At 34.6% G+C, this 72,089-nt stretch overlaps 3 protein-coding genes across 7 annotated transcripts; 2 read left to right on the forward strand and 1 right to left on the reverse strand.

The window, feature by feature from the left end:
- Positions 1 to 5,351: 5,351 nt before the first annotated feature.
- On the reverse strand, positions 5,352 to 8,498 carry LOC107858592 (receptor-like protein EIX2). Its single transcript, XM_016703325.1, has one exon. The coding sequence runs from the start codon at positions 8,496 to 8,498 to the stop codon at positions 5,352 to 5,354; it is 3,147 nt and encodes a 1,048-aa protein (XP_016558811.1).
- Positions 8,499 to 40,592: 32,094 nt separating this feature from the next.
- Positions 40,593 to 41,712, forward strand: LOC107839452 (ferredoxin-thioredoxin reductase, variable chain). Its single transcript, XM_016682948.2, has one exon. The coding sequence runs from the start codon at positions 41,088 to 41,090 to the stop codon at positions 41,550 to 41,552; it is 465 nt and encodes a 154-aa protein (XP_016538434.1). The 5' UTR covers positions 40,593 to 41,087; the 3' UTR covers positions 41,553 to 41,712.
- A 12,850-nt stretch (positions 41,713 to 54,562) lies between these two features.
- Positions 54,563 to 62,927, forward strand: LOC107839464 (putative zinc transporter At3g08650). Of its 5 annotated transcripts, none has more exons than XM_047397656.1 (6): positions 54,563 to 54,914; positions 56,093 to 56,842; positions 58,897 to 59,181; positions 60,671 to 60,799; positions 61,434 to 61,531; positions 61,744 to 62,927. In XM_047397656.1, exons 2-6 carry the CDS (start codon positions 56,372 to 56,374, stop codon positions 62,555 to 62,557), a joined length of 1,797 nt encoding a protein of 598 aa, XP_047253612.1. In that variant the 5' UTR covers positions 54,563 to 54,914; positions 56,093 to 56,371; the 3' UTR covers positions 62,558 to 62,927. The 5 variants fall into 5 exon arrangements, with proteins under 5 accessions (XP_047253612.1, XP_047253608.1, XP_047253599.1 ...); XM_047397652.1 differs by having other exon boundaries at positions 54,608 to 54,816; XM_047397643.1 differs by having other exon boundaries at positions 54,615 to 54,914; positions 56,088 to 56,842.
- The last annotated feature ends 9,162 nt before the right edge of the window (positions 62,928 to 72,089 follow it).

Genomic DNA, 72,089 nt, shown 5'->3' on the forward strand with positions numbered 1-72,089 from the left:
TCACTCTCGGCCTTCTTTCCCTTTTTTCTCAATTCCTGCATCTTTTGGTGTAATTCATTTACTTGGGAAGGCAATAAGGAATGAAGAGCAACCTTTCGGCCATCCTTTTCAAGTGTATACCGATTGGACCTTTCATCATGTTTGGTCGACCTATCGTATTGCCAAGGCCTTCCTAATAACAAGTGACAAGCTTGCATTGGTATCACATCACAAAGCACCTCGTCATGGTAGTTGGCAACCTTAAATCGTATCACGCATTGCCTTGTGACCTTTAACTCGCCGCATTTATTGAACCATTGCAACTTGTAAGGACTAGTGTGAGGTGTAGTCGGCAATTTTAATAAGTTCACCATTGCAACACTAACCACATTCGCACAACTTCCACTATCTATCACTATAGTGCACACACTTTCCTTCACAAGACATTTATTATGGAATAAATTCTGCCGTTGGCTAGGATCATCTATCGCCTTACTAATCATGGCACGCCTCACTACAAAGTTTGGAACCATGCACTCCCCTTCTTGTGGATAAGTATCCTCACAATCATCATCATCATGTGGCTACCTCTCGGCTGTCTCTCCATCTTGAGGCTCGGCCTCACTCTCATCACCCTCAATATCCACTTCTTCTCCAAGAAAATACAACCTACCTTTCCTTAGGATTACATTGTGTCGGTTAGGGCATTCATTGGCTTTATGCCCCCAACCTTGGCACTTGAAGCATTAGAACCCTTTAGGATTAGGATACTTGTGAATTTCTTGCCTCGGAGGGATTTTGTGGGCTGTTTTGGGCTCGGGCAGCCTAGTAATGGCGAGTTGGTCCTTGTTTTTGGGCCAACCCGAAGAGGATTGAACCATATCCTTGCCCTTCGGCCAACCCAAGGTTGATTGTCCCTTTCCTTTGAACGACGAACTCTCTATAAGTTCCCTTTCAATCTTAAGAGTCACTTGGAAAATACCTTCGACGGTATCAAACTTGTGAAGTGTCAAATGAGTGGAGATCTCTTTGTTCAACCCACACTTGAACCGAATAATGTCATGGCTAATGTGTTCTCCACGATGATCAAGTTTCAACATAAGTTATTAAAACTCATCATAATATGCCATCACACTTCGATTCCCTTGCCGCAAGTTGTATAATCTAGCAAGAAACTCATGTTGATAACTCTCGGGAAGGTACCGTTGTCTCATTAGGTACCTCAACGGAAACCAAGGTGGTGGTTGCCCATCAATCAACTCATTGTTAAACCGTTTGACGTATTCCCACTATGTGTTAGCATAGCCTTCAAAGTGAGCTATGGCGTAACAACTCTTCTTCTACTCCGAGATATCATTCATTTGGAACACTTTATCGCACGCCGACTCCCAAGCAAGATATACCTCAGGGTAACTTTCACCCTTAAAGATAGGTAGGCTCAATTTGATAGTATTGATGCCTATGTATCTCTCTTGGTGTTGGTTTCCCCTTTCTCCATACCCTCGGTATCTCTTTGGATCCACACCTCCTCTCATTTTCTCCTCCCTCATGTAAGCATCATCAAAGGCTCTATACCCTTCATAATCCTCTCTACCATATTTCTCAAAGTTGACGGAGTGTTTTTGGACGTTTTGAACTTGATTTGGAGGAATTGGATTTTGTGGAGGTGGTGGTCTTCGGTTTAGTGGAGCTTGGAAGGGAGGGTTTGGATTTAGTGGAAGTATTGGGCGTCCATGTCCCTCTTGCAGAACTTGAGGAATTTGGGAATGGGTTGTTCTATTGGAGTCTCGGGTTAGGAGGTTATGGGTGGTTTGGCTTGCGGCATTTAGTGGAGCTAGGGAAGGATTTGGTAATTTAGGCCATGTTTCAAGAGTAACGGTAGCGGAGGAATTTCTATCATGTCCACTTGACGAAACATGTCGAGGAGTAGAAGGGCGAGAGTTCCTTTGACTCTCCACTTGTTCTAACCTCCCACTAATAGTCGTCACTTCTCCCTTTATGGCTCCCACCTCCGTACTCAACCTTTCAAGAGTTCGGGTCATAGCCTCAAGAGTAACCCTCATATTTTCCATTTCATTAGAATCCACGGTTTGAGACGTGGTTCCCTCCATTGTCAAGGTATCACCTACAGAAACAACAAACAAGTTAGTTAAAAATCCCTCTCCTCACTCACAGTCTTTCGGCTCACTCACACTCGAGCTCCACAAGTGTTGTAGATTGGCTAGTAACCCATGAATCCTTAAGGTATAAGTATTCTCTTATCCAGAATGGATTCTTGTTAGAAACTCAAAGAATTCTCGTCGGAATAAAGCTAAGAGTTACAACGTATTCAAACAACAAAAGCACACAAACAAACGTTGACACGAACACTAAGCTTCAAAGGACTAATTAACAAGCTAGTAGGAATGTACTAGGTCGTCAATTAGTGTTCAAACCAACAAATGAAACTAAGAAACAATAAAATGAAACTAAGAAATCTAAAATTTGAACTCAAAATGTTGTGTGAACAGTAATTTAGTGATGTGGCAGTCCACTATTAGCCTCAATTTTGTCAAAATTTTACTCTCCAATTTCAAGGCTTGACCAATCTACAATTTTGAAATGGTTGAATTGGTTAATGGAGGGAAATTTATTCTTGAAGCTTCTTTTTTTTCAAGTTCAAAACAAGACTTGACCCTTTTGGTACTTTCTCCTTGAAACAAGGTCCTTAAATCAAGGAAAGTAGGTGAAAAGTGGTTGTCAAGTCTTTTGAGTGATATGATCAAGTCTTTCATCAACAAATACTACAACTTGGTGTTTCACCTTTTGTGGATCTAATGTTCACTTTTTGTTTTAACAAAGATGAAAAGGGTGAAGAACAACAAGAACACAATAACAACACCAAGAACAACCAACAACAACCAATTGCCAAAACAATCCACCACAACAACAATGTTCAACAATGGACAGCCAAGTTCAAGTTCCCAATAACAACATCAATTTTTTTAGAGCTCAAATCTAGATCGACTCAAAGTGTTAGTGAACAAGAGAGATAACACTAGAAACAACACGTAAGACAAGTAAAAATCTTGGCCAAGAACACAACAACGGACAGATTTGACTGTTTCTGAAATTTTTCAGTTTTCAGTTTTCTTTTTTGTAGTTTTCAAGTCCCAAGCCCAAGATTGATCTTGTTAGAACAAAATCAAAGAAGGTTTTGATACCAAATGATACAAGTTCAAACTTACAACAAGGAATCAAGAGAACAATAAGAACAACATCACTAGAGAATCAAAGGCCCCACTCGGCTTCTCTAGGTTTTCAAGGCACCAACAACAATTTTCAACAAGTTAGATGAATAACACAAGATTTCAATAACTATAGTGAATAGAAAGAGCCCCACACGGCTTCACTATATCAAGATACAAACAACAAGATTACAAAATGATGGATAGTAATTTGACACAAAATATCCTAAAATCTAAGAACCCTAACATGAAGATTAGGACCCTAAGACTAAAAGATATTTACACCAAATTCTTACTTGAATCAAGAGGAACTCATGACCCTCAAGACCCCAATTTTCTAGCCAAAGAACAACAAAAGTGTTACTACACTTTGTTGTCTAGTTTTGGTTTCACTCTCAAGAACAAGAGAGAGAAGTTCTCAAATATTACAAGACTTGTGTAGTGAAAATATCAATAATGAACTAAGTTCAAGAAATAGCCCTATTATTGTCTATTTATAGTACTCCACAAAATAAAAGAAAAATGACCATTCTAGCGTTTGTCTTGTGTGGCTTTGGAGTGTAATTAAAAAAAAGTGTTACTACACTTTTTGGAGTGTAATAAACTTACACTTCAAAGCCCCTCTTCATACTTCAAAACATAAAATCCCTTAGATGAATTAATTACACACTCACACACGGCCATTTGCATGAACATGACTAGAAGTTTTTGTAACTCCCGCGCTTGGCTACGTGTGAATGGTCTTGAGCTAGTTGTACTTGTATCATTTGGAGAGAAATTCGAAGTAATTTCCCAAAAACAAAGAAGTCTCTCTCTTCTCTCTTCTTCTTTTTCGTTACGTCACTCCAAATTTAAGAACGTTTACTAGCTTCACCCATGAGCACCCCATATATACCCCAAGTAACAACAAGACAGTACTAATGTGCATGGGATCAGCGGAGCCAACAGATGGATGATAATGGTGGACTTGGATGATATGCCTAAACCTGCTTAAGACCCTTGTGCTGCTAAACGCTGTTGGGACAGTAGAAGGTTTTGACATTCTGAATTGTGGAGAGTATTAGTATAATATTTGACGACTTTTTTTACTTAGTCCCCTTTTGTATATGTGAACTATCTTAAATCATTGAAATAACAGTAGAGTTGTAGTTTCACAAATCTTGTTGTGTCACATCCTTTAAAGTTTAAATATCTGTTATTCATAGCCTTCTCTAGGTTATGCAGTTACTAATTAAAGCTATGATTTTATTTCTCTTGCTTCTGCTTTGAATTTACCTTTTCTTTCTAATCTTTCATCTGAGTCTTAGTTGACGATTGATCAGAATTCTTTTATTGTACTATTGTCATCTTAGCTGAACGCTTAGCTTAGTCTCGTACACTGTTAGTCTCACCATCTGCTAACGTGCCTAAGTTTAGAAGTTTAAATCTTGAATAGAATGTAAGCTGATCTATTTACTTAGGTGACAATATTGCTCAATTTGCAAAGTCTAACGTAGTTGGACGAAGAAAATCATTTAAGGCTCAATCACCAACTTTCTGTTATCATTCTGGACAAGTTTTGCATAATTACTAAAGTTCCCCAATACCTGCAAGAACAGAAGAATTTATTATTTGAGATGGTCTCAAGTAAACTAAATGAATCAGCCAGACAGCCACTCATCTTTCATTGTGTAGTTGAGCTAAAACACAAATGAATAAATAGTAGAGGGCATTCAAATCGCCTTCAAATGAGATGGCAATAGTATTCGGGATGTGCAACCAGGGCCTTTATAAGGAATTTGATGCCTGTTTTTAAACCTTAAGCTTCAGGAGAGCTAACCTCCGAAACAATAGTATATAAAAGAGGGGGAAACTCATGAACTGGAAGGCCAGTTACAACTGAGCTGCCGCATTGTTGCCTTTGTTACTGAATATTGCACGATCCTTTTTGGTGAAAATGGACAACAACATCAGATTCTCTTTTTTAATATTTACAAATATGAGTAACAAAACATACAAGAAAATTTGAACTAATAGAATTACCAGACTAAACGGCTTAATTGTATTCATACAAACCTAAATATTGATTTTAAGAACAGTAAAAAGATGTCTTATCTACAATGGGATTCACCTTCTATAAACCATGACTGGAACTTAATATGATGGCTAAAACGAAAATCTAGTGCCCCTGTCTGATCTTCTGTTGCTGGTTATTCTGTTGCTTCCGACTGAGACAAATCTGTCGATCACTGTGTCCAAGAAACTGAAATATGTTCGGCGCCACGGCTTGCGAACGAGCAAGATATAGTAAGGAACAAGAACACCGGTAACAAATCCCAGTCCTACACCCACATAAAACCATTTGTCAAGGAATTCATCGCTGCTGTCATTCTCTAGTACCGTTCTATTGTCCGAGTTTCCATTATGGCATAGTACTAGAAGTGGAGCTCCACAAAGATGGGGATTCCCCTCAAACGCAGATGCTGTAAAAGTTGTCATCTGCCCCTTATAAGGAACCATACCGGATAAATTGTTGTTTGAGAAGTTAAGATAGCTCAAGAATGACATTGATTCCATGCTTGATGGGATGACACCTGAAATCATATTACTCGAGAGATCAAGCGATGCCAACTGACGTAAGCTTGAAATTTTTTCTGGAATTTGCCCACTGATTTGGTTTCCAGACAAGTTCAAAGCTATGAGGCCATGCAACTTTATCAATTCCACAGGAAAAGCTCCATTGAAGTTGTTTCTAGACAAGTCTATTGAGGTAAGAAGTGATAGTGTCTTGGTGTACTTTTGGAACTGGTTTTTCAAATTTACTACCAAGCTTTCTTCATAGTAAATCCCTCTATACTTCCCATATAACAGATACCCATTCATCTTTTGCTCTTGTACCATCGCGTTTAGGTCTCCTACGCTTGTTGGAACCGTGCCAGTTAAGTTGTTTTCTGCAAGATCAAGGACCTGCAATGAGCTCAGACCTGACATTTCTAAAGGAAGTTCTCCGGAAAATGAATTTGACCTTAATCTGAGGATTCTGAGGTTTTGAAAACCATCAGAGATCCATGAGGGGAACTTTCCGGATAGCCTGTTGTTGCCTAGATCCAGTGTCTCCAAACTAGATAAATTTTTCCAAGAAAAAGGGACCCCTCCAGAGAATTTGTTGTCATTTAAGTGCAATGACTGAAGCTGGATCAATTGGCCTAAAGAATTTGGAACTGAGCCAGATAGATTATTGTTCCCAAGGTCTAAAACTTTCAAGTAAGAACACTCCCCTATGCTTGAAGGGATACTTCCTGTTAGTTTATTGTTTGATAGATCAATGACTTGAAGAAGGGTCATCTTTCCAATAGTAGCTGGTATTTCACCTGAAATTTCGTTACCCGAAAGAGACAGAAATATCAAGTCTGGCATGACTTCAGATATATTCTGAGGAATGTGACCTTGAAACTTATTGTTTGATAGATCAAGCAATTCAATTGGGGCACTAGGTAATGGAACAGTTCCTTTTAATAGGTTTTCACTCAAATCTATATCTGCAAATGGAAATGCTGGTAATGTATTTGGTAATTCACCATTTAACTGATTAAAAGAAAAATTCAGCAGGGATAAATTAGAAGAAATGTCCCAAAACCAGCCTGGAATGGAATCTGAGATACTTGCATTTGAAATATCTAGGAACTTGAGCTCTTTTTGAGACTTGAGCCAAGTAGGAAAAGCAGGACCTAAATGGCAAGACCCCATGCCGAGATTCCCAATCTGAAATGGAGGAATCCAGTTGGGATTAACATTCAAGGTCAAGGAGTTGGATGAAAGGCCAAGAATCTTCACTTTGCTCAGGTTCTTAAAATGAAGTTCTGATAGAGTACCTGTGAGGAAATTAGAGGAAACATCAAGAACAGACAATTCAGAAAGCTGTCCAAAGCTCTCCGGTAGAGTGCCATTTAGCTGGTTTCTTGTAAGTCCCAAGTTGGTCAAATTTGGGAGCTTTCCTAAAGAAGCTGGTATAGGTCCTTCAAATAAGTTGAAAGCTAATACAAGTTGTTGAAGATTTTTCAACTGACCCAACCACTCTGGTATTTTACCAACAAGAAAATTGTTGCTCAGAGTTAAGTACCTCAAACTAGGCAAAGGCCTCTTGGAATCACATTTCTCCATTCCTTCGAGTATTTCAGGTAGACTTCCTGCCAAGTTGTTGCCTGATAATTCAAAGTTGATTAAATTGCATAGTCCTCCAAAAGTACTCGGTATTCCACCTTCAACGTTGTTCAGAAAGAGATTGAAGTGAGTCAGGTGAGTCATATTCCCGATGGCTCTAGGCAATTTTCCGTGTAGTTTGTTTGAACCTAAATCGAGAACTTCTATCTGTTTCCAGCTTCCTCTAAATAGCTCGAGGCAATTGGCACTAAGGTTCTCGTTTAGTGCGAGGTTCAAGTATCTTAACCTTGGAATCTCACCGATGCCAAGTGGAATTCTGCCTCTTAAACCGGAGTTGCTCAAGTCTATATATTCAAGACTGCTGATATTTACAAGCCAACTCGGGAACATTGAGTTGAAACTGTTGAAACTAAGATCGATAACAGCTAATGAAGAGAAGTTAACAGGAGTAAGATATGAAACGGAACCAGACAACCCACAAGATGAAAGATGCAACTCTGTTAAATGCGGAAGCTGGTTTAGCATTTCCAACCAACTTGATCCTACCATAGAAAGCCCTATTTGGTTCATCCCAAGATATTTTAAGGAAACAAGACTAGTTACCCACTGAAATCTTTCAGCAGTCAAGGCTGAGAATTCTGAAGAAACATCAAGATACTGCAAGTGAGAAAGATTTCCCAAAGTGGGAGGTATTGTACCCAAAAAACCAGCTTTTGATAGATTGAGATATTCCAAGTTCTTCAAAGAACCAACAAATTTTGGAATTGGGATTCCACCAAATGTGTTTAGACTCAAATCCAAGTATCTTAAAGATTGAATTTTTAACAAAGAAGGCCTAACCACCCCACTCAAGTTCCAAAATCCATACCTGGTAACATCATCAGAATCCACTGGAAATGGATTGTGAAGGTCTATTTTGATAACAGAACCAGTAGTGTTACTGCACCTTATTCCTCTCCACTTACAACAGTCTCTTCCTTGCCACGACGAAAGCCGGTTTTCAGGATCATTCAGGCCATTCTTGAAATCAACAAGGGCTTCAAGATGATTAGCTGAACAATTTGTAGCACCATTTTGGGCATTACAAGCAAATTCTACTGCTATTGAATGCAACATGACAAGAAAGAGAAAACACACTTGAAGCCTCTCCATGAATTCCAAGTCTTGGAACTAAAACAAGCACCCTTTTCTTTAGATGGTTGAAAATAAATGGTGTATTAGCAATTAGTACTGTTATCAAAATGGTTGTCACTTTCCATTGACTGAATAAGGAAATTGATTTAGTCAACTGGTCTCTATTATCATTAGGATTTGGAAATGATTTTGTCAAATTTTCTTGAGCGTCAATCTTTCGGTTTTTGTCGTTAGCTTTTGTTCTTTATATTATCAAGTTATCAGAAGTCAGCAGCATGACAATAAACAAAAACAGAAAATGTTATAAAGGGACAAGGTGCAGACAACTTTCCAAATTCCCAGTTGACTTTAACCAACAAAAAGAAAAAGAACTTTCCAAGGTGATCAATACAGCTCGAGTACATGCTGTTGTCATAGAGCTAATTAAGACATTTGGATATATTAATTTGATTTTGCACGAAGAAAGAAGAAGAGATAAATTCTGAATTGCTGATTTTATGTAAACATTTTAAGTTTTATATAAAAATGTATCTAGAGAGTAAAAAATGGTTTTGATAACAATTATTTTATACTTTTTGACTATTATGGGGTTTTGAAGACATTAGTATGGCAAAGACCCAAACGAAAAGGTGAATTTGAAAATATATACATATTCTTTTTCCATCAAAACTGTTAGCAAAATACGGAGCAAAACAATAATAAATTATCTACCTTAAATTCGCAGCGAATCTTGATTTTGCTGCCGAAAAGGATCTGCCCCAAGTCTCTTTGAATCTCTTGGAATCAAAGTGTGATTTCACAAACTAAATACCTTTATACTCTTAGATGTTTTGTTAATGCCAAGAAAATGGTCACAACACTTTTTTTATTTTTTGTGTTCTGATTTTCGTCACTCTCTCTCTATCAATAAGAAGAAGTAGATCTTGGAACATATAAAGGGTTGTTGACAGTTTTTGGATAAAAAGAAAAGTTTTCGGATCGGTCCACATGGGCGACCAAGGATCCGTAATCCAACATCTCTTACTTCGCACAAGGTGGGCAAGACTCGAGCCAGTACAACATCAACAAATCACAAATTTATACGGCAAATAGTTCGTGCGACCTATGAGCATCACGAGCTTTACCTATAGGATTTTACAAGATATATTTAGGAATCCAATCACATGTGGAAAGAATTCGCTACTAATATGAGGATACTAATACTCACAATACCCCTGACATCATTCACTACTTCAGTAGTTGCTTATCCGATCCCTCATCCTCTTAAAGAGACGAACTCGAGTTCATAGTTAACTTTATATACACAATTACACTTGACTCTTATATGGTTAGTGTAATAGTCGGCTTGTGTAAACAAGTTAATGTGTTCATTTTAATCGTTTTTCCTTTCAACTCGAATCTATTTGTTCAAAATCAATTATTTTCCTAGACATGCATAGCATTGTCGAATCTTTCATGGCTATTAGTAACATGCTAAGTAGCAACACTGCTCGAAACTTCAAGAAATAGTTAAAGGTTTAAGGGTATTTCAATGAAAAGTTAAAATAACTTTTTTAAGGTCTCACACAGTGAAGGAGCAGAGATTCATTCTTCTATTAACCCATTGGTCGCTAAGCACACGTGGTATGAAACACGTTCTACGATGTTCGCACCACATATTGGTGCGTGTGTCTTATTCTTTTATCATTCAACATCGTACAGATCTAGGTCTAGACACTTCTAAATGTCTACCCTGAGTTTCTTTCTTTAATAATCCTCAAATTCATATACTTAGAGAAACTCACATCTGGCTTTACAAAATAAGTCATTATCTTATGATGGAACTTTTCTCTTCACGTTCCTCGACGTAAGAGGCGATTGCTCGTGTGGAGAGCCAAACTCGCCACTTGTTAGACGCACTATATTAATAAAATATATTTTCACATACATATGAGATTGAACATAAATTCAAGATTCTTATATTGATAATAATTATAATCAAGTCATCTACAATACATAAACATAATCATATCCTATGTAATTCTATAGTCATAACATATTTCTCAAACAAGTCTCTAGATATCGCCTTAGTAAAGGGATCAACTATCATTTCTCGTATAGGAATGTATTATAAATTTATTTCTCCACTTGCTAATATGTCTCTTATACAGTTATACTTAATATCCATGTGTTTGATTTTGTTGTGATATTTAGGATCCTTTGTATATGCGATATCCGCTTGACTGTCACAAATAAATTCATAGGACCTTTAGAATTCTTTGCGATGTTCAAATGCTCAAAGAATCTTTTTAACCAAACAGCTTCTTGTACTGCAGATCACAAGCCACAAATTTGGATTCCATAGTTGACAAGGCTGTGCAAGTTTGTTTCTTACTTTTCCATGAAATTGCACTACCATTTAGCAAGAAGGCATAACCGGAAGTTGATTTTCTATCATACCGGTCACCAGCCCAATCAGCATCTGTATTACCTCTTATGGATAAATCGGATCCACTATAGCATAGTGAATAATCAGCAGTTCCCTTCAGGTATCGAAAAATTCTCTTTACTGCTTTCCAATGATCTCTTCCAAGATTAGATTGATATCTGCTAACCAGACCTACGGCATAACAAATGTTTGGATGAGTACATATCATAGCATACATCAAACTCCCAATTGCATTGGAATATGGTACTTGAGACATGTCTTCTTTTTCTTTTTCAGACTTTGGACATATTTCAAGGCTTAAAGTTTCACCGCTTCTATAGGAGTATCCATGGATTTGCAACTATTCATTCAAAAACATTCTAAAATTTTCATTATGTATGTTTCTTGAGACAGACTCAAAATTTTCTTGGAACGGTCTATTTGAATTTTAACACCCAATATATAGTCTACTTCACCCATTTCTTTCATGTCAAATGACTTTGAAAGCCATGACTTAACAGTTTTTACATACTCCAAATTATTTCCAGCTAATAAAATATAATCCACGTAAAGCAAAAGAATCATAAATATTTCATTGGACTTTTTCACATAGATGCAATTGTCCTCATCGATCATAGTGAAATCTAATGAAATCACTTCCTTATAAAATCTCAGGTACCACTACCTTGAAGACTGCTTAAGGCCATATATTGATCTGTTTAATTTACAAACTTTTCTTTCTTGGCCTTTAACAACAAAACCTACAGGTTGTTCCATGTAGATTTTCTCATTTAGTTCTCCGTTGAGAAAAGCGCTCTTCACGTCTATTTGGTGTAATTCTAAATCTAAACGTTCAACTATAGCCAAAAGTAGGCGGATTGAGGTAAATTTCACAACTAGTGAAAAAGTTTCCTTATAATCTATTCCAGCTTCTTGAGTAAAACCTTTTGCGACCAATCGTGCTTTGTGCATTTCTATTGACCCATCTGATTTGTGTTTAACTTTGAGAATCCATTTATTCCCAATAGTTTTACGCCCAGAAGAAAGGTCAACTAGATCCCAGACTTTATTGGTTTTCATAGACCCTAATTCTTCTTTCATTACTTTTATCCATTTATCTTTTTCAGGACTTGATAAAGCATCAGTCACAGAATTAGGTTCATCCAATTCTATGGGAGATACCAAGAAAACATAATCCTCAATCTCATAAGATCATTTAGGTACACCTTTTCTGGTACTCTTACGTAATTGAAGTTCAGATTCCTCAATAGGATTTCAGGATTCATGACTCCCACTTGGACCAAGAATCATTTCTTGATCAATTGAATTATCAAGGATGTCCTGCGACATTATTTGATCATCTGAATTCAACATTTCGTAAAGAGGCTTATTTTTTTTTATTTCTTTCTTTTTGAAAAATTATTTTCCAAAAACGTGACATCTCGTGATTCAATTTCAGTAGTACTTCCATCTTCCAATTCACCAATGAACACATATCCTTTAGAGTGTTCTGAGTATCTTATAAAAATACATTTCTTTCCTTTTGGACTTAGTTTTTTAAACTTACCAAAATGATCTTTAATATAAGCAGCACAACCCCAAGATTGTAGATCATTAAAGTTTGATTTATTAGCAGTCCATAGTTCATAAGGAGTAGAAGATACTAATTTAGAAGGCACTTTGTTCAATAGGTAGGATGCAGTTAATAATGCATCTCCCCAGATATAGATTGGTAAATTTGTTTGAGCCATCATGGACCTTGTCATATCCAATAATGTTCTATTCCTTCTTTCGGCTACACTATTTTGTTGAGGTGTATAAGGAGTAGTTAATTGTCTGATAATGCCTTTTTCAATACACAGTTCTTCAAGCTGTTTTGACAAATATTCACGACCTCTATCGGTTCTTAATGCTTTCATACTTTTGTCTAATTAATTCTCAACTTCATTCATATATCTTTTGAACCATTCAAGTGCTTTGGATTTATGATATATCAAATAGACATACCAAAGCGTGTGAAATTGTCAATAAATGTAATGAAATATGAAGCACCAGTCTTTGCCCTCACATTCATTGGACCACAGATATCATAATGGATTAATTGCAATGGGAATTTGACTCTTTTAGCCTTCCCAAGTGGTTTTCGTGTAATCTTTCCGACAAGATAATTTTCATAAGTTGGCATTTCAATTTTGGAGAAAAAACCTAGATGTCTTTCATTTGTCAATCTATTCATTCGGTTTTCCCCTATGTGACACAATCTAGCATGCCAAGTAAGTATATCAACATCATTATTACTTGAATAACATGACATTACACAACGGTCAACATAATAGTCCTAAGTTGAAGGATTACAATCTAAAACAATAAACTGGTCATAACGATGTCCAAAACCATAAAAAAACATTATATAGAGTAATTCTTACACAATTACGACTAAAAAACAAATAAAAACCAACGTCTAAAAGAACAAACACAGATACTAAATTTCGTCGAATTTCTGGAGCATATAGGACGTCATGAAACATTAAAGACTGGCCTCCACGCAAATCTACTTTGCAAGTGCCAATCCCTTTGACTTCAAGTCTTGCATTATTTCCTACATAAATCCACCTTGATCTAGGTAAAACTCGACGGAACTCCAAAAACGCTTCTCAATCTCGACTCACATAGTCGGTGGCTCCTGGTTCTACAATCTACATAGAATAAGATTCAGTTAATAAAGAAGTGTTATAAACATGTGTAGAACTAACAGTTGCGCTTAGAAATGCTACCTTTTTCTGCTCAGGACATTATTTTGGAAATTATAGCACTTCATCTTGCTCTTTTCTTTCTTCTTGAAAAAACTTTTTTTCTTCTTGGAATTTGGCTTATTCTTTTTCTCAGAGGGTCCTTCTTCGGCCACTTTACCCTTACCGTTCTTTTTTCACTTTTTCTTGTACTTGAATCCTGAAGAGTTCTTAGCACTTGATTCTACCATAAAATCATTAGAAGCATCTTTAGCAGCACCAAGCCACTCATCTTCAAGTTCAACATGATGGGCAACATCAGAAAAAGTTTTGATCTCTCATTGTGGGTTAAGTTGACCTTCAGGTGTTCCGAACTATTGGAAAGTGATCAGATCACTTTTTGAACCTGCTGCTCATCCGAAAGAACGTGACCAGCACTTTTGAGTTGAGTTATCATATTTGACATCACCCTAAGGTGTTGTTTGATGTTCTGATTATGACGTTTCTTGTAAGTGTTAAATTTGATAGTCAGTTGTCTGAGGTGGGTAACAGAAGTACCCCCGTATATTCCTCACAAGTGTGCCCAGATGGCATTGGCAGTAGGAAATTCCTCACACTTATATATGAGGTCATCAACCATAGAACTTACAATGATTTCACGTGCAATAGAATCAACCTTTTTTCAAGTCTTATAAGCTTCAAGGTCTCTTCTGTGTTGTGTAGTATTTCCCTCTTCTGGTAGACTTAAGACATGGTTAATTCCTTCAAGAGTATTTTCCTCTTCCAGTACATATCACATTTTACGACTCCAAATATCATAGTTGTCTCCATTTAGTTTTTCTCCTTTGTTCAAGTCAGCAATTATACTTTTTGATGCCATGTCTGTTATTAAGAGACAATCACGCAAAGATTTTATCAATTATGCTTGCAAGTTACACATTTAAGCAAATCATTTCACATAAAGGTTTTATGTTTAGTGTAAAATCGAAAGGACACTTAAGAACCCAATCATCATATACGAACTAAACACTTTACCAAAATTAGAAATTAATTTCTTAATGTGGATTAGAATGATAGCTTTCAATTAAGTCGTTTAAAACTCAAACAAATGATAAAATTCATATAAAAGGAGATAAACAACTTAATATATATATATATATATATATATATATAATATAAAGTTAATAATAACTTCATGTTACAAGTCAATCTAAAAATAAAAATCATTCCATAAATATTCTAGACGACTTATGTACACCCAAAAAGGCTCGATAGGCCAAATCTCGTGGTAAACATTAATTAATATCTCGTCCCAAGGGTCACAGAGAGAATTTGTTAAAATAGCTAATGCTTCCCAATCTGAGATTTCTACGTAGTTTTCTAGTTCTACACGTTTCAATTCAAACATTTGAATAAAACTAGCAACTGTAATACTAGGTGACATCTTAAAAGACTTGAATTCTTTCAATTTCTTCTCTCTTTCCCTTCGCATAGCCCTTTCCTTCCGCAATAAATTTTGTGTCGCTTTAGGAACACCATTTGTATGATCTCACGATCTCGAAAATATGTCCTTCGACCGTGCTCTTCCACTTTGTTTCTTTGCTCGACATCCTGAACTCCCACTTGGAGTGATTCGAGTTTTCCCTGTTCAGCATTTCTGAAATAGGGACCAAGAAACAATAAGAATGATTATGTCATTCAATGCGACAACTTATGTCGCAATTTATTGTAGAAGTCACAATCTGTTTATGAAAAATTAGGAACTATTTTAGACAAGAATTATGTCAAGCCTAATTTATACCCTCAATAAAAAATATTAAAGGCATAATATTTTACACTACATGATTTTCTGTTTTTCTTTTATTAAAGTAATTATAGTGCAACAGTAAACACCCTTTTATACATATGTACTACAATTTATACTTGTACTATGTCAGTATCATACAACAGCCCAAAAATATAAATAAAAGGGCCCAATTCAACAATATGTATACTTACTGCACTGTTCATATATTGATTCCCTTTTCCTAAAAACAAGGCTAAAGGGTACATTTTTTTAAAGTCAACTACAAATAAAAAAAACTTTTACTTGTTTATTAAAAGAAAAAAAAAGAGGCAAAAGTAAACACTGTTATTCTTTTTCTTCTGAAGAACGCGACATCTTTCACCCTTTTTTTAAATTAAAAGGTGCCTTAGCAGCATTTGCATCCACAACAACAATCACAACAACAAATAATATGAAAGATCAAATTCAAAAAAAATTGAGCGTCTTAGTAAATCAGCGGTTTGTTGACCGGAGTTACGGTGCGCCTGATTAGAGTAGCGGTGGCACCCGACCAAATTTCAACGACGCGTCTGACCAAACTTTACAGCAATTTTTCTCACAAGTATATTCAAATTTGATTTTCTATTTCTACACTTAAAATCGAGATATTATGTCCAAAATTAGGGCAATAATCCTAGCTCTGATGCCATTGTTATCAAAATACAGAGCAAAACAATAATAAATTGTGTACCTTAAATTCACAGTGGATCTTGATTTTGCTTACGAAAAGGATCTGCCCCAAGTCTCTTTGAATCTCTTGGAATCAAAGTGTGATTTCACAAACTAAATATCTATATACTCTTAGATGTTTTGTTAATGTCAAGAAAATGGTCATAACACTTTTTTATTTTTTGTGTTCTGATTTTCGTCACTCTCTCTCTCTCTATCATGAAGAAAAAGTAGATCTTGGAACATATAAAGGGATGTTGACAGTTTCTAATTGTAAATGTTCCCCCTAAAATTCAAAATATAATCTCATATTCTTTCTTCAAATAAAAAGAAAAGTTTTTGGATTGGGTCGGTTCAGTCTACATAGGTGACCCATGACTCGTAATCCAACAAACACTAAACATTTTGTATTACTACACCAATGAACTACAAAATACAATTCAATATGAGAAAAACTTCTCAGGAATCGGCTCTCAGGTCGAGGTTGAGAGTCAACAGTTGAATCATGGGTCAAAGTCAGGATTGTATTCGGGTTGACATCAAGAGTCAGGTCCCAAGTTAGGGTCGAAAAGTCAAGTCCTAGGTTAGGAATTGGGTCTTGTATCATAAATTAGGTGTCAATCGAGTAAGGAGTTGGGTTCTGAGTTAAGGTCCGGAGTAGTGGCTAAGTTAGGGTAGGGAGTTGGGTCTCATGTTAAGGTAAGAGTTAGGTCCCAGGTTGTGGTCAGGAGTCAGGTCCTAGGTCCAGGCTGGGAGTTTAAGTATCAAGTCCTTGGTTATGAGTCAAGTCTACGGTAGGTTGGGTTCTTGGGTCGGGACCCGACTTCTATCCTAACCCGAGACCAACTTCGTATCACATCAGGACATTTCTAATGAATCGAATCTAGGACCTGGAACCGAGATCGGCTTCGGATCCCGTCAAGACGTTTCTAAATGTTTTGCAGAAATTTTGACTTTTTTAGAGTCGCCACTTAATTTTTGAAAAGGAATTAAAAAAACCTTTTGAAATACTTTAAACGATCCAAAATAGTAAAATCATTTAAAATTTAAAGAGTCTGAGTAAGCGGTTACTATCAACATTTTAGAAAGGTTTAAGGCACCTAAAACGTTCGCTAACTTGCGGTTATCCGAACTGTTTGAAAACATCTTTTGACTAACTTCAAAAACAGATTGATTTGTTGAAAAGAAAGTGATTTTAGGAATATTTTGACGTTTATGCAAAATTAGGTTTTTAGAGACTTACCTAAGGATTTGACTAGGTGCGCAAAACATATAAGGCAAACAAGCATAAAGAAGAGGGGGAAGGGGAGAAAGTAATAGATTTAGGCCGTTGGGCCCAAATCGATAATACATGTCCTAATCCAACGAGCGTTCGGCCCATAACCTATCCTAAACTATTTTTCATCGAACCTTTAGTTCGAGTTTTGCTTCACCTATATTAAATTTATAAATTTGGCTTCGAGGCCCAAATGAATGAATAATGAAATGAAGAAACAAATAATAAAGACAACAATAATTAAATAAATAAATGAAATGAAAAATGAGACTTTTGAGTCTCTTGGCCGCTTCAGAGATGGATTTTGACCCACCTTTCTTCTTTTGACTCCTCGTATTTGTATGCCATGTAACCGACTTAAGATTTTCCCTCGGGCTCGAATCAAGGAGATGGCCTCAATGGCCCGATATGAAATGCAAAGGGAAAGAGTCTGTTTGGACTCCCGAGCGGGGTTCATGCAAAGAAAGAGGTAAAAAAATTAATAAAGTATTTCTAAACTTCAAGTAAAAGCAACACAGGAATGAATTTATAAACATTATTCAAAAGGGGAATCGAAATGAATAGAAAAGATTCCTTCAAGAATCAGCACAGGCAATATACTTAAAATGAAGCATCTGCAAATTGCATAACATATTGAAAAAAAGTAAACATATTCAATAAAGACTTGGAAAAAATATATTCATACTATGAAGTGTTTATGGACACCCCAAAAGCCAAAAGGGAACAAAAAGCAACATTAAAAAAGTATCAAATGGAACTTGGAATATGAAAAGTTAAGCCTTAAACACCCTTTGATCATATAGACAATGTTGGGCAAAAAAGAAAAGAAATCAAACTTGAAAACCGAAAGATATTTAGTTCTTGAAAGAAAATTTTATTTGACATTTGCAAAGTAATCAAGGCTTTTGTAATTCCTTAATGTGATGGTAACTCTACTGATTTTGTCATTACACGAAACCTTTATTTAGACAACCAATCAACATCAAGGCAATTAGTTACTAGAGAACAAAGAGATATTTTAATTGAACACAAAATAACTATTTAAATTAACTAGAACTAAGTGGGTGGGCAGAATGCATTTACTAAAATTAGAACAAAATCTGCAAATATGAACGAACAAGCCAACTTCGAGACTATACCTACGGTGGTCTAAGAATAGATAAGCCAAGAAGGACAATAAAAGTATTAGGAAAACAATATGACTATTCGAAAAAGACCATTTAAACGATCAGTAGATAAACTAGTACGAACAGATACTAAGCAGCCAATCAAGAGAATGATACAAACCAGTTTCAAAAGAGAATACTTAGACTATCCACTCTTCTATTATATGGCTACCTAGCTCATCCTATCCTAATATACTTCTACAGTTTGAATACAAGTTTGGTGACTATAACTCAAGACATAAGAATAGGAGAAAATAACACTACACTTACACTCATCCATACTTTAAGCTCAGCCAATACTTAAGAAAGACAAAGCAGTATAGTGAGGCTTTTTTCCACTCCACAATCTTACTTCCTTAAATATATAGATGCTTCGAATCTGCAAACTACATAGATTTTTCCACATCAAAGATAACAAACGATGAGCAAATTTTATAATTTTTGACAGAAACAACACTCAGTGATGGAACTCTCTTTACCCTTTTTTTATTACTTGAAGCAAAATACGCACACTGTCACTACATATTTACGCACACAACTACACCTCAGTATGTGCAACGACGCGATTCATATACACACTCATACGGAATAGATACACAGACATAAAAAAGGGAAAGAAAATGGAAAGTAATGAGGGAATTGAGTGCAAAACAGTAATGGAACAGTGAACTCAAGAGAATGCAAGCAATATCATCATCACAATCAAATGCCGGGATCCGATTACTAGACTACATCCTCAGAATAGCAACAAGAGAAAAATAAAAAGAATACACGGTGAGGGAAAAACAAAATAAAAGACGTTGACCTTTTATGAAGCAATAAAACAAGACTTTCAAGCTAACGTCGGATTTCAACACCACCTAAAATCGATCCCTCGAGAGTTCCGATCAATTGACGACTTCAAAACTTACTACAGAATTAAAGTTTTTACTGAGTTTTTCATCAAAGAGCCCATTTTCTCTCTTCAGTCTTCCCTCTTTTTTTTTTCTTTTTTATTGTTTATTCCAAACCAAAATTGTCCAACCCGAAAAGAAAGAAAAAAAATCCCCCAAAGCAATGACCCCAATCGGTTCTTATATAGAAAGAAAGAAAAAAAATCCCCCAAAGCAATGACCCCAATCGGTTCTTATATAGAAGACAAAATTAGGGTATTTTAGGGATTTGAAAGTATGATATTGTGAATTTGAAATTCAAAAATCCCCTCCACAACCCCATTTTCGCCCTCAATTCATACCCATTTTTTGGATTTTCCAGAGGAATTGCAAAATAGTGGACCTATTAAATTTTTGCACAACCAATTGTACCAAGGGCGATGAAATTGGAACATATATGTACTAAATTGTACCCCTACACCTGAGATTCGTTGAATTAAGCCGTTGGGGGAGACACCTGGACTCATTCTAGAAGGTTCTCAAGTTTTTCATTACCATTATCGGGTGAGACGTGTGAGGAAGGGTCTGGCCAGATTGATGTCATGGTTTTCAGGTTAAGGTCAGTCGAATTCGAGTCGATTTTTGTTGGAATCAGGTGTTTGCTGGTTAAAATAATTATTGTTGTTATTCGTGAGTTACTGTGCATGAGAGCTAGTTATCGTTGATGGGTTAAGGGAATAGGAAACAGAAGTTGGGCTGGGTCATTATTATTGGTTTGGGCTGGGTGAAATTGTGGTAATTGTTGTTGGATTGTTGTTGTTTGTTGCCGAAGAGGATTGGGCTTGGAGCGGTTGGGTTTTAAAGTGGGCCAGAGTTGGGAGATTTGGGGGTTATTTAATAACCTCAATTAAATCTAATTGGGTTATTAAATAACCCTAATTAGATTTAATTGGATTAGAATAATCATAATTAAATCCAATTGGATTAAAAATAACTCTAATTAAATTTAATTGGATTTAAATCATCCTAATTAGGAAATGATAATTTTTGGGGGTTAAGATTGAATTACAATTTAAGCGACTTATTTAAACTCTAACCAAATTGAATATCCATTGGTCAATTGCATTATAATTGGGGCCAATTTGATTTCAATTGAGGTCATATTTAATTAGTTCGCTAAATTGAATCGTAATCCAACACAACTTAAGTAACAAATTAACCTTGAGTTTCTTGATTTGATAAAAATTAAAAAAATATTCCTCCAAATAAAATATTTTTAGAATAAATCATATTTAAAATCAGGACTTTATCCATTTGGATTAATTTTCAAGTTTAATCATTAAAAGTCTAATTATGATAAAAAAAAATATTCATTTAAATAATAAAATTTATACACTCTCGTATATATAAATATGAAAATGTGTAATCATTAATTAAATAATAAAATTAACTCAAATAAACATTTTAAATTGTATTTATTTAAATAAAATAATTGTTATAATTTTATTTTAAAATTAAAGAAACTCGAAATTAAATTGGGTTGTGGAGGGCAAAAATTAGGTGTCAACAATTTCCCCCCCTTTAGGTAGGATGGATTCAAGTAATCCTGGGCAAAGGGAGGTTGAAATGTAGTAGAGTTTTCAAAATAGAGCCCAGCCTACATATCCCTGAGACTCAGGGAATCAGACTGCCTGTAGTTTGACTCAATCGGTACAAAAGATAGTATTTTATTTTAAACGATCTTTGGCTCGAGACGAGTGACAAGTTGATCGAGTTATGGAAAAGAGGCTTGTAACCTCTTAACCATGAACGTGGAGCTCTTCATATCCATAGGTAAGAATTTACCTTGACATAATTTCCAAAACTCTAGGTGTCCTATCACTCAAATTTGAAAGAAAGAGAAGGTTACCCTCTGTATGAGTTTAAAATATCTCGAAGGTGAAGCTGAAACCAAAATATCCCAAAATTCCCATATGCCTTCTAACAGGGGTGTGGTTGGATGGTAGTGGTGATTATTCATTAGCTCGTGTCCAAAGAGTTTGACGTCCCTCTCTAGACTATACCCTCTCTAGACTATGTCCCATTTTGCTACTAAGAAAGAATTCCACATTGTGTTGCATCCTGTCTGGAGTCGACGGCACCTGTGGTTTTGATTTGAGATTTTCATCCTCTCAAATTCTCTCGACAATGTTTCAAATAAAAGTATTAGTGCTAAACTTAATTCATAAAAGAGGTATGTAGTATTTTACCATATCTCCACGTGAGTCGTCGCCTAAAAAGTGAAGTCATCCTTTTATGTACCTGTTTGAAAGGAAATAACTTGAAACAACAGACACAACAACCCTCTTGGTTGTTGTATAATTATCTCATTTATCGGTTGAATATGTCTTCAAAGTGGGGTGATCCTCTTGGACAACAACGACACTTTATACAGAATGGTCCCTTCAACCGTGTAACCTTATGCTGATATGGTAATCTCTCTGGTCACCTATAATGCTTGTCGTATGTGGCATAATAACATCTCCGATTATTGATAATCATTTTTTTTGTATATGATCTCAGTTAAGTCTTGCACATTTTTTGTACCAATACGACTAATAGATTTTCCTTGAATCGTTAATATTTGGATAATCTTACAATTTATTTGATGTTGGATACGAGGCAACTTATAGATATCTTTTGAATTTCTAGTCTTTAGGTAATCCTGCACATTATTCGACCTTGGATAAGAGAGGCTTACAGATATCCCTCCAATTACTAGTCTCAGGTATTCCTGCACATCATCCAACCTTGGATACAGTATGACTTATAGACATCTCTCAAATTGCTAGTCTTTGGGTAATCCTGCACATAATCAATCTTGGATAGACGCGGCTTATAGAGAACCCTTAGACTTAACAATTTGATCATCTCGCTATTCTCCGATAAGGATTTAGTTGCGATTATGGATAACCTTCGAACTATCGATTTTTGGGTGATCTTGCGCACTATCTGGTTAGGATATTATTGCGGCTTACAGATGACCTATGAGTTGTCAATTCATAGGTAATCTTGCACACTGTCATATTTCAAATAATATGACTTATAGATGACCCTCAAATTGTCAATTTCTAGGAAATCTCATATATCATCTGTCTTTAGATAGCGACTTAAAGGTGTCCCTTCAAATTATGTGCTCTTGATGCATTCAGATGCTTATTCATAAAATAATGAGATATCCTCGACGTCAATATTTGTGTCTCGTGTGTCAATAAATATTAAATATTGATGATAACCTCAACACCAGTATTTATGTCTCACGTGTCAACAGATATTGCTGATGATATCCTCGACGCCAGTGTTTAAGTCTCAGGTGTCAATAAATATTAAATGCGGATGATATCCTCGATGCCATCATTTATGTCTTGCATGTCAAGAGATATGAAATATAGATAATATCCTTGACGCCAGTGTTTATGACTTGCAAGTCAATAAATATGAAATGCTAATGATATCCTCGATGCCAGTATTTATTTCTTACATATCAACAGATATAAAATACAGAAGATATCTTCGACGCCAGTGTTTAAGTCTTGCGTGTCAATAAATATGAAATGCTGATGATATCCTCAACTCCATTGTTTATATCTTACGTGTCAACAGATATTGAATGCAGATGATATCCTCGATATCAGCGTTTATGCCTTGCGTGTCAACAGATATTGCATGCTGATGATATTGCATGCTGATGATATCTTCGATGCTAGCGTTTATGTCTTGCGTGTGAATATATATTGAATGTTGATAACATAATCGATGCCAGTGTTTGTGTCTTGCATGTCAACAGATATTTAATGTTGATGATATCCTCGATGCCAGTGTTTATGTCTTGCGTGTTAAACAGATATTAAATGACCCTCTTGGCGATGACATGAAATGTCCCTCTGGGCGATGATATGATATGACCCTCTCAGCAATGGCATGATTGGCCCTCTTGGCAATTATATGAAATGGCCCTCTTGGCAATGACATGAATGGCCCTCTTGGCAATGACATGAAATGGCCCTCTTGGTAATGGCATAAAATGGCCCTCTTGGCAATGATATGAAATAGCCCTCTCGACAATGAAATGAAATGGCCCTCTTGGCAATGATGTGACATGGCCTTCTTGGCAATAACATAAAATGGCCCTCTTGGCAATAATGTGAAATGGCCCTCATAGCCAGAGATTTAGTTTATCTAGATTTTATCGCAGTTGGTGATTTTCAAAACTTGAATTTGACCTCTGGCGCTGGGGAATTTGAAATATATTCCAATATATTAGTGGAAATTTTGAGGACCTCCTCAAAATTCCTGCCCCAGTTTAAAGGTTTTTGAGATGATCTCAGCTCAAGCCGACCCGAAGTCTTTGTTGGTCTTCGTTCTCTTTGTTGGATGATTATCTTCCTCTTGTGAATTTTTGAGATTCCTTTTCGAAAATTCTGCCCCAATTTTCATTTCCTGGGGTTATATGACCGAGCCGTTGGGGCAACTATGTATCCCGTTGAAGCAGAAATCAGGTCAAACGTAGTTCAAGACTACGTTGTGGATATAGAGATAAATTTAATGGGTTGACCAAAGCCAACATAGGCCTCCTACATATCCCTTTTGTTGGGAATTCAAGTCATCCCGTAGTTCATACATAAAAAGAAATGATAGATTATCATAAGTGGTTGACCGAAGTCGACATAGGTCGCCTACGTATCCCATTCTTGGAAATTCTGGACAAACATAGTTCGTACATAAACTCATAATGGCCCTAAAATACTCTTTCCATCTTACTAGGATAGAAATAAGCACTTCTATGGATAATATGACGTTTGCATTGCATTTGTCTAGATAGAACGAAGCTCAAATGTCCAATTTCCTTAGTCATCGCCTTCCTAGTTAACCACCTCAGTTTCCTCTAAATTAGGTTTCTTTGATTCTCAAACTCTTTGAATCTTCTGTTGACTATTCTAGGGCTATCATTATCTTGCTTCTTGACATAACATGAAAATGGTAGGTTTTAAGTTATTGTTATTCGACGACTGACGAGTCGTGAGTGGAGGTCCAATTCAACCATGATTTCTCCAATTAATCTTCTATGATTCCAATTGTCTTGAAAAATTCTTCCCTCACAATTTTCCTTATTCCATCCCCGAGATCATCGCTAACCGGTTTTGAAAAATGATTGGTAGAGTCCAGTTTTACTACTAGTCATTTTTCTTTTCCTGTAACAAAGTTATAGTCAAGAGGGGGGATCTCTTATTCATTTTGATCTGGTGAAATAGGGTTATTATGTGCCAACACAGAGTAGTTTCTATTACCTGCAAAGTAAAATCAACTCAAACGCTGACGTGTTAGACTTTTTTAGTAATAAGTAAAGCAAAATGATAAGGTAGAAAGTAAACACATAGAGTTGTTTCTTATCTCATGCGAATTGATCCATGAAGTAATAATGACTACAGAATTTCAATGAACAGGATTTTGATCAATGACATGGATAGGTGGGATTTGTCAGGAAGGTTCAACTCTTTTTTTCCTTCAAGAAAGTGGAGGACAACAGAGTTTTTGAAGATAGGGGTTGGGCCGAAAGGTTGCCTTCATATCTCACGGGGGATAAATCAGGTCCTACGTAGTTCAAAACAATAATGGATTTTTCTAATGCTAAACAACTTTCTTAAAATGGTAGCGATCATTTTGAAAGTTTTAAGAATGACTCCGGACTTTTCTGAGAAACTTGGGGGACTTGGAGTACGTTTGATTGGACTTTTGTATAGTGGGATATATTTCTGCCTAGAGATGCCCTGTGAAAATGGGATTGGATCAATTATCTTTTGATTCGAATCGACATAACACGTATAAGCATATAAATAGTTATATCACACAAGCATATGATAATAAACATGCATCCTAATTGGGTGACCTTTTTGAGCCAAGGGTTGTCCTAACGTATTTTGAAGAAAATATACGCCTTTTTAAAGCCAATCCATTATCCCCAAAAATCTTCATAGGTGTATAAATGACATAAATGTCTACAAAAGTAGCACAAAAGGTATACAATCATTAGGGAAAGGAAAATTAACATGAGAAAAAAAATAATGTCTCGCGCAGGGGATAGGAAATACTAGTTCCTGAATGCTCTTCTATCGGCCTTCACCCTCTTATCTTTGTCCACTTCTTGACATTGGCGAGATCCATTGATCATCAAGTAATTTCTGTATAGCTGTGTCCTAGATGCAACCGTCTAAATCGATAAATTTCTTTCTTTCCTTGCTCCAATTCCTTACTCAATTGGTGTATGATTGAGGCATCCTTACACGAAAGTAAGCAAAGCAAGCCTTCTCCCGACCCCCCCAAAGAATAATGGATTGGATTAAACAAACATATATTTCTTCAACACATAGATATGATTCGTCTGTAATTGACTCGAGGTCAATAGACGCAGGCAAGTTTTTTAATAGGCCCAATACCCCCTCGGGTATTGGGTCGTCCTAGGCTCATGCCTAAAATAGGGTTTTGGTTTTGTTGTATCCTATGTGTCTAGAGTGAGTTTGAACCAGGTTCCCAAGCGGATAATTTGGGTTTGAAAATACGAATGACCATCAGACAACTCACGTGCTAATAAACCATCGTATTTCCAACACTTTATTTGGAATTGAACAACAGGGGCTGGGACATCCACGAACCCCAAAACAGTTTGTAAATAAATGCAAGAATATGCTATGAAATAAATAACTAAATACCATGAAATCGAACATATAATCACATAGACAGTTAATCAAAAGACGAAATCAAATATCTGGTTATAACCTAGTTAAATATATCCCCAGCGGAGTCGCTATTTCTGTTTTGCGAAAATTTTGACTTTTTTAGAGTCGCCACTTAATTTTTGAAAAGGAATTAAAAAAACCTTTTAAAATATTTTAAATGATCCAAAATAGTAAAATCGTTTAAAACTTAAAGAGTCTGAGTAAGCAGTTCCTATTAACGTTTTAGGAAGGTTTAAGGCACCTAAAACGTCCGCTAACTTGCGGTTATCCAAACCGTTTGAAAACATCTTTTGACTAACATCAAAAACAGATTGATTTGTTGAAAAGAAAGTGATTTTTAGGAATATTTTGATGTTTATGCAAAATTAATTTTTTAGAGACTTAGCTAAGGATCTGACTAGGTTCGCAAAACATATAAAGCATACAAGCATAAAGAAGAGGGGGAGGGGGAGAAAGTAAGAGATTTAGGCCATTGGGCCCAAATCGATAAAACCTGTCCTAATTCAACGGGTGTTAGACCCATAACCTATCCAAAACTATTTTTCATCGAACTTTTGGCTCGAGTTTTGCTTCACCTGTATTAAATTGACAACTTTGGCTTCGAGGCCCAAATGAATGAATAATAAAATGAAGAAACAAATAATAAAGACAAGAATAATTAAATAAATAAATAAAATGAAAGACGAGACTTTTGAGTCTCTTGGCCGCTTCAAAGATGGATTTTGGCCCGCCTTTCTTCTTTTGACTCCTCGTATTTATATGCCATGTAACCGACTTAAGATTTTTCCTGGGCTCGACTCAATGAGATGGCCTCAATGGCCCGTTATGAAACACAAAGAGAAAGAGTCCGTTTGGACTCCCGAGCGGGGTTCATGCAAAGAAAGAGTTAAAAAAGTTAATAAAGTATTTCTAAACTTCAAGTAAAAGCAACACAGGATTGAATTTAGAAACATTATTCAAAAGAGGAATCGAAATGAATAGAAAAAATTCCTTCAAGAATCAGCGCAGGCAATATACTTAAAATGAAGCATCCGTAAATTGGACAACATATTGAAAAAAAGTAAACATATTCAATAAAGACTTGGAAAAAAATATTCATGCTATGAAGTGTTTATGGACACCCCGAAAGCCAAAAGGGAACAAAGAGCAACATTAAAATAGTATCAAATGGAACTTGGAATATGAGAAGTTAAGCCTTAGACACCCTTTGATCATATAGACAGCGTTGGGCAAAAAAGAAAAGAAATCAAACTTGAAAACCGAAAGATATTTAGTTCTTGAAAGAAAAATTTATGCGACATTTACAAAGGAATCAAGGCTTTTGTAACTCCTTAATGTGATGGTAACTCTACATATTTTGTCATTACACGGAACCTTTATTTAGACAACCAATCAACATCAAGGTAATTAGTTACTAGAGAACAAAGAGATATATTAATTGAACACAAAATAACCATTTAAATTAACTAAAACTAAGCGGGTGGGCAAAATGCTTTTACTAAAATTAGAACAAAATCTGTCAATATGAACGAACAAGCCAACCTCGAGACTACACCTATGGTGGTATAAGAATAGATGAGCCAAGAAGGACAGTAAATATATTAGGAAAAAAATATGACTATTCGAAAAAGACCATTTAAACGAGCAGTAGCTAAACTAGTACGAACAGATACTAACAGCCAATAAAGAGAATGATACAAACCAGTTTCAAAAGAGAATACTTATATTATCCACTCTTCTATTATATGGCTACCTAGCTCATCCTATCCAAATATACTTCCACTGTTTGAACACAAGTTCAGTGACTATAACTCAAGACACAAGAATCAGAGAAAATAACACTACACTTACACTCAACCATACTTTAACCTCAGCCAAAACTTCAGAAAGACAAAGCAGTATAGTGAGTCTTTTTTCCACTCCACAATCTTACTTCCTTAAATATACAGATGCTTCGAATCTGCAAACTACATGGATTTTTCAACATCAAAGATAACAAACGATAAGCAAATTTTACAATTTTTGACAAAAACAACACTCAACAAAGGAACCCCCTTTACCCTTTTTTATTACTTGAAGCGAAATATGCACAATGTCACTATATATTTATGCACACAACTTCACCTCAACATGTGTAGCGACGCAATTCATATTCACACTTATACTGAATAGATACGCAAACACAAAAAAGGAAATAAAAATAGGAAGTAATGAGAGAATTGAGTGCAAAATAGTAATGGAACAGTGAACTCGAGAGAATACAAGCAAATCATCATCACAATCAAACGTTGGGATCCAATTACTAGACTACATCCTCAGAATAGCAACAAGAGAAGAACAAAAAGAATACACAGTGAAGGAAAAACAAAATGAAAGACATTCACCTTTTATGGAGTAGCAAAATAAGACTTTCGAGCTAACGTCGGATTCCAACACTACTGGAAATCGATCCCTCGAGAGTTTCGATCAATCGACGGTTTCAAAACGTACTACAAAATTAAAGTTTTACTGAGTTTTTAGTCAAAGAGCCCCTTTTCTCTCTTCAGTCTTCCCTTTTTTTTTCTTTTTTGCTTTTGATTCTAAACCAAAATTGTCCAACCCGAAAAGAAAAAAAAATCCCCCAAAGCAGTGACCCCAATCGGTTCTTATATAGAAGTCAAAATTGGGGTATTTTAGGAATTTGAAAGTAGGATATTCTGAATTTGAAATTTAAAAATCCCCTCCACAGCCCCGTTTTCATCCTCAATTCATACCCATTTTTTGGATTTTTTCAGAGAAATTGCAAAATGGTGGACCAATTAAATTTTTGCACACCCAATTGTACCAAGGGATATGTACGAAATTGTACCCCTACACCCAAGATTCGCGGAATTGAGCCATTGGGGGAGACACCTGGACTCATTCTAGAAGGTTCTCGAGTTTTTCCTTGCCATTATTGTGTGAGATGCGCGGGGAAGGGTCGGGTCAGATCGTTTTCATGGTTTTTGGGTTAAGGTTGGTCGAATTCGGGTTGATTTTTGTTGGAATCAGGTATTTTCTTGTTAAAATTATTATTGTTATCGTTCGTGAGATATTGCGCATGAGAGCTAGTTGTCGTTGATGGGTTAAGGGAAGAGGAAACAGAAGTTGGGCCTGGTCATTATTATTGGTTTGGGCTGGGTGAAATTGTGGTAATTGTTGTTGGATTGTTGTTGTTTGTTGCCGAAGAGGATTGGGCCTGGGGCAGTTGGGTTTTAAAGTGGGCCAGAGTTGGGAGATTTGTGGGTTATTTAATAACCCCAATTAAATCTACTTGGGTTATTAAATAACTCTAATTAGATTTAATTGGATTAGAATAATCATAATTAAAGCTAATTGGGTTAAAAATAACTCTAATTAAATTTAATTGGATTAAAATAGACCCAATTAGGAAATGGCAATTTTTGGGGGTTAAGATTGAATTACAATTTAAGCGACTTATGTAAACTCTAACCAAAATGAATATCCATTGGTCAATTGCATTACAATTGGGGCCAATTTAATTTCAATTGAGGTTATATTTAATTAGTTCACTAAATTAAATAACAATCCGGCACGACTTAAGTAACAAATTAACCTCGAGTTTCTTGATTTGATAAAAATCAAAAAAATATTCCTCCAAATAAAATATTTTTAGAACAATCATATTTAAAATCAATACTTTATCCATTTGGATTAATTTTCAAGTTTAATCATTAAAAGTCTAATTTTGATTAAAAAATATTCATTTGAATAACAAAATTTATACACTCTCGTATATATAAATACGAAAACGTGTAATTGTTAATTAAATAATAAAATTAACTCAAATAAATATTTTAAATTGTATTTATTTGAATAAAATAGTTTTTGTAATTTTATTTTAAAATTAAAGAAACTCAAAATTAATTTGGGTTGTGGAGGGCAAAAATTAGGTGTCAATAACTGCCCCTCCCTTTGGGTAGGATGGATTCAAGTAATCCTAGATAAAGGAAAGTTGACGTTCCTAATTTTTGTCCGACCACAAATTCGAATCTGAATAGGTTGGTTTTGACACGAGTTTCATGGAGTTATGGCCGGACCTCGGTATCAGGTTTCCCACATATCTCAGGTTATATGAGAATTCATGCCACTTGTAAATCATGAAGCTTGATTGTAAGCATGATTTTTAAGTAAATTCACAAGCTATCTCAATTTTAGAGTTTTTGATAAAATCGAGATACTGGGGAATAAAGGGATCTGGAGGGAGGTTAGAATGCAGTCGAGTTTTCAAAATAGAGCCCAGCCTACATATCCTCGAGATTCAGGGAATCAGACTTCCTATAGTTCAAATCAATTGTTAGAAAAGATAGTCTTTTATTTTAGACAAACCTTTACTCAGGACGAGTGACAAGTTGATCGAGTTGTGGAAAAGGGGCTTGTAACCTCTTAACCTTGAACGTGGATCCCTTCATAACCATAGGTAAGAATTTACCTAGACATAATTTCTAAAATTCTAGGTGTCCTATCACTCGAATTTGAAAGAAAGAGAAGGTTACTCTTGGTATGAGTTTAGTAATATCCCAAAGGTGAAGCTGAAACCAGAATATCCCAAAATTCTCACATAACTTCTAACAGGGGTGTGGTTGGATAGTGATGGCGATCATCCTTTAGCTTGCATCAAAATATTTTGACGTTCCTCTCTAGACTATGTCCAGTTTTGCTGCTAAGAAAGAGTTACACGTTGTGCTGCGTCCTGTCTGGAGTCATCCGCACCTGTGATTTTGATTTAAGATTTTTATCCTCTCGAATACTCTCGACAATATTTCAAACAAAAGTGTTATTGCTAAACATAATTCATAAAAGAGGTATGTAGTCTTTTACCATATCTCCACGTGAGTTGTCGCCTGAAAAGTGAAGTCATCCTTTTGTGTACCTGTTTGGATGAAATAACTTACAATAACAGACAAAACAAACCTCTTGGTTATTGCATGATTATCTCATTTGTCGGTTGAATATGTGTTCAAAGTGGGGTATTCCTCTTGGATAACAACGACACTTTATGCAAAACGGTCCCTGCAACCGTGAAACCTTGTGCTGATATTGTAATCTCTTTGGTTACCTATAATGCTTGTTGTATATGGCATGATAACATCTCCGGTTATTGATAATAATTTTTTTTGCATATGATCTCAGGTAAGTCTTGCGCATTTTTTGTACCAATACGACTATTAGATTTTCCTTGAATCGTCAATCTTTGGATAATCTTGCATATTTTTTTATGTCGGATATGAGGCGACTTACAGATGTCCTTTGAATTGCTAGCCTTTAGGTAATCCTGCACATTATCCTACCTTGGATAAGAGATGGCTTACATATATCCCTCCAATTGTTAGCTCTCAGGTAATCCTGCACATCATCTGACCTTGGAGACAATATTACTTATAGACATCTCTCAAATTTCTAGTCTTTAGGTAATCCTGCACATAATCGATCTTGGATATGACGTGGCTTATAGAGAACCCTTAGACTTATCAAATTGATCATCTCACGTATTTTTCAATAATGATTTAGTTGCGACTTATGGTAACCTTCGAACTATCGATTTTTGGGTGATCTTGCGCACTATCTGGTTAGGATATTATTGCGTATTACGGATAACCTATGAGCTGTCAATTCATAGGTAATCTTGCACACTATCATATTTCAAATAATATGACTTCTAGATGACCCTTAAATTGTCAATTTCTAGGAAATCTCATATATCTTCCGTCTTTAGATAGAGACTTAAAGGCGTCCCTTTAAATCATGTGCTCTTGATGCATTCAGATGCTTACTCATAAAATAATGAGATATCCTCGACGTTAATATTTGTGTCTCGTGTATTAATAAATATTAAATATTGATGATAACCTCGACTCCAGCATTTGTGTCTCACGTGTCAACAGATATTGCTGATGATATCCTCGACGCCAATGTTTATGTCTCAGGTGTCAATAAATATTAAATGCGGATAATATCCTTGATGCCAGTATTTAGGTCTTGCGTGTCAACAGATATGAAATGCAAATGATATCTTCAACGCCAGCGTTTATGCCTTGTGTGTCAACAGATATGAAATGCAAATGATATCTTCGACGCCCGCATTTATGTCTTGTGTGTCAACAGATATGCAATGCTGATGATATCCTAGACGCCAACGTTTATTTCTTGCATGTCAACAAATATAAACTGCAGATGATATTCTCGATGCCAACATTTATATCTTGCGTATCAACAGATATGAAATGATGATGATATCCTCGACGCCAGTATTTATATCTCATATGTCAATGGATATTGAATGCAGATGATATCCTCGATGCCAGTATTTATGTCTCACGTGTCAACAAATATTGCATACTGATGATATCTTTGACACCAGCGTTTATATCTCACGTGTCAATAGATATTGAATGCTAATGACATCCACGACGTCAGCGTTTGTGTCTCATTTTTCAACAAATATTGAAATGCTAATGATACCCTCGACGCCAGCATTTATGTCCTGCGTATCAACAGATATTGAATGTTAATGATATCCTCGGCGCTAGAATTTATGTCTCACATATCAAACAGGTATTGAATGGACCTCTCGGTGATGATATGACATGACCCTCTCGGCAATGGCATGAATGGCCCTCTTGGCAATGATATGAAATGGCCCTCTTAGCATTGACATAAATGGCCATCTTGGCATTGACATAAATGGCCCTCTTGGCAATGATATAAAATATCCCTTTTGGCAATGGCATGAATAGCCCTCTTGGCAATGATATAAAATGGCCCTCTTGGCAATGATATGAAATGACCCACTCGGCAATGGCATGAAATAGCCCTCTTGGGCCCTCTCGGCAATGGCATGAAATGGCCCTCTTGGAAATGATATGAAATGGCCCTCTCAGTAATGACATGAAATGGCCCTCTTGGCAATGATGTGACATGACCTTCTTGGCAATGACATGAAAATAGTCCTCTTGGCAATGATATGAAATAGTTCTTTCAGTGATTTGAAAATAGTTTCACCTGAGTCCTCTTGTCTGTGTTTTGCTTTTTGCATGTACCTGTACTCAAGGTAAACAGTTAGTAGACATAATGTCGCTCTCACTGGCGACCACAGTCAAGCTTTATGATAGTTTAATAACAAATACTAAGCATCATAATTTGAATGACATATTCTGCAATTAATCTTATCTTCTTTGAAGAAATAATTAAATAGCATATCCACCGAATGCAAATAAATGGGGTAAAACCCTTGTTTGGGGATTACTCAAATACCTTTTGCTTCGCTTCAAGGCAAATTTTGAGGATGACTTTAGGCTCTTCCTCCTATTGAGTGATTCTTTTGATTATTGTATTTATTGTGTCGACTCTCTTGAATATACCTGTGCTCAAAGTAAATATTTAGTAGACACATAGTCGCTTTTTCTAGCGACTATTTTTTAGAAAAAATCTAAATACAATATTCAAAAAGAAGATAAGATGTCTTTGTTTGTCCTTCATTATCTCAAGAAATGAGATAGACAATTCAAAAGGTCCTCGATTAATGGATATTAAACCCATTTGTGGGGCTACCCAAAATTACCGTTCTTAAGTATCATATGCTCTGGTAAGGCTCCCAACTTGCTTAGGGATTTATTTTTTTGAAAAAGATTTTCATTTTTGTGTATTGATCCCTGCATCCATAGAAAAATGATTAGTTTTTTTAATTAAACTACTCCGTGTTGACCTACTTCGATCTTGGTTTACTCCTTGCCATCTTTCAGGTACTCCGTCATATTGGGACTTTCAGCCTGACTCCCCATCCCAATAGATGCTTAGACAATTACTAAGTAAGAAGATTTGCATGGATTTTTGAAAGTAATCTTAATTTTTCTAAAAACTAGTTTAAAAACTTCTGTAAAAGATTTAGAAAATCTCTGCCAGTCATGTCATGTAAAAGCCCGATGAACGTCTTACTCTTGGTTCTGACTATGTCTGACGTTTGACGAAGGATATTTAGGGATTCAGCATTGTTGAGGCTCTCTATCAAAAGTTTTATCATAGCCGGAGATTTAGTCTATTTAGACTTTATCACATTTGATGATTTTTAAAACTTGACGTTGACCTCTAGTACTGGGGGATTTGAAATATATTCCAATATATTAGTGGAAATTTTGAGGACCTCCTCAAAATTTCTGCTCCAGTTTAAAGTTGTTTGAGATGATCTCAGCTCGAGCGAACCCAACGTTTTTGTTGGTCTTCGTTCTCTTTGTTAGATGATGATCTTCCTGACTGAGCCGTTGGGGCGCCTACGTATCCCGTTGAAGCAGAAATTTAGTCAAACGTAGTTTAAGACTATGCTATGGATATACAAAAAAATTTAATGGGTTGACCGAAGCCAACATAGGCCACCTACGAAACTCTTTTGTCGGGAATTCAGGTCATCACGTAGTTCATACATAAAAAGAAGGGATAGATTATCGTAAGTGGTTAACCGAAGCTGACATAGGCCACCTACGTATCCCTTTTTTGGGAATTCAGGTCAAACATACTTCGTACATAAACTCATAATGGCCTTAAAATACTCTTATCTATCTTACTAGGATAGAAATAAGCACTTCTATGGATGACATGGCGTTTACATTGCGTTTGTCTTGATAGAACGAAGGCTCAAATGTCCAATTTCCTTAGTCATCGCCTTCCTTGTTAACCACCTCAGTTTCCTCTAGATTAGGTTTCTTTGATTCTCAAACTCTTTGAATCTTCTGTTGACTGTTCTAGGGCTATCATTATCTTGCTTCTTGACATGACATGACAATGGTAGGTTTTAAGTTATTGTTATACGACGGGCGACAAGTCATGAGTGGAGTTCCAATTCAACCATGTTTCCTCCAATTAATCTGTTATGATCCCGATTGTCTTGGAAATTTCTTTCCTCTCATTTTTCCTTATTCCATCCTTGAGACCATCGCTAACAGGTTTTGAAAAATGATTGGTAGAGTCCAGTTTTACTACTAGACATTTTTCTTTTCCTATAACAAAGTTATAGTCAAGAGGGGGGATCTCTTATTCATTTTGATCGTGTGAAGTAGGGTCATTTTGTGCCAATACAGAGTAGTTTCTATTACCTGCAAAGTAAACACATAGAGTTGTTTCTTATCTCATGCAAAATGATCCATGAAGTAATGATGACTAGAGAATTTCAATGAACAGGATTTTGCAAAATGAAATAGATAGGTGGAATTTGTCGGGAAGGTACAACTCTTCTTCTTCCTTCAAGAAAGTGGAAGACAACAGAGTTTTTAAAGATAGGGGTCGGGCCAAAAGGCTGCCTACGTATCTCACGGGGGATAAATCAGGCCCTACGTAGTTCAAAACTATATTGAATTTTTCTAATTCTAAAGTCAACTTTCCTAAAATGGTAACAATCATTTTGGAAGTTTTAAGAATGACTGCGAACTTTTCTGAGAAACTTTGGGGACTTGGAGTACGTTTGATTGGACTTTTGAATAGTGGGATATATTTCTGCCTAGAGATGCTCTGTGGAAAATGGGATTGGATCAATTAGCTTTTGATTCAAATCAACATAACACGTATAAGCACATAAACAGTTATATCACACAAGTATATGATAATAAATGTGCATCCAAATTGGGTGACCCTTTTGAGCCAAGGGTTGGCCTAACGTATTTTGAAGGAAACATACGTCTTTTTAAAGCCAATCCATTATCCCCAAAAACCTTCATAGGTATACATAAATGACATAAATGTCTACAAAAGTAGCACAAAAGGGATACAATCTTTAGAGAAAGGGGAAATAACATGAGAAAAGAATAATGTCCCACGCAGGGAATAGGAAATACTAGTTCCTGAATGCCCTTCTATCGGCCTTCGCCCTCTTAGCTTTGTCCACTTCTTGTCATTGGTGAGATCCATTGATGATCAAGCAATTTCTGTACAGTTGTGCCCTAGATGCAACCGTCTAAATCGATCAATTTCTTTCTTTGCTTGCTCTAATTCCTTTCTCAATTGGTGTATGATTGAGGCATCCTTACACAAAAGTAAGCAAAGCAAGCCTTCTCCCGACCCCCCAAAGAATAATGGATTGGATTAAACGAACATATATTTCTTCAACACATAGATATGATTCGTTTGTAATTGACTCGAGGTCAATAGACGCTGGGCAAGTTTTCTAATGGGCCTAATACACCCTCGGGTATTAGGTCGTCCTAGGCTCGTGTCTAAAATAGGATTTTGCTTTCGCTCTATCCTAGGTGTCCAAAGTGAGTTTGAACCAGGTTCCCAAGCGGACGACTTAGGTTTAAAAATATGAAAAAACATCAGATGACTCACATGCTAATAAACCGTCGTATTTCCAACACTTTATTTGGAATTGGACAACAGGGGTCGGGACATCCAAAAAACCCCAAAATAGTTTATAAATAAATGCAACAATATGCTATGAAATGCAATAATTAAATACCACGAAATCGAACATATAATCACATAGACAGTTAATCAAGAGACGAAATCAAACATTTAGTTAGAAACTAGTTAAATATATTCCTAGCGGAGTCGCTATTTCTGTTTTGCGGAAATTTTGACTTTTTTAGAGTCGTCACTTAATTTTTGAAAAGGAATTAAGAAAACCTTTTGAAATACTTTAAACGATCCAAAACAGTAAAATCGTTTAAAATTTAAAGAGTCTGAGTAAGCGGTTCCTATTAACATTTTAGGAAGGTTTAAGGCACCTAAAATGCTCGCTAACTTGCGCTTATCTGGACTGTTTGAAAACATCTTTTGACTAACTTCAAAAACAAATTGATTTGTTGAAAAGAAAGTGATTTTAGGAATATTTGAATGTTTATACAAAACCAGTTTTTTAGCGACTTAGCTAAGGATTTGACTAGTTCGTAAAACACATAAGGCAAACAAGCATAAAGATGAGGGAGAAGGGGAGAAAGTAAGGGATTTAGGCCGTTGGGCCCAAATCGATAAACATGTCTTAATCCAACAGACGTTTGGCCCATAACCTGTCCTAAATTATTTTTCATCGAGCCTTTGGCTCGAGTTTTGCTTCACCTGTATTAAATTTACAACTTTGGCTTCGAGGCTCAAATGAATGAATAATGAAATGAAGAAACAAATAATAAAGACAAGAATAATTAAATAAATAAAGAAAATGAAAAACGAGACTTTTTAGTCTCTTGGCTGCTTCAGAGATGGATTTTGATCCGACTTTCTTCTTTCGACTCCTCATATTTGTACGCCATGTAACCGACTTAAGATTTTCCCTTGGGCTCGACTCAATGAGATGGCCTCAATGGCCCGTTATGAAACGCAAAGGGAAAGAGTCGGTTTGGACTCCCGAGGGGGTTCATGCAAAGAAAGAGGTAAAAAAAATTAATAAGAGAAGAACAAAAAGAATACACGGTGAACAAAAAATAAAATGAAAGACGTTCACCTTTTATGGAGCAGCAAAACAAGACTTTCGAGCTAACTCGGATTCCAACACCACCGGAAATCTATCCCTTGAGAATTTCGATCAATCGAAGACTTCAAAACTTACAACAGAATTAAAGTTTTTACTGAGTTTTTCCTCAAAGAGCCCATTTTCTCTCTTCAGCCTTCCCTCTTTTTTTTCTTTTTTGCTTTTGATTCTAAACCAAAATTGTCCAACCCTAAAAGAAAGAAAAAAATCCCCCAAAGCAGTGACCCCAATCGGTTCTTATATAGAAGACAGAATTGGGGTATTTTAGGGATTTGAAAGTAGGATATTTTGAATTTGAAATTCGAAAATTCCCTCCACAGCCTCGTTTTCGTCCTCAATTCGTACCCATTTTTTAGATTTTTTCAGAGAAATTGCAAAATGGTGGACCAATTAAATTTTTGCACAACCAATTGTACCAAGGGCCAATGAAATTGTAATATTTATGTATGAAATTGTACCCCTACAGCCGAGATTCGCAAAATTGAGTCGTTGGGGAGACACCTGGACTCATTCTAGAAGTTCTCTAGTTTTTCCTTGCCATTATCGCGTGAGACGCGTAGAGAAGGGTCGGGTCAGATCGGTTTCATGGTTTTTGGGTTAAGGTCGGTCGGATTCAGGTTGATTTTTGTTGGAATCGGGTGTTTGCTGTTAAAATTGTTGTTTTTATCATTCGTGAGTTACTGTGCGTGAGAGGTGATTATCGTTGATGGGTTAAGGGAAGAGGAAACAGAAGTTGGGCCGGGTTATTATTATTGGTTTGGGCTGGGTGGAATTGTGGTAATTATTGTTAGATTGCTGCTATTTGTTGCTGAAGAGGATTGGGCCTGGGGCGGTTGGGTTTTGAAGTGGGCCAAAGTTGGGAGATTTGGGGGTTATTTAATAACCCTAATTAAATCTAATTGGGTTGTTAAATAACCCTATTGGATTAGAATAATTTAAACTCTAACCAAACTGAATATCTATTAGTCAATTGCATTACAATTGGGGTTAATTTGATTTCAATTGAGGTCATATTTAAATAGCTCGCTAAATTGAATCGCAATCCGACACAAATTAAGTAACAAATTAACCTCGAGTTTCTTGATTTGATAAAAATCAAACAAATATTCCTCCAAATAAAATATTTTGAGAACAAATCATATTTAAAATCAAGACTCTATCCATTTGGATTAATTTTCAAGTTTAATCATTAAAAGTCTAATTTTGATAAAAAAAAATATTCATTTAAATAACAAAATTTATACACTCTCGTATATATAAATACAAAAACGTGTAATCGTTAATTAAATGATAAAATTAACTCAAATAAATATTTTAAATTGCATTTATTTGAATAAAATAATTGTTGTGATTTTATTTTAAAATTGAAGAAACTCGAAATTAAATTGGTTATGGAGAGCAAAAATTAGGTGCCAACACTAATGACTCAGATCTGGGAGCTGGAACCCATCCTCGACTCGGGATCTAACTTTTGACCCTTACACAACTTCTAACCTGACTCCAACCTTGACCCGGGACTTCCTAACCCCGACTCTGACTTGGGACTTGACTCTCGACCCCAACCTAAGACTCGATTCTCGATATTTACCTTGAGCTGAGACCCGATGCTCGACCTTGACTCCCAACCCCAACCTAAGACTCGATTCTCGATATCTACCTTGAGCTGAGACTCGATGCTCGACCTTGACTCCCAACCCCAACATTGCACCCGACTTCTAATCTTGACAGTGGACTTCGACCCCAAGCCTAAATCTCAACTTTTGACCTTGACCTCGACCATGGTCCCAACTATTGAACTTCTACTTTGACCTAGGATTTGACCCTGAACCAATTGACCTAACCCCGATTCCCAATCGAGGTCCGGATTTGTGGTGGGATTTAGATATGATGTCATAGTATTTACCCAAATTATACCTAAATATTTTGAGATAAGACACTATTACTTCCTCCCCGAACTATAGTCAAAGTTGATACGGCACACCTTAACTTCACGGGTTTTCTATTATTCCCAAAACTCGATGTTACTATATTTTCATCCACCTTTTATTCTTATCTGACACCTTTTCTGACGCAACTTAATTTCAATTTTTTTTAAGCACAAAAAGTGAACGATAATATAGTAAAATTGAGTTTAAGAGGTAATAGGACCCCGTGAAGTTAAGGTGTGTCGTAGCAACTTTGACTATAGTTCAAGAGAGTAATGCTTTCTTTCTACTATATTAACCAAAAAATCAGAAAAAAAAAAAAAAGTCACTTAGGGTGTGTTTGGTATGATGGAAAATATTTTCTAGAAAATATTTTCTTATTTTCCCTTGTTTGGTTGTAGTTAAATGTTGGGAAAATGTTTTTCATAACAACTCATTTTCTTCCATTTGAGGGAAAATGACAAATGTGACTTATGCCCCCACTCCCACCCCTCTTCCCCACCCCAAAAACACTCATATTCACATTTCTCAAAAAAAATCATATTACTCAGAAATATTTTTTACTGTGCTTTGCTTCAATTTTTCACTTCTTGAAATAAAAAATAGTGAAGCCCGAATTTTTTTCTTTTTCAATATTCGTTGAATGTATTGTTATTTTCATATGCATAGAGGAAAACTTACCTATGTTACTTTGCTAATTGCATATTTTATTTTGCCATCGATGTAGCTTATTTCACAAGGTTGAATAAGCTTGTCGTTCTATTGTATTTCTATCGATTGTAGTATCTTGAGATTGTCCTAACAAAATGTTGAAAAATGTCTCTTATATTTGCCAATTAGTAGTTGATTAAATTTAGTGATTGTAATATTTTAGTATTCGATATTGATATTATTTGTTATGCTTAAATTAGTTGTTACAAATTGTTGAGTTGCTTGAAGTACTGATATACTAATTAACAGTTAATAGTATTCTCAAAAAAAAAAAAAATTCACTCACCAATCAAACACTAAAAAATATTTTTCACTCGCCAACCAAAAAATAAGTAGAAAACCAACTTATTTTCTAGAAAAACTTTTTCCATGAAAAATATTTTCCGTCGCACGAAACACACCCTGAGAGACATTTTCTTCCATACCAAACACAACCCTGCGAGCGAAGTCACAATCGTTCTTTAATGAACAAAAATATCAAGATATGTGTACTAGGGAACAAAATAAATCGCGACCAAGCTTCAATCACATCAAAACCCGTAGTTAATAGTGGTAATAGTAGTTGAAATATCCATAATCCTTCAAAGGAGAAATCCTCAAGCAGGGCCATGTAAAATCTCTCAATGTTCAATCAACAATCAACCATTTGGATAAACCTATAAATTCCCACCACCACAAAAATCTCAAATTCTCTTCTCATAAAGCGAAAAAAATAAAAAAAAAGCAAAAAAAGAGAAAGATCTCCTCAGTAACATTGTGCATCACCATGACTACTTCTTGTTCAACTTTCTTTTCATCATCAATTCTCAATATACCCAATTCCAAAACCCCATCTCACAAAAACATCCCTTTTACCCAAATCAAGATTCATAAATCAAGAAACCCAAATGGGTACCATTTCATTTCTAAGTCTGTTAGTGTGGATAACCCCACTACTGTTTCTTCATTGAATTTAGATGAAGGAGTTGATGCCGCGGCAATTGGGAAAGTTGGGTCTAAGGTTAGGGTTACGGTTCCAGTGAAAGTGTACCATGTGCCAAAAGTTCCCGAACTGGATTTGAATGGAAGAATTGGGACGTTGAAGCAGTATGTGGCTATTTATAAAGGGAAACAAATATCAGCTAATTTTCCTTACAAAGTGGAGTTCGTGGTAGATAATTTGGAAGGACGAAGTGCTCCGGTTAAGTTCGCTGCACACCTTAAGGAAGATGAGTTTGAGTTTCTTGAATGATGCATTTCAGTTTTGGTAACAATTTTTAATGTGTTTAAATGAACTTTTTATGTATCACTGATATATCTGAAAAATAATAATCATGTGTACAAGTATTGTTTTGTGTATCATTTTGTAGATTTAGTTTTCTAAAAGTAAAAAAAACGGTTACTTTAGTTTATTTCTTTGAGTTCTCATTTGTTTGTTGTTGCTATGTTGAATCTTGGATAATGGTGATAAACTTGGTAACTCGGAATTGGATTTCTTGACCAAATTCCCATAAGATTTTGAAATTAAAGCCAAGGAAATTTGACCATCGACCATCACCTCTCTGTATAAAGCACTACATTGATGTTGTTGGCGGCGGCTATTCGCACATATCAAGATTTATATTTAAGAGAAGAGAATTTAGTTGATAGAGACATTAGATCTGGAGGAAGCATCTGATTACATATCCCAAAACCTTCATGGGAAAGGAACGGACTCACTCGCCCTACTTCTAAAGATATATAGAATAGCAAATAGTAGTCATTGTAAGGAGAGTTGCGTGAGAGTCAATCTAACAATGAAGTGATCAATCTGCTTATAGGAAGCTACTGTTTTAGTTCTCGAGTTGTTCAGTTGATATTTGATTTTGTTCCTCGAGTTGTAATAGGAGGTTAGTTGTTGTCGCCTATATTAAATCTCGGAAAATGGTGATAGATGGTTGTGCTCCTCTTGGACCTGGCCGTGCTCTTTTGAGCTGGTCGGGCTCATGCGACGCCCATGTCTATGAGGAATGCCTCTTGACCCGAGGGTCTACTGGAAACAGCCTCTCTACCCGAGGTAGAGGTTAGGTCTAAGTACATTCTACCCTCCCCTGAGCCCACTTTGTGGGATTATACTGGATATGTTGTTGTTGGTAGGATTATACTAGATATGTTGTTGGTGGTGGTGACGAAGCTGTGGTAGTCCAAATTAATATGTAAAAATTCAGAGAGCTGAAGATGATCATACATCCTAATGTTTGTAGTCTAGATAACAGTTTGTAAGCAAGAGCGGGTTATAATTAATTGTTTTGTATAAAGGCTTTTGATATTCTACTCTTGCTGGGAGGTTACCGGTGAGTTCTTTATCTTATTTCACTGGTAGCTAATCTATTGTTGTAACAACCAGCAAAAATGTGAAAAAGTTATGACGAACCGGTTGTTGAATCTCTAGATTTGTTCTTTAGCTAGTGTATGGATGGTCATATATCCTTATAGACAGAAAAACTTACACTCGGTAGTCTTTATAGGAAATGGTGAGTTAAGCAAGAAGAGCTGGAAGACTTGAAATGATTGAGGGTTCCAAACTTGCTGCCATAATAGTCGTTTTCTCCTGTGCATTTAGCTTCATTTAGCCGCCATGGTTTTATTTGAAAAGACTAACTAGTCAAGTAATAATGTAAAAAGTAAAAAAACATGCGTGAATGATCTTCCATAGAAATTGGACTGTAGTTTTATTTCTATCAAAGGTTTGCTGCATTGCACTATGTGCTGAATGAATTGACTATTTTAGGTGTTAGTCTTAGCTATGGCATGTTTTCTCTGAGAAGTGTATATTTACATATTAGATAAGTATAAAAGAAGAAGACATGTTTTGATTAGAAGCAGAAAAAAAATGAAGAAAGGGATTAGAATTGCACACGATATGCATATCACAAAACTATTGAACATATATTACTATGAAGTATTACACATTTTACTGTCTAGACAATTAACAACTATATTTTATTAGGGATTGAGAAATAAAGTTTGAGAAAGAACAGTTTCTGGTACACAATCTGCATGTTCTTATTGCTGTTTTACATTTATAAAACAATTCACTTATTAAAAAAGATTAGTTTTCTGTAAATCAAGTCGAAGACAGCTGATGCATGTGGAATGAAACATGTGCTTCCAATTAGGGATATGCCCGAGCAGAGAGCAACAGATTGTAAACCTCAGGTGCAAAGGCATTTGCCTTTGTTGATGTCATGTTTGGTATAAAAGATCTCTTGCATGTTTTTCAAAAGAACACTGCATAAAATTGAGAAGAATCAGCACTGTATTTAACCTCTGATAATGATTGAGGGCTTATACCATATTTCTGATCAATATCTGACTGCTTCTACAATGTTTTCTGTATACACAAATTAAATTATGCTCCAGTGTATCACCTATACTTTGAACTTGAGGAGAGATGTCATTTGTGGTTACTTGCATATTTAACTTACCATCTTCACCAAGGCTTTGGTCTAGTGGTAAAGAGTGTAGCACGTGATGTGTGCTTTAGGGGCACGTCACTGCTTCAAACCGTGCTATGGACAAACGCCTGGTATTTAAGTGGGTAAAGGTGTGATCCATTATCCAACGAGTTTCGAAGTATGCACTGGCAGGTTCTCGGGAATTTCTCGGTTGTTAGATAAAAGGACTTACTTTTTGAATTTTTGACTCTATAAAGTTGCCAAATTCTGCTCAGTGAGCATACTGCTCAGCTCAATGTCTGATAAAATACTACCAGCAAGTTAGCTGGTTCCCTTTGCTGTTTTCACAATTCCTAATACAGAGAGGTTGAAGTTGGAGATAATTGATCTCAAGTATGATCATCATAAGGACTTAATGTGTTCTTATTTTCCTTATATTGTAGGAGCATATAGGTAAGATCGAAATATCCACCCTGGAGATTGGAGAAGATTTAGGCTAGCTAGCCATTGTTTGTAAGCTCCATTAGTTTCATATGCAAGCACTCCTATTCCAAAATATAAAAAAGGGGGCAGCCCGGTGCACTAAAGCTCCCGTTGTGTGCAGGGTCAGGGGGAAGGGCCAAACGACAAGGGTCTATCTATGCAGCCTTACCTATTCCAATTTTCTTTTTCAAAAGATTCATGCTAGAGTGGATACTAGGTCTGAATATTGTCTATAAGTTGAGTATGGTGAACTTGCAATATATTCTGCCTTGAAGCAGCTGTTCATAATGTGCTCTTGCTGGTTTCCCTGATTATTAGGATTACTGCAGAAATGAAAAAAAATGAGTACGTTAACTGCCGAAGCTTTAGATGTAGAGTGTAGCTGTATGTTGTTGAAGCAATCATACTGTTGTTGTATGTGCTCATCATTGATATATAAGATACAGTTATGGATGAACCTGCTGCATCATGGTTACCTAAATAGTAAAGAGTGGATTGTGGATAACTCAAATGCTATCTGTATGGTATTGCAGTTTCCACCTCCTTTGTACTTGGTACTTTGTTAGTGTTTATGTCTTGCTTCTTCTTGGTGTTATTTAGAAATCAATATGTTTGATTAGTTCATAGACAGAGAACTCTTGAAAGGATAGCCTATACCTCTTTTGTTGATGTTGCCAACTGCTAAATTTGTTTGACTTCAGCTTCTGGGGAATCTTAAGTCCAACTAAATTCCACTTTCCATATGTCATAGTAGCTCTAATACAACAACAATAACAATTACACCTCAATTCGAAGCTAGTTCGGGCTTGCTTTATGAAATTGTTATATTCACTACGCATAGTCAATGACGTTTTGTAACACAAATTAGGGATCCTCTAAACTTAGAGATTATCTATATCTCACACTTATCCTGACACTGACTTACAAATTCCTAACCAAATTAAATAGAAATCCTAGCAATGGTAGGACCTAATTTAAGTGCATGAGTAACAACTAAACTGTAATCCCAACTAGTTGATATTAACTCTATGAGTACATTACTTTTAGTGTGTTATGTACTTCACTAAGCTCGCATGGGTTCTAAGAGAATCTAGGGTCTTTTGCGGCAATTTCTCTCCATGTGGTTTTTATGTTTATCCTGTCCTTTTTAACACGTTCTATCATCATGGTGGATCATTATAGACATGTTAATCTTAGAGGCCGACATTCATTTCCATACATTGCTGGTCGCACAATTATTTGGTAGAGCTGCATATCACCTCCCGACACTCCTCCATTTAAGCATCATATTCAATTTATGTGTTACATCTTCATTTGTCATGTGATTCTCTTGAATGGGTAAATATATCTTAGTTATCTGCATTTGTGCACTGCAATGTCGTCTAATCTCACCTTAACTGTACTATGTTTATGTGGGCTAAACGGCAAAATGTTTGGTAAATGGAGTTTCTGTTTCCTCAGCCGACCTGACCCCTGTGATTGGACTAACATTTTGTTATGAGCTGGTTGGACAAAACTGTCTTTTACAAGATTTGTATTTTATTGATGCTAGAACGAAGAACATACCACAATAAAACAAAAAGATGTTACGGCTGCTCCATTACATCCTTGAGCTCATAGAGTCGAGAAAAACACAAAGCTGTGACACCTCCCCAACCACCTGGAACTTATACCTAACAAACTGAACTCTGTAAACAACTATACAAAATACACATGTTGCTTCTCTCCTTCAGAACATGTTGTTTCTTTCAAGCCAAATATTCCCCATGATGCATAAAGGGATAGTCCTCCATATCAGCTTATTACTACTGTCAAGCGCCCCACTTTCTGTTTTACCAACTTAGGAGAAGACTCTTCTAATCATGCGGCATAACCATTGAACCCTAGAAATAAATAGGAGAATCTGCCAACTACTATCACAGTGAAGCTGCAGACGGTTAAAAGATTATTGATTGCTTACACATCTGAAAACCCTTTCTTTGTAGCAATTTTTGAGTCAGACTAGCATTTTTTTTGCTTCCAACCAGTGGACGCACTCAACGGAAGTGCTATACTCTTCCATAGAACTTTTTATGGCCAATCCACCTTCAGTTGTCACATTTCCTTTGCAGCATGTTGTAACAATTTCTGACACAGAAAATTCCTTTGTTGTTGGCCTTCCAGATCGGCAGGTCCCTTCTGTTATCAAATTCCTCTACCTGTAACTTTGTATTAATTTTAAAAGTTAAAACTGATGTTGTAGAAGGCCACATACAAGTTCTCTATTGCCCTTGTAATGTTCCCAAGTCTATGCACTCTTTCTCAAAAATTCATTATTGATCTAATGGGAATTGAAATGGTGAATGGTCTATTCTTGGGAGTATGTATTCTTCTAGTTCAAGGTGATTGTACTGTTGTCACACCCCTGGTCTCCCACAACTCTCCTGTCCATACTTTTCTTTATGAGAAAAATGCCTTGTTGATTGGTTGCATGGTGGATGGCTGGGCACTGGGAGTTCCTAGTTGGCATTACTTGATCAATACGTAGTAGCTCTTTCTTAGAATCGTCGTGAGTGCTGCTCAGAAAGACGGTTAGTGTATCTTGAAATGTTGTACGCTGCTAGATTCAGGTGATTCTTAATGCTGTTAGTCAATCAGCTTTGTACATGGCTCTTTAATTGTAATCTTTCCTTGTAGATATGGACTTGTGTGGAGAGGTATATGGTATGGTCATGTTATTTGTTAGGTTAGCACAAGGTGTAACTTGAAGGGAGCCTTGGAGTAACTGGTAAAGTTGTTGTCATGTGACCGAGAGGTCACGCGTTCAAGCCTTGAAAACAGCCTCTTGCAAAAATGCAAGGTAAGGCTGCGTACAATACACCCTTGTGGTGGGATCCTTTCCCGGACACCGCGCATAGCGGTAGCTTAGTGCACCGGGCTGGCCTTTTTTTTAAAAGCAGAAGGTGTAACTACTAGGGCTGGGCATTTTTTGGTTTAAACCGAACAAATTAAAAAATCAAATCAAAATTTTAATTTCGGTTTGGTTTTTTGATTTTTCGGATCGATTTCGGTTTTCAATTTTTGAAATTCGGTTAAACGGTTTGGTTTTCAATTTTTCAAAAAAATAATTCGGATAAACCGATTAACCTAAATTCTATAAATAATTAATAATATATATATATATATATATTATTATTATTATTATATATATTATATGTAATATTTAATATATAATAGCAACCTTAATAACTAATAGTAAGTAATAGCACGGCACATACAACTAACAACATACATCAGTTCAATAGTCGAACAATCGATTGAACCATAGACTACCGGAGAGATCATCTCTGTACTACAACAACATCAGAGCTGGCGACCAGACGACCATTGTGGTGCAGCTTCTAGTGCCGACTATGGTCTTTTCGGCAGCGACCACTCTTCCGAGTTCCGACTGTCTATGCAAACGTATGCATAATGAAGTTATATATTATGTTAAACTTATGGTTATATCATTTAGTTTCATCCATGATTAGTTATTTATATGTGGGAATGAAAAATAGGTTTGAATTTTTTTTGTTTTTTAAATAATTAATTTTAAATGTCTAGTCATAACAAAGAGAGGATCACTACTTTAATTTTCAAAATCAAAATAATTAAATCGAATTTATAGAAATCGAACCAATTTTATTTCAGTTTGGTTACGATTGTTATTTTTGTCAATCCGAAAATCAAAAAACCGAATCGATATTAAACTATCAAATCGAATAAAACGAATGCTCAGCCCTAGTAACTACTAACAAGGAATTGTTTGCTTTGAGTTCGCTGGCAAATGGGAAATGGATTGGTTATTATGTTGAAGCTTTTTACTGTAGCTTTTCCCATTTAAATGGAAAATGCAGTGTTATCTTATTTTACGTGCGTTGTATAACGCATCTACAATTGATGTCTTTTCCCTTTTCCAGGCAATAGAAAATTCTTTACAATTCAAAGAATGAAATTTTTGCTTTTCACTATGTGAATTGTAGATAGTATAACCTTTGATAACCCGAATTCCTATTTGTTAATAATATTTCACGATCAAGACAATTGGCTTTAAGAAAAGTATTAGTCGAGTAACAAATAACAATAGTGGGAGGTTATATGATGGAAAATAAAACTTTAGGAATTAGTAGAATACATGACTAATACTTCATTTTCCATTCATTAGTTACTAATGAAGAGCAATGACCTATACTTGTGATGTAGAATAGGTATAATTTCTGCATATAACATAGTATTACCTTAAGAGATCAAAATTCAGAAAACTGGTCGCTGCATTTACAGGTGAGAGGCTGCCTGCTGGTGCTGGATCCTTTTATATATATATATATATATATATATTGTAGGGTGTTACTGTGAAAATTGTTTTTGATAGTGGTGATATATCTAGCCTTGTGCTTGTTCCCTTTGTTCGTGTGGCTTACATGTCTTAAGTTCATAGTATTTTTGTTTGACTACAAATAATTTTCTTTGAATCCCCATTTTTCTTCTCTGGCTTCCACATGATTCTGTTCCAACTAGAGTATAGTGACAACTAAACTAATTATGGGAAATACAATACCACATGCCCCTCCATTCTTAAATAAGTGTTGTTTTTAGTTTGGACGTACTAGTTAAGAAATTACTTATTCTAAAAAAAAACAGAATGTGTTTTAACCAACTTAACCTTAGTAAATATTTTGAAAAAATGTAACTCGTTAGTAGTTTCATTATTAATGTATTCTTGATTATTCAAAACGCTAGCTACTTATTTATGAATAAAATAAAATAACCTAAACAACAATTAATTAAATGAAGACAAGACATTTGATATTCTGCATGTTCTTTTTCTCTAGCTCTATATTTAGGCGCATCGTCTTTGATCATTTTAATTAGGTAGCTAACATTTTCTTTTTTACATAATCACGCATGTCCTTAATAGTGTAGTCTCTTATGTCTAGTGGGCATTCATTAGGTAACTATTAGTCCGAGTTCAGTTTCATAAACTTGTCCAAAAAAATTGTACATGTTAGAGTTGGGCAAAACTAAAGTATAAAGTGACCACTCTAATCTTACCCAGTAAGTAAGTCGATGGGCAAAAAATTGTTTGTCATAAAAAAGGACAAGTAAAATCGGAAATCAAATTAAAAAATTTGAGATGGGTAAAATGAAACGGAGGAAGTAATACCCAATTTCTCCATGTAAGTCCGAAGGTAATAATCCCACTGGGATCTTACTTTATTGAAAACAAGTGAAGCATTTATGTTCCCAATAAAATTGTCCAACTTAAAACCAATCTTTTAAGAAAATCATTTCAAGAGGAAAATTAGTTTTTCAGCACCAAAAACCACATCGTCAACTAAACTTTTGAATTTTGCAAATGATCGCCCAACTTAGGGATTTCCCAAAAAAAAAAAAAAAAAAAGACATCGATGCTCTTATTTACTGTTTTTGATTTTATTTTTTTTTAATTATCATCCAATTTATGTATTTTTAAGAAGTTCCTTTGTTTTTTAAATACACTCCATATCAAGGCAATACTATTTACTTGATAAAATTAATATTTGTAATTATTTTTCGTGGGTAGATTAAATCTGACTGTCAAAAGATAGAATATTGTCCAGCCAAAAAGGTGAACACTTGTCTTTAAATTACTTAGCATAATTGGTGGGATTTTGACTTTGCCAAACAACTTTCACATTTTGTTCATGCCACTGTAATGGGGTGTTTCTTTCAAAAAAATATTTTAGTCTTGCTGACTTGGTGATCACAAATTATAAATTAAACAAATCTGTAAGGCACTAGAGGAAGCGCTTAACACTGGCCAATATTATGAGAATTAAAAGGGAAACTTACCTAAATATAGAATACTTAGAAAATATTTATTATTTATAATAATATAATTTTAATACATGCTTAATTCACTTTTCAATACATACATTCCATTTTGTTTTAACAAAACAAGCATAATGCATTTGTAACACTTATAAATTATCTATATTGCATCCATAATTCACGTTTAATATATAATAAAATATATTTATAATTCGCATTTAATATATAATGAAATACATCTATATTACATGCATAATTAGTTTTTAATGTATAGTATATTTTTTAAGCCAAAACAAGTATAATACATTTTAATACACTTTCAATACATTTATATTGCATAGATATATTACATCTATAAGCATATTTTAAGTTGTTAATATAACACCCATAAAATTTTGAGAGTCATTCAAATATTTTAAATTTTTAAAAATTTTGAAGTTGTTAATTATTGTGATTAATATATTTTTTACGTTTTTTTTTTTTTTGAAATATATAACAAATTAATTATTTTTTAGATCTTTTAAGTTGTTAACTATCATAATTTACAATAATTTTTATGTGATTTTTAAATAATATATTTTTTGAAATATATAATAAAGTAATTATTTTTTTTAGATATTTTGAGTTGTTAACTATTGTAATTTATAATAGTTTTTATGTAATCTTTAAATAATATATATTACTCTCCTTGTTCAGATATTGGCATTGATTATGTCTATTTTACCTTTTTTTACTAAATATTATTATTTTTGTAATACTTGGATGATTTGTAATAATTAATTAGGAGTGATATAGTAAAATTACGGTTGAAACAGCTGAAACAGATATGCCATAAATATCTATTTATTTTTTTATTACATATTATTAATTTTCTTAATACGTTAATAACATATGATTATTAATTAGCGTGATATAGTAAAATCACGAAACAAGCAGGTGGAAGGTCGACAAGTAGGGACATATAAATGTCTAGTTTACTTTGTTTATTACATATTATTAATTTTTTTAATACGTAAATTACATGTAAAATTAATTAGGAATAATATTGTAAAATCACAGAATAAATAGGTGACAACCACGGATGTCAACGGAGTGGAGTCTACTTCAGCAGCTCCACTAAATTGAAACGAAAAAGTAGTAAAAAAAAATTAAAATTTAATTTTCATGTTTACGTATTTTATGCTCCTTTAATTTGTACGGACTAAAAAATAAAATTTTGATTATTCAGATCTTAGCTCATAATTATGTATTTAATTTTTGTTTGAATTCAATCATTAAGATCTCAATAGGTATATTGTTCTCATACTCCCTTTTTGACACATATATGACTATTGCAAAGTACTTCATCTAAGCCTTTTTAAATTTATCATTTTGTATTTATTTTGTTAATGTTATTAAATATTGTTTATTATTCATACTTGAATGACTTATAATAATTAATTAGAAGTGATATAGTAAAATTATTATAAAAAGTACTTGTGAAACAAATTAAGTGGGTCTCATATAAGTCAAGTTAATTTAAAACATCAAGAGTTAACTTATCATTTTGTCGATATTTTACATTTTTTATGAAATATTATTAATTTTCTAATGTTTAGGTGTTGATACTTAAAAATTCTACGTTATGCGTAATTTTATCATTTAATTAAAATTTTCATTTGTTTAGTTGATAAATTCTTAGTTAGGCATATATTATTATATTTAGAGTAATGAAATTTGCATAAAAATATTTTACGTTATTAATATGACACCCATAAAATTTCGAAAGTCAATCAAATATTGTATATTTTTATACTTTTTAAAGTTGTTAATATTGTGATTAATATATTTTTTACGTATTTTTTTGAAATATATGAAAAAATTAATTATTTTTTAGATATTTTAAATTTTTAATTGTTTTTTTTATAATACTTTTTATATGATTTTTAAATAATACATTTTTTGAAATATATAACAGATTAATTAATTTTTAGATATTTTAAATTGTTAACTATTGTAATTTAGAATACTTTTTTGACATTGTAATTTACTATTTTAAACTGTTAGCTAATTTATAGTGCTCTTCTTGTTCAAATTTTTGTGACATTGATAGTCAATTATATTAAGTTTTTAATTATTGTGATTTATAATAATTTTCTTGTATTTCAATTTAAGTAACACTGATATGATTTTGAGAGTCAATCAAATAACACGATTGAAGTAACAAAGTAGGCATGTCTTAAATGACTTATAATAACTCATTAGAAGTGATATAGCAAAATTGTTATAAAAATATCATGAAAAAAATTAATTAAACCTCGTATAAGATGTCAAATTAATTCAAAACATCAAGGGTTAATTTATCATTTTATGTTTATTTTATTTTTTATGAAACATTATTAATTTTTTAATATTTAGATAACTTATAATAATTAATTTGGATTAATATAGTAAAATTACGATTGAAGCAGCTGAAGCAGACGTGTCATAAATGTCTATTTTATTTTTTTATTAAATACTATTAATTAATTAAAAATAATATAGTAAAATCACGGAGCAAGCAGGGATGTCGACGGAGTGGAGTCTACTTCAGCAGCTTCACTTCCACTTCTTATATAGGAAAATTTTTATTAAATATTATTAATTAATCGAAAAAGAGTCAAAAATACCCTTAAACTATTCGAAATAGAGCAAAAATACCCTTTGTTAATTTTTTAGCTAAAAAATATTCCTTCGTTAAGTTTTTGGCTCAAAATTATCTCTCTATTAAATTTAGGCTCAAAATTACGCCTCTCTAACGATTGGACATCAAGCATACCACGTGGACAAAAAACACCACTTGAACAATCCACATCCGCATCCAAATGAAAAATTCCTCATTTAATCCACTTACTAACAATAAAATCCGGCCTAACCCAAGCTCCCTTTTAGAAATGAAGCACATGTAGAAAAACTAAAGTCGGAATGCAGGCAACTGCGTTCAAACTCCACATAAAGGTTGAATTTTACAATATGTGATTCATATTGTTAAAAGCTGATGATTTTCAAACAAATTCATCCAACAAAACATAATATTAATTTTCTTAACAAAATTTACAATTTAAAAGCTGAAATCAAAAAGGAAAAGAAAAGCACAATTCTTTTTTCCTATTTAAAAATAAAAGGAGTTTCAATCATCACTTTGAAATTATTTCTCCTTCAACTCGTCACCGTTGAAGTATTCGTTCATTTTACACAATGTGTTTCTATTGAAGCGTATTTAAAAATGTTCCAGTTAGTGGATCAACGAAGAAGCAAAAGGGAGTTTTTGGGTTGATGATTTTTTAGAAGAAATGAAGAATATTTTGGGTCGGGTCTAGTTTTAAAATTGGGACGATGATTATTAAGTCGGTTGATGGATTAGAAAGGAATTTTCCACTTAAATGCTAACGTGAATTGTTTAAATGACTTTTTTTGTTCATGTGGCATGCTTGGTGTCCAACTGTTAGAGAAAGGGATAATTTTAAGTCAAAAATTTAATAGAGGGATAATTAATTTTGAGCCAAAAATTTAATAGAGGAATAATTAATTTTGAGCAAAAAATTTAATGAAGAGATATTTTTGAGCCCAAAAATTAAATAATTTAGAAATATTTTTGATGATCTTTTTTATTAATTAATTAAAAATAATATAGTAAAATGACGAAGCAGGCAGGTGACAAGCAAGGAATGTCGAAGGAGGACTTCTTATATTGGAGAAAATACAATAGATAGATGTATGTGACTTTTCCATTTTAATTAGGCCAATGACGTACATAGACCAATCAAATGTTTCTAAGTCGTTAAAGTAGAGAAATTTGAGTTCATTAGTTAAGTGACTTTTTATCACTTGTTAGTCATAAGTATTTAATGACTATGAATACAATAAATCTGCTAGGAAATAAACTGTAAGAGATAATTGAACCAAAATTTAATTTGAAGGTAAATTACATGGAGTACCTTATAAGGAAAGATAACACCTCTTTCATAGTTATTTTTTTTTTTTTGCTTTTCAAAGTGAATGAAACCTCATAATACAATTTTAATAAAAACGCGATAAAAATGATATCTTATATTTCAATATAAATTAACGTACTTTTACTTTTTCTTTTTTAAAAAAATATAAATTTTGATATTTTTTAAATTTATAATAACAAATAAAGTATGTTAAATTGAATGGAAAACAATTTTTGCTTTCCTATTGAACTGATAGTTGTCTTCCATTTTTTTTTTTGGGGTGTGGTGGCGTGGGGTGGGGATATAGAATATACTCACTCGATTTCCTAATAAATGAATTATTGGATTTTGATACATATATTAAGGAAAAAATATTTAAAACATAAATTTAACACAATTTTTTTATTTTTACTCTAAAAAAAGAAAAAGTTGACCTTGTAATACCTTTTCAAAAGTTAATTGATTGTCAAATTATAAGATTAAATTTGAAAAAAATTCAATAATTTATTTATCTTAAAACATCAATAAATACCTCAATAATTCACGTATTTTGAAACGGAGGGAGTATTTCAAGAAGAAAAAGTAGTAAAGGGAAATGAAAACCATGGACGGGACATTGTATATTTGTATTTTTGTCAAATACCCAAAGAAAAACAAAATACACATATTCCATAGTATTAGTCAACTGACAAGATCATCCATTTATTAGAACCAAAAAAAAAAAAAAATTACACCAAAAGATTGCTTACCAGGGAGAAAAGATCGTTTTTTTTTTTTCTCCCCTTTGTGTACGTTTACCTTTTTTTTTGAAGTGAGTCCAATAATTCTTGTCACAAACCCTAAATTCTCTACTTTGTTTCATTGCAATTGAATTCTGTTTGTTCCTGATTCGTCAGATTGCTGAAATTGGTAAAAATCTTGGCATTTCTTGTTCTGGGGTTTTTCAAGATTAATGTTTTTGTTTTGGTCAAGATTGTTCCTTTTTTGGTTTTTAATGAATACCCATTATTGGATATGTTATTTTGAGGTAATCTATGTGGTTTTCTAATTTGTTTTGTGTGTTTTGGCATGTTGGGTTTGTGTTAGGTGGGAATGGTGGTTTGTTTATGAAATCTTGTTGATGCATTTTTTTATTTCGCCTATTTTTTTTGTTTTGGTTGTTAAATTGGCAATTAGTTTAAAATTTATTTTCATATGAATTTTCAATGTTGTAGTTGTATAAGTATGGTTGAACTTGTATCTGGGGTTTTGAGGCCTGCAATGTGTTAGTATACGTAATTTTGATGGAAATGTTTCGTATTTAATACCGATTCTAATGATAGACGGACAAAAAGAGTTAGCTTCTTCTGTCCTAGCCTTGGTGGACACAGTTAGCAAATAATTGATATTTGATACTTGTTGCTGGTGGGAGGTGGGAGGTGGCAGGTCTCCCGTGGGTTTAGTCAAGGTGCGAGAAAGCTGACCCCACACACCACTGTTATCAAAAAAGAGAGAGTTAGCTTCTTTGGTTGGTAGTAAGATGAGATATCAGATATGTTGCCAAGAAAGCTCAAATTTTGTTAGCTCCAAGAGAAGGATAAGTTTAATCTGTTTGATCATATTCAGGGTGTACTAGTGTTGTAAGCCAGTAACGGCTGTTTGGGATATTCATCTAATTGTGTTAGTCTCACTTGTACTACAACTTTTGACTACTGGGAAGGACCGTTTCTCCCACTTTAGTGTATCTCGGGAGTTATGATTTCATTTTTGAGTTGTTAGACTCTTCTTTCGTGTTACTTGTTGTCTGGCCCTTGTACCTCATTCTCCGGCATCTCAGGCCATTCTCCATTTTAATGTTAACTGGCGAACTCTTTAAACAAGCTTATTGTGTGTAAATTATTTGCTGCATATGTCTACGTGATTCAAGATGAACTATTAGGTTGAATAAAGACAATGCTTGGATTGTGGAAAGTTAGGTGCAACAAGTTGCTATTTTGTTCTGTTTGCTGTAGGTCTTCTTATGCTTGCTCTATTTTTCTCTTTGCATTTGTTTACAGTACTTTTGAATTGATTGAGATCTAATTATGTTGTGGTTCATTCTAGTGCAGACGGACCAGATACTCCCCTGACAACAGTATCAGGAATACTTTCAAATTGATAGGTGTTTAGTATGCCATTGATTTTGAATCCAATTCTTTTAGATACTTTATATCTAAGAAATCTACCCATCTAGAAAGTTGGAGAAGTTCACTACAAAGTTGTTTGTTCCAAAGGGAGTTAGTCTGGCGAAATCTGCAGCCTCTGGGATGATGAATTTCCTATGACACTCTTGATGATTATACTGGTTTTGAGGAATTTCAGGGCTTTAACAATTTGCTGATCTATTCATGAAGAATATGAGGTTGAGATTTGGGCAAGTTCTTTTGTTCTTTCTGTTTGTATCAGCTTTGACTTTTTATGTCAAAGCTGCATCTGAAGAAGTGAGTGTACAAAGGGTTGTAAATGCTCCTCTAAGGAATGCCCGAACCAATATAATTGATGGTTCTGGTAAAGAATTTGCTATTGATTCTGTCAGTATGGATGGAAAAGGTGAATGGACAGGTGATAACACCAGAGTGTCTGTTTCAACAGTTGCATTGTTCACTTTGGCAATGGCTGCGGCTAGTGGTTTGGGTGCAGTACCATTTTTCTTTGTGGAGCTGGATCCTGAATGGTCGGGAGTATGCAATGGAATGGCGGCTGGAGTGATGTTAGCAGCGAGCTTTGACCTTATACAGGAAGGACAGGATCATGGAAGTGGTGGATGGGTTGTGTTTGGTATTTTGGCTGGTGGAATCTTCATATTGCTTTGTAAGAAGGTGAAAGCCCTAGTTTCCCGCTGTCGTGTTGTCCAATCTCCGTCCTTCAATTAGTTTTATATCATATCTGCTATTGAATAACATTAAATGGTTTCATTGACATGTGTTTTTTGTGACTACTAATCTAGATAAAATGAAAAACGGTCCATGAGTAAGTAAAGCTTAATACATGACATGGGCTGCTGGTCTTTCAGTATCTTTGACCTGTTATTTCAAATTCTATGGGGCCGTAACATTTGTTAGCTTTCCCACTATTTTCAACTTTAGAGTACGTATGATCGAAACGGAAATGCATTTCTCTAAATTATTTTGTTTGATCAGTAGGAAGTTGTGGGATCCTACTTTCACACTTCTTCTGGATATCCTAGCTTCAAGTTTCTTGCAAGTTAGTGTCTTGAAACAGTTTTCGTACTTGAAGGAAATCCATGAATGTCTACCTTTGTTTTGATTTCAGTCCTTTTTCATTCTAAGAAACACCTTCACAAATATTATATTGTTTTTCACTGGTCTCCGTCATTCCTTTGATTGGGAACTTTCCCGACACATCTACAACAACAACAACATACCCAGTATATTCTCCTTCTAACACATTTGATATAAGAAATTTGTAATGTTGTCCAACTTTACTCTTCCACTCTCGAGGCCACTGTTGTCCATGATTTCATGTTGTAGGTTTAGTTTTGTCATGGAAGTTTCAATACATGTATATAAGTTTTCTTGGCAGTTGCTATCTCTACTCACCGACATTGTAAGCATAGGAATATTGGAATTTAGAGATTTCAGATCGAACCTATATCTGTTGATATAAGAAATTTGTAAATGTGCAGCTCTATTAAACTGAAATGTAAACTCGCAATACTTCTCCTTTCTTTAAGTTTTTATTCTCATTCATTGCCTTATATGTAGTATAGTCATGGGGCGGCTAAGATACAAGCAATAAATGTATATTACGGTATATATCAAATTCCTTGTAAACACTGAATATTTCATTCGTAATTTATCTCATATAAAATAGTAAAATTTTCTTCTTTATATTAATATATATATGACATAAACCAAAATCAGACCAGATACCTGATCAACCTATATTTCTTGCCTCTAGTTGTAGTCAAAACACCCAAGTTAGGTTGACTAAAACCAGTGCAGATCCCACAACGCACCCACATCCACACCCTAATCGTGTCAGTTTGCCACGGGTGCGACAATGATTTTGAAGGATTGTACTCTAGCTTTCTATAAATTTCCTTGCTTTTAATGACTCGGTGTAAGTTTAATCTTTAGCCTTAAGTTTATCAATGAAGAGAATCACTGTGTCCTAAAGGTGATGACTGAGTGGTTGAAGTTTTGGAGTAACACTATTGGCATTTCTGGCTTGAATTCCAGGAACACAACACACTTTGTATGAGCCATATGGACAAAATGACCTGTTCATGTATGATGTTGCAGGCTGTTCGTGGATTAGTGGAGGTGTGCATGAACTAGCCTGGCCACTACCTGTTAAAAAAGTTCAAAAGAAAAAAGAAAAAAAGAAAAGAATCACTATGCTTTAGCTGCAATTATTAAGATTTAGTAGAATATATAATGTTTTAGCTCATATTCCCTTCATCAAAGTACGCTATTCCTATATTTTATCTCTTTAGTGGGGTTGGAGTTTGGGTGCAGATTAAATTTACAACTAAATGTTGACTTCCTTATAGGGAAATTGGAGGTGCTGGTAATGGCTCTTATGGAGTGAAGTAGAGAAGCTACTGCTTTTCAGTCCCGGTTATTCTGTTGAGTGGATATCAGATATAGTGTGTTGTATTATTGTTTCTAAATTCTATTTAATGAAAGGAAAGTCTGAACGCCTTGTCACATTACTAGCGAATGCTAGTTATGTGAGCTTGATTTTCTGGCTGAGTTTAGGATTCGTAGTCTCTTCTGTATCTGAAGTAAACATAATTCTGTTAAAACTTATCTCTTATGCATAACTCTTATTACTCTTGCATAGTTTGACAAGTTTCTTCATTCCCACTTTGCAATTCTTCATGTTGTTTGTCCGTGTTCATATTCAGTTTCTCGAACAATATGGTGAAGTAAGTATGCTGGACATTAAGGGAGCTGATGCAGCAAAAGTCATCCTTGTTGTTGGAATTATGACACTTCACTCATTTGGGGAGGGTGCTGGTGTTGGAGTATCTTTTGCTGGCTCCAAAGGTCTTTCTCAGGGTATCTTGGTAACTTTGGCTATTGCCGTGCACAACATACCTGAGGGTTTAGCTGTGAGCATGGTTCTTGCATCAAGAGGAGTTTCTCCGCAGAAGGCCATGTTATGGAGTATATTAACTTCCTTACCCCAGGTGATTGAATATATACCATCTTTTTTCAAATTGGGATTTCTAATTAGACAAGTAAACGTTGGCATGTAGCTACATTTATTATCATTGATTCCTATACGTATTACTTGATTGTTAATTGCTATACAAGTCAAACCAGATTTTGTCATTTGTGATCTGTAGTCCAGTGCTTTTGGAAAAGCGAAGCAAAAAAAGCAGCAAGGTCCCGATTCTTGCTTTAAGCGCAACACTTGCTTCATTGATGAGAAGTGCAATTTTTTTTTAAAAAAAAAGACCAAAAAATTCAGAAATTAGTTAGTAACTGCGTACTGGAATGTTATAAAAAATTAGAATGGCTAATACAATTAAATTACAACAACAACAACAACAAACCCAGTATATTCCCACATAGTGGGGTCTGGGGAGGGTAGAATGTACGCAGTCCATACCACTACCTCTAGGGAGGTAGAGAGGCTGTTTCCGATAGACCCCCGGCTCAAGACGCTAATACAATTAAATTAATAACCTAAAAATAACAAATAAGTGAAAACATAAGTCTGCTGACTGCTGTCTGCTGAAAAGAAAAATAAGAGAAGCCAGCCCCTCCAGCAGAGGAAAAAACAGAGCAGTCCAGCAACCCAGGGAAGAAAGAATGCACAAAAAATTGCCAGCCCCTCACCAGCAACTACGAAGAAGAAAAACGATGGAGAATCCATACCTGGAGCTTGAAGAGGAAGAAGATGAGCAGCAAAAAATGAACTCTATTCATAATTCGGAGAAGAAAGTTGCACCAAGCACTAAGCAGTGAGAAATAAAAGGATACTGGTCTGTAATTTCTTTTTCTTCTAAAAAGAGGTCCTGCTTTTTTTTAAATTTAAAAGAGAAGCATATGTTTCCATCGCTTCCTTGCTTTGCTTCCTCGCTTAAAACGATGAAGCCTCCGTTTCAACAACAGTCTGTCTTCTATAAGAGGTGCTTGTGCCAACCATTGTAACGATAGTTTATACTGTTCATATGTGTACTAATATAAATTATTGCATATTCACGAACAAGTGAGGCATGATATATGAGTTTTAGTTTCCAGTTTTAGTTATAATTCAATTATTTTTTCATCCTTCATCAGTACTCATGATATTGATGTCTAAGTAAGCAATGAAGCGCTTGCTTTCAGCAACACTGATGCAGTCTCTGTCTTCTATAAGAGGTCCTTGTGCCTATAATTGTAACGATAATTTGTATTGTTCATGCATGTACCAACATAAGTTATTAGCGCTTACTTTCAACAACACTGATGCAGTCTTTGTCTTCTATAAGAGGTCCTTGTGCCTATCATAGTAACAATATTTTATATTGTCCATGTATGTACTATCATAAATTATTGCATATTCATGAACAAGGGAGGTGTATGATATGGATTTTTAGTTTCCGGTTTTAGTTATAATTCAATTATTTTCCATCCTTTGTCAGTTCATGATATATTGATATCTAAGCCATGAATTCCTTGTTAATGCAGCCAATTGTTGCAGTACCATCATTTATCTGTGCCGATGCATTTCACAAATTTCTGCCATTTGCTACTGGCTTTGCTGCTGGGTGTATGATTTGGATAGTTGTTGCTGAGGTCCTTCCGGATGGATTCAAGGTAATTTGTTTAAACCCTCTTAATTTTGGAAAACCTGTCATAACTGACGTGTGTAGTGCCCTCTACTCCGCAAAGGGGAAAAAAGAGAAAACAAAGGAAAAAGAGGGAGAAAATGAGGATATAGAATTTTTTTTAAAAAAATTTACTAATGATCCATGATGATTTTACTTCACCTGAGGTAGTGGTATGGTCTGCGTACACTCTACCCTCCCCAGACCCCACTATGTGGGAATACACTGGGTATGTTGTTGTTGTTGTAATGATCCATGATGATTTTAGTTGGCAAGAAATGGGCGTATATTGACCTCTAATATGTGGAGAAGCACTTACTGTACTGTTCTATGGAACTTTGGATGTAATTGGTTCATTGAATTTTATCAACTGATCGGGATCAGTAGATTGAAATGTTAATGACACTTTTATTTAGCTAATATTTTGGATGTTAGTTGAAAAGGAAATACTCTACTTGTTAGTTTTTCATTTACAGCTTCTTGTGATGGTGATTTCATTAATTTCATGGCCTAAAGCTATATCTTGTATTTTGTATTCTAATACTATCTCCAATGGTCCTGCACAACCATTGCTGAAAAAATTGATTACATTTTCCTTTCAATTTATGGTTCTCTGTGTGCAGGAAGCGTCACCATCTCATGTTGCATCAGCTGCTACTCTTTCAGTTGCATTTATGGAAGCTCTTAGTGCTGTGTTCCAGAGTTTTGGCCACAACTACAAGTGAGTTCATCTTTCACGTGTCCTATATCTCTGCTTCCCCTCCCTTGCAATAACTGGAGAATATGTAGAAACAGATTGGTAAAGAGATGTAGAGAAGCCATACTGTTAATCTAAGTATTATAAGAGTTTTCCACCGTAAGATGGATTCAATTTTTCCATGCTAGATTTCATTTTGTGTCCTGTTGTCTAACCAAATTATGTTGCATTGGCAGTTCGGAGGATGCTTCTGCCTTCCTTGTTTCGCTACTTTTCGGATTTGGTCCACTGCTTGGCGGCATATCTCTTGTTGCATTTGCTCTTGCTTTCCGTCTTCAGCATGCTCTCCTAACCGGTGTAGCCTGCGGCACGGCCTTCGTCCTTGGTGTATGGCGCCCATTGCAGCTAGTCTTATCATCAAAGATGGAGTTTATCCCCCTCTTCTCTCTCCTTGCAACAGGATTTTCACTTTCCCAATTTTCAACAGCTAGTGTCATTAAAATTGGAAGTCGCAAGAGGACTTCAGCAGATACTTTGTCTTCTGTAACAGGATTGCCAGTGAGTGCTCTCACCCTTCAGTCAATATTGTGCTGTGCTGCAGTTGCCGTCCATGCACTATCAGAGGGGCTCGCTTTGGGTGTTGCTGCACCGAAAGCTTATGGACTTGGTCGGCACATGGTTCTTCCTGTCTCACTTCACGGGCTCCCACGTGGTGCTGCTGTTGCTAGCTGCATTTATGGAGCAACTGACAGCTGGCATGCGTCCCTTTTAGCTGCTGCACTTATTGGCTTCATGGGTCCTTCATCTGCAATCGGAGCAATACTTGCAGGTATTGACTACAGTGGTTTGGACCACATTATGATGTTTGCATGTGGAGGATTACTTCCTTGTTTCGGGAGCACTTTCAAGAGGGCAATGAGCCTCCAAAAGCAGACGAGCATAACAGGACTGATAATAGGCGTTTTGTTTGCGAGTATTTGTCTAGCATTTACAAAGTTGGTTTGCTTGCATACACCTTACTGCAACTCTGCACCAGAAGCTGTTAGGTGATGAAAGTTGAATAAATGATAGTTTTTTGGATCAATATCTCGTGTTAACTCAGTTCGCGCACGCCTTGTTGGCGTCAAACTTAGTGAAAACTGTTGAGCTGTGATTTTTGCAGCAAAACAAGCATAGGAAGCTCAGGGAAAATATGGAATTGTCTATTGTACATTAGTTTAAGACTTTGTTTAGTTGGAAATGAAATGTTCATTTCTAACCAGTACAGATTGGTGAGCCCTTTAACATTAATTTTGAACAATATCCAGAAGTATAGTCTCGAAGATTGAAAGGCATCATCTGCATATTATGTATTATTATAAAAATGTAAGTTTATAGAATGATTTTTTTGCACTTTTAAACTGCAGTATAGTTCTTTTAATTTTCTGTTAGTGTTTAGGCACTTTTGTTCAGTGAGATTATTCCAAGCTTTTGAAGCATATGGAGGATGCACTTTTAGCTCGTTTGGCTTAAAACTTCTAAAATCTGCTCATTTTGAAAGTGATTTTATAATGTATAAATAACATAAATACCAATCATTCAGAGCCCGGCCCGGTAACAAAGTCATCAACACCAAAAGGGTTGTCAAAAGGGCGCAGGATATATTTTGTGTTTTTTTAGGCCGTTTGGCCAAGGAAATTATTCACTTTTTTTTCGATTTTTTTTTTTTCACTTTATAAGATTTGTGGTGTTTGGCCATAGAAATTTTAATAACAATTTCAAATTTGTTTTCTGAAAAGTGAAAACAACAAAATTACAATTTCAATTCTAATTATTATTACATATAGAGTCAATTTTTTAGGTTAATATTTATTTATGTTGTCAGCAAATTTCAACTATCAATCTTGATAATTTTCTTAACAATATTAGTGTATTAGTTTAAATTCATGTGGCCTCAGAGTTTCAATATCTTACCTTTTTACTTTTCAAAAAATAATCAAGATCTATCAATTTGTTCTTTGTTTTCACTTAGAAAAAGTGCAAAGTGTCTTCATTTGCAATTCACGGGTCTATCAATTTGTTCTTTGTTTTCACTTAGAAAAAGTGCAAAGTGTCTTCATTTGCAATTCACGGGTGAAATGAATATCAATTATAGAGAGCAATCAGGAAAATGTTGTTAGATTGGTACTCACCAGTCCCTAAGGAATGGCCAAAAAATAATGAATGTATAATGCCCTTACAAGAGGCCATTATGATGACCTTGTTGGTCATAAAAATTAGGCTTAAATCATCGATAATCTCTTTAAGTTGTCCCAAAATTTCACTTAAACCCCTCAACTCAGAATTGTACCTAGCAGACTCCTAACCCATCCAAAATTTGAACCATTTGAGCATTTTTTTAACAACCAGCTAAAAACATAAAACGAGTGCAACGCACTCACGATAATGTAGAAAAATGACGAATTAAACGATGACATTTGGCATTGAATGCAAAAATAATTAAAAAATAAATTATAAAAAGAAAAAAAAAAAGAAATATATATTTTAATCCACCTAACTTCTTCCCCTTTATTCCCTTTATTCTGATATTTTTTACCATTTCTGGTGCCATTTTCGGTGCCACTTTTTCATAAAAAACTAGTCATCTTTTAATAATAATCAATCCAGTCATTTCTTCATAAAGCAAAAAATCATCTTTTAAGATTTCTTTTGATCCTTTTCTTTTTTTGTGTGTGGTGAATTTTTTAACAATTTTGAAGCAAATTTTAGATCCTTCAATCTAGCCGGCAAAAATGAAGTTCGCCGATTTTTTGTTAATTCAATTAAATTTTTATTTTTGATCGAAAGTCGATGAAATTCAAATGCAAATGAGTGAAATTAGGAATCAACTTGTTCAAATTGATGATTCTCCAAACTATAAATTTATAAATAAGAGCAAAATGAAACTCGAAAATCGATAAAATTCCACTGTAAAGAGAGAAATTAAGAGTCAAATGGTGGAAATAGTAGATTCTCCAAATCCAAACTTTGTAAAATAAATCTGAAATTCATTATGCATTTGGAGAGTCAAGTGAAAAATTGAACTTCTTGATTGCACTATTCTTCATGTTTTTCTTGGTTGAATTTGTTGGCTGCACTGTTATTCATGTTCTTCTTAGTCGAATTTGTTGGTTGCACTGTTCTTCATGTTATTTCGGCGAAGGTCGATGATGAGGAGATTTGTACAGTAATTAGTATTGTTCAAGAACTTTAGATTCCAACACCCGCCTAAGTCTGATGGAATGGACTCTGAAAATGTATTCTTGGACAGGTCAAGGGAGCTCAGTTCCGTCATGACTGAAAAGTTATTAAACAATTTTCCAATCAGTTTGTTGCCCGAGAATTCGTAATAGTAAAATACAAAAAATTCTATAAGTAAAATACAACCAAATAGGGAATTAAGAATTCCTTTTGCAATTTCTCTTTATTCGCACATTTTGCAGATAAAAGGAAAGAAAAAAAAAAAGCAAGAGCTTTTAAACTTTATCTTGCATTATCCTGTAACTATGGAATCTTGATAAACACATGAAACCCAAAAAGTTAAAAAAGGAAAAACTATGGGTGTGGGGGCATATGGTTGAGTTTTTTTTAAAAAAAATTGTTTTGCAAATAAATTTTGGGGGGCCTTGGTGCCACTTGGCACCTTTTTATTGGTGATTTAGTAAAAAAGTCATCTCTCACGCGCCCCTATGGAGTAAAAAACATGCAACATGCTATGCAGGTAAAAACTGCATGTGTGGATCAAATTTTGGGTGAGTTAGAGACCTGATAAGTACAAATCTGAGTTGAAGGGTTTAAGTGAAATTCAAGGATAAGTTTAAGGGACTATCGATGACTTAAACTTAAAAATTATTCATTTTTATATGAAATAATTTTTTAATGTACTTGAAAATTAGTGTTTAATAATGAAAATTTCATATTCAACATGAAATTGTATCTCAAATTGTTTTTTTGAATCATTTTTCACTTTTGATTCATTTTTTATTTTTAAAATTTTATTTATGTTTTTTGTATTTTTTGAAGTTGGAGTTGTGTTTGGCAATATCTATTTGAAAATGCTTTGTTGAATTTATAAGAATCACACTTGGTTGTATGTCAGCAGGTAAATTAGTTATTTGGGCAATTTTGATAATTTTTAAAAGGTGGGAGCATAAAATTACATTAAAAAAAGACTTTTCAAAAGTCAAAAAAATTCTTTCAAAAACACATGGCCAAACACAACTCCAACTCCAACTCCAACTTCAAAAATTTTTAGTTTTTATGGCCAAACGCCTACTTTAAAAGACTGATTGACTCTCTATTCTTGTCAGGCAGCTTCTTTCTTTGATTTTCTTATTTTTAATGTTGGAAATTTAAAAATGGGAAAAAAGTCAAATTTAAAAAAATGGCTAAATATATATTTTTTTATTATACTTTAGGGTCAAATATATTCTCGTTTTCATATTCTAGAACTAAATTCATCCCTTTATTTTAAAAAAAAAACAGACTAAATATGCCCTTCGTCATAGATTTGAGTTAAATTTAACTTTGATGTCATATTTTGAATCAAATTTACCCTCGTTGTTACAAAATTTTTCACATATACCCTTTCTCTAATACAAGAGCTCAAATCATGCATATTTTCTAAAAACAAAATAAAAAACATGGAGTACTAACCAAATGCGAGCTCAACTTTTGAACAACCAAACAAAGGATCAAGGATAACTGGGTAGAGCTGCTTATCGGGCAGATAAATATGCTTAATGGTTCGGCTTATTGGATGTCGTTTTTTAAATATACTAATTCACTAGTCAACCAATAAGAGATCAGTTGGTTCAATTCGGATTAGTAATTATTGAATGGTTAATTGGCGCTGTATTGATTTAATCATTTCATGCTTCCTTCACAATTTCACTCACCAATATATTGATCTCCCATAAAATAATTTGTCTTACTCTACTTAAGCTTATAATTCTGTAATTTAAATCATAATAAAAATACATAAAAGCTTAGATTTTAAGGGTGCACACACATAAATATTTATTTAATAAATATTAACCAAAATATATTTCAAGTGTACAGATTTATATGAAAAATTTACATAAATATACAAAACTTTTAGTTATTACATAATATCCCATTTTTCAGAAGTAATTACAAATATCCGAAATTAATAACACAATATCCCATCCTTTTATATTTTCTCTCTCTTGACTTTTCATATATGGGGCTTTGGGCCACAGGTGACAAAAGAGTTTTAAAATGAGGCGTAGATGACACAGGTCTTAATTATTAGTTGGAGGTGACAATTACTTTATTATAGATTAAGAAAGTTGGAAAAGTTTGAAAATAATTCACAAATTTTTAAATTTACACTTTGATCCCAATTATTACCTAAAATAACAGAAAACAGAGGAAAAAAGGCGTTTCTCTCTTTTCTCATCCATTGTTGTTTTCTCTCTCTTAGTAATTTTTGTTGTTCATTGTTTCTGCTGCTTTATTCATCATATTCTGCCCCATTATCATCATCTTCTACTTTAATATCATCTTCATTTTTTTCTTGTCGACCATTTGTTGTTGTTGGTACAACGCTACTACTGTTATCTGACCAATTTCTTAGGTCAAATTTTGTTTACTACATCACTTTCCACTTTGGCATTACTACATAGGTGACTTTGGTAAGTAAAATTATGATTTTTATTCGCATTTGTCATCTGGGGACACTTCTATTTTTTCAACAATGGATAGAACCCCGATCATGAATCCAGCCTAAATGCCCACAATTTAAACAAATCAATCATCTGGTGCATCAGATGAGTAATCTGTTGCATTAGAAGTTTTATCTGTTGCATCAGACGTATTATCTGTTGCATCAGAATGTTTACCTGTTGCACCAGACTAATTATCGATTGCAATGAATGATTAATCTGTTTGGAACAACACAAATCAGCCCCAACAACACACCCAACAGATAACCAATATGTTTCAACTCTTGCTATTGCTACTGGATTCAAAACTATTCCTTACGTCCAATTACTCGTCCCAAATTTTCTAATTTGATTTCTCATTTTACTAGTCTTTTTCATTAATCAAGAAAAGATTAAAAAAAATCCATGTTTTACCCTTTGCATTAATCACTTTTTCTTCAAATTAAAATGGAAACATCATTTAACAGGGGAACTATACGCCGACCGACGTTAAAAGCTTTCTTCTCTTATAAAATTTGATTGAATAGCAAACAACGGTTATTTCAAACACATCTACTGTCCCACCAACTGATTAGTGGGTTATGGTAAACTAGACACGTTATTAATTATTTTTCTTAATCATTGTGGCACCTCAATTTGGGTCGGATAATTTGAGGTGGAGAGAGTACAAACTAAAACGTCAGAGCCAAGCAACAAACTAGTCATCTGTTGAAACAGACTATTTACCTGTTGTATTGGACTTTTTATCGGTTGCAACATGAGTAATCTGTTTTGAACAACATATCAACCCCTACCACAAACCCAATAGATAAATCTTACTATTGCTACTGGCTTCTAAATTATTCCTTTTTACGTCGAATCGTCGACATGTTTGTTGTGAAGATAATAGACAGAATAAAAATTAAATTTGGAATAACGTCAAAGATCAAACATAATTTTTTTATTAAACAAAAAATAAATAAAAATACATATAATAGACTAAAAGAAAAATAATAATCTAATTATTATTATTATTATTATTATTATTATTATTATTATTATTATTATCATCATCATTGTCAGTAGGCCAATCTTCAATCGGAAGTAGCAAGGCCCTCCTTCGCCTGCGTATCTCGCGGAGCATTTTTGCTCTAACTCCTCCCAGTTTCCATTGCAGGTCACGAACTTGATTTTGAAGTTCATTCACGACGTCTTGCAGAAAAGCAAAGTCCCACACTGGGTCAACCATAATCTTCTAGAGTGTACTATGAAAGACAAGATGCAATAAATAAATAAAGTGTAGTTGAATGAATGATTGAGTAAGGAGAGACCTATTTATAGAGGATTGAATTTGAATGAAAGGCAAAAAGGTGCGATTATTCACCTCCATTCATTAATTACATTTTTTATTAAACTAAGAAAATAAATATTGTGATAAGTCATGACTTTTCAAATTATTATTATTATTTCATTCTTTCCAAGAACCATTTTTATTGAGGTGTGGCAACAGATTCTATATCTGTTGCATCAAATAACACATCTGTGACAACAGATATATCATCTGTTGCAACAAATATAAAATATGTTGCATCAGATAACCTATCTGTTGCAACATATGATCTAACTGTTCACCTTCATTTATTAATTACATTTTTTATTAATGTGAAAAGTAATGACTTAATTAAATTAAGAAATATTGCAATAAGTCATGATTTTTCAGATTATTGTTATTAATTAGTTCTTTTCAAGAATCGTTTTACTGAGTTGTGACAACAGATTCTATATCGGTTGCATCAGATAAATCATCTGTGACAATAGATATATCATTTATTGCAACAATAGTAAACCTGTTGCATCAGATAATATATTTTTTGCAACATATAATCTACTTTAAAAAAAAAACTATCATCATATCATTAATTCAAATTTGCTGATTTTTTTATTTTATAACATAAAAAAAAACACCTTTTCAAATTCTTTAATAAAATAATAACCATTTTTATTTTTTAGCAACAGATTGTATATCTGTTGAATCTAATAAACCATCAGTTGCAACAGATATACCATCTGTAGAAACAAATAGACATTCTATATTAATATCTTTTTTGATTTCTTCTAACAGCTGATACATCAGTCGCATGTTTTTGTGAATGTAGTTTTTAACCGATTAGGCACTGATTATTCAAACAAGATCCTGCATTGTACCATTAAGTTTGATGGGTTCGAAATTGATAAGGTTGAGGACCTCATGAAGATGGTGCAGATACCTTGTTACAAATACTGACGGTTGTTTCTCGTGTTTATGGGTGTCAAGTTTTGAGAATGAATCAATATTTATCGTCATTGCAGAGAACCAATAGCGATTGGACTTAACTTTAAGTGTGCATTGAAATCTGAGAACACCTTCGAAGCCTCGCACTGCATCAAACAAGAACGAAAAAACAATAAAAATTCCTCTGGCCCAAATTTATATGGTTGGGTTGCTCGCTCGGAGTGATGATTATATGCCAGAAGGTGCGGTAGGAGAATGCCTTCGAGGAAAAATGGGTGTTTGACGGAAGACTATATAATCTGAGAGCTAATTGAAGAAGAGACAAAGGGTAGAAAGTAACTTCTAGCGAATCTCGCCGACGAATTATCTTAAAAGATGCAAAATCTGAATCAAGTCCAAATATGAAAGTGTATCCAGTAATGCGAAATAGATGAGTCTTATGTTGCATCAGATGGATTATCTGTTGGGACAAATTCGAACAGGTAAATTAGAGCAGTACGATAATTTCGAACCAATGACCCATCTATTGTAACATAAGACTTATCTGTTGAAATAGATAATGAATCTGATGCAATAGGTTAGACAACAGTTGCAACAGATGTATATATCTATTTGATAATTTTCAGCAGATGTATCATCTGTTGAAACAGATATGTGCCTGTTTGTTTTTTGGAACAGATGATGTACATTCACCTTTTTCAGCTCATACTGTTCTTCTGTAGCCCTTGCACACTGAACATCGGTGCAAGACAAATACAGAGACATTGCAATCTTGTTTTTTTATGCTTGATGATGCCTAGGAAATGTCTTTCCTTCTTCTCTTAGCCGCCTTGATCTCTAGTGGAGTGTCTGGATATGAAATCATTCCTCTTTGATGGAATGACACCCCTCTTAGATGTCATTTCCTTTACAGAAATATGTAGTGCATTAATAGCATTAATCACTCCATCGTGTTTAACCTTGCAGTCTTGAATTTGCATGCAGAACATTCGCTAGATGCGGTAAAATCTGGAGAAAAATTTGTACAACCATTATGATCATAATCATAATGGATTGTTGTTTCAAAACCTGTAAGAGGAGCATCATTATTCCCACCCTCCAAAATTATTTTTCTTGTGATGGTTGTTTCTCCAAATAATTTCATTTTTATTCCATCAATGACCTTAGGGTCCGATAAAGTTTGCACAGACCGTAAAGTAGGAAAAATGATATCTTCAACTCTCGATTGGCCGAAACAATCCATGGATGGAAAATCTAAAATAAATTGGTACATATATTAAGAATGATGATGAAATCATTTAATCATTAATTAAAATAAAAACTTGATTAGAATTGGACTTATTGCTTCCTTGGTGGAGAATTGAAAAGATCAAGAAATTTTACATTTTTATCGATTTTGGCCGACAACCATCTCAAAATTCTTGGACAAAAAACTTCTTCCTGGTAGTTCACTTGTTGTCTCAAATAAGGAATGACTTCAAATGTCCAAGCCTATAATATAGCGTCAATAAATCAAAAGAATTATTGAATAAAAAATTATGAATCATATCATGATAAAAGAAATATTTAACATGAAGGCCCATGGAAAGGCATATAAGTTGACTGTTTTTAGCGTTAACGGAGTCAACAAATATTCGACAGTCATTTTAAAGCTTTCATAACCCCAAGATAGCTGTTAAATACCTCAAGATCCTCAGAGAGATTTATTAAACCGATACTTATGTTGTTGTTAACGTCTCTCACCCAAAGAACATTATGTACAAACCAAACCAAGCACAATGATTGCTTATGCTTCTTTGAAAGTCCTTTACCTTTCAACCTTCTATTAGATTTTTATTTTTGAAGCTTGGAGCAACAATAGATACCAGGTCATCACGATCACTCGACTTGCCTTTGCCTTTTTTGAGTGTGCGGGGTGCTTTTTTTGGTTCAGAGTAGGTATAACTTGAGAAGGAGAAAGAGGATAACATTTTAGTTCGGTAACTATGACAAACTCCTTCCAACCAAAAAAATAGACATGCCACAATAATTTATCCATATCTCATCCATCTTATTTTTGTTTTCATACATAAACCTGTGCTTGAGAAGATCATATATCATTTTCATCAGGAAACGAATATTGTTATTCTCCGGCAAATCAAGCTATTGCCCAAAGCAGCTTTCCCTGAAATAAGAATTCAATTTTTGTTCTTGAAGTATTTTTCTGAAGGCGTCAAAAGATTTTCTCATGATTGACTTAACCACAAGATCATCCGTTAAATCTGTGGCACCATCGCACTGTATTATCACGGGATAACGATCAATGCTGAAGATTTTGACCAACTTTTCGGCGGAAGGGCTATTAGTATTTGGATCATCTCTTTTGAAAGATTCCTCCTCCCCGTGTTCATTATCTTTTACTCCTGATTGAGATAACGCTTGTAAAGTAAGCTCATAGAGTGGTGGATATAGCCGAGCTGCTACACTTGTTCCTTTACTTGGACTTGATTCTATTTTATTTCTTTTGGGAGCCATATTATCTTAAATTAACAGCAACATAACATAGATTATAATTGATTAATGCATAATAGTAATATAACAGTTCCAACAGACAACTAATCTGTTACACCAGGTATGTTATCTGTTG

The sequence above is a fragment of the Capsicum annuum genome, chromosome 1 (genome assembly GCF_002878395.1).
Source record: "Capsicum annuum cultivar UCD-10X-F1 chromosome 1, UCD10Xv1.1, whole genome shotgun sequence".
NCBI classification, from domain to species: Eukaryota; Viridiplantae; Streptophyta; class Magnoliopsida; order Solanales; family Solanaceae; genus Capsicum; species Capsicum annuum.

What these genes read in the sequence shown, in the direction of transcription:
- LOC107858592 (XM_016703325.1), bottom strand. Translation starts at nt 8,498, where the DNA reads ATGGAGAGGCTTCAAGTGTGTTTTCTCTTTCTTGTCATGTTGCATTCA.
- LOC107839452 (XM_016682948.2), top strand. Translation starts at nt 41,088, where the DNA reads ATGACTACTTCTTGTTCAACTTTCTTTTCATCATCAATTCTCAATATA.
- LOC107839464 (XM_047397656.1), top strand. Translation starts at nt 56,372, where the DNA reads ATGAAGAATATGAGGTTGAGATTTGGGCAAGTTCTTTTGTTCTTTCTG. An exon ending in TCATATTGCTTTGTAAGAAG is followed by an intron (nt 56,843 to 58,896) that starts GTGAAAGCCCTA and finishes GTTCATATTCAG; the next exon opens with TTTCTCGAACAATATGGTGA. An exon ending in TCCTTCCGGATGGATTCAAG is followed by an intron (nt 60,800 to 61,433) that starts GTAATTTGTTTA and finishes CTCTGTGTGCAG; the next exon opens with GAAGCGTCACCATCTCATGT.